The following is a 72,089-nucleotide window of genomic DNA, read 5'->3' as shown; positions in this document are numbered from 1 at the left end:
ACTGGCGTTTAAACGCCAGTAAGGAGCATCTGGCTGGCGTTCAACGCCAGAAACATGCTGCATCTGGGCGCTGAATGCCCAGAACAAGCACCAATTCGGCGTTTAAACGCCAGAATTGCATGCAAAGGCATTTTACATGCCTAATTAGTGCAGGGATGCAATTCCTTGACACCTCAGGATCTGTGGACCCCATAGGATCCCCACCTACCTCCACTCATACTCTTCCCTCTTCTCAATGTTCATCCTCTCTTCCCAATAAACACCTTTCCCCAAAACCCTTCACCAATCACATCAAGCTCTCTTCCCTATCACCCATTCACCACTCACATCCATCCACTCTTCCCCATAAACCTACCTCATAAACCCCACCTACCTTCAAAATTCAAAATCACTTTCCCACCCAAACCCACCCTAAATGGCCGAACCTAACCCCTCTCCCTCCACTATATAAACTCCTCTATTCTTCTTCATTTTCACACAACACAATCCTCTCTTCCTCTTCTTGGCCGAAACACAACCTCTCTCCCTCTCCTCCATTTTTTCTTCTTCTTCATCTCTTCTTTCTTCTCTTGCTCGAGGGCGAGTAATATTCTAAGTTTGGTGTGGCAAAAGCATAAAGCTTTTTGTTTTTCCAATACCATTGATGGCACCTAAGACCGAAGAATCCTCTAGAAAAGGAAAAGGGAAGACAAAAGCTTCCACCTCCGAGTCATGGGAGATGGAAAGATTCATCTCCAAAGCCCATCAAGACCACTTCTATGATGTTGTGGCCAAGAAGAAGGTGACCCCCGAGGTCCCTTTCAAACTCAAGAAAAATGAGTATCCGGAGATCCGACATGAGATCCATAGAAGAGGTTGGGAAGTTCTAATAAACCCCATCCAACAAGTCGGAATTCTAATGGTTCAAGAGTTCTATGCTAATGCATGGATCACTAGGAACCATGATCAAAGTAAGAACCAAAGAATTATCTCACCATGGTTCGGGGGAAATACTTAGATTTTAGTCCGGAAAATGTGAGGTTGGCGTTCAACTTGCCAATGATGGAAGAGAACGCACGCCCCTACACAAGGAGAGTCAACTTTGATCAAAGGTTGGACCAAGTCCTTATGGACATATGTGTGGAAGGAGCTCAATGGAAGATTGACTCAAAAGGCAAACCGGTTCAACTGAGAAGACTGGACCTTAAGCCTGTAGCTAGAGGATGGTTGGAGTTCATTCAACGCTCAATCATTCCCACTAGCAACCGGTCTGAAGTTACTATAGACCGGGCCATCATGATCCATAGCATCATGATTGGAGAAGAGGTAGAGGTTCATGAGATTATACCTCAAGAACTCTACAAGGTGGCTGACAAGTCCTCCACTATGGCAAGGTTAGCTTTTCCTCACCTCTTTTTCCATCTATACAATTCGGCTGGGATTGACATAGAGGAAGATATCCTCATTGATGAGGACAAGCCCATCACTAAGAAAATGATGGAGCAAACAAGAGAGCCTATTCATGGATCTCAAGAGACGCATGAAGAAGCTCAAATCCCTGAGATGCCTCAAGGGATGCACTTTCCTCCACAGAACTTTTGGGAGCAAATCAACACCTCCTTAGGAGAACTGAGTTCCAACATGGGACAACTAAGGGTGGAACATTAAGAGCACTCAATCATCCTCCATGAAATTAGAGAAGATCAAAGAGCTATGAGGGAGGAGCAACAAAGACAAGGAAAGACATAGAAGAGCTCAAGGACATCATTGGTTCCTCAAGAAGAAAACGCCACCATCACTAAGGTGGACTCATTCCTTGTTCTCAAATTTTCTGTTTTTTGTTTTCTTTATGTTAAGTGCTTATCTATGTTAGTGTCTTATTACATGATCATTAGTATTTAGTAACTTTGTCTTAAAGTTATGAATGTCCTATGAATCCATCACCTCTCTTAAATGAAAAATGTTTTTAATTCAAAAGAACAAGAAGTACATGAGTTTCGAATTTATCCTTGAACTTAGTTTAATTATATTGATGTGGTGACAATACTTTTTGTTTTCTGAATGAATGCTTGAACAGTGCATATGTCTTTTGAAGTTGTTGTTTAAGAATGTTAAATATGTTGGCTCTTGAAAGAATGATGACAAGGAGACATGTTATTTGATAATCTGAAAAATCATAAAAATAATTCTTGAAGCAAGAAAAAGCAGTGAATACAAAAAGCTTGCACAAAAAAAAGAAAGAAAAATGGCGAAAAAAAATAGAAAGAAAAAGAAAAAGCAAGCAGAAAAAGCCGAAAGCTCTTAAAACCAAAAGGCAAGAGCAAAAAGCCAATAACCCTTAAAACCAAAAGGCAAGGGTAAATAAAAAGGATCCCAAGGCTTTGAGCATCAGTGGATAGGAGGGCCTAAAGGAATAAAATCCTGGCCTAAGCGGCTAAACCAAGCCGTCCCTAACCATGTGCTTGTGGCGTGAAGGTGTCAAGTGAAAACTTGAGACTGAGCGGTTAAAGTCAAGGTCCAAAGCAAAAATAGAGTGTGCTTAAGAACCCTGGACACCTCTAATTGGGGACTGTAGCAAAGCTGAGTCACAATCTGAAAAGGTTCACCCAATTATGTGTCTGTGGCATTTATGTATCCGGTGGTAATACTGGAAAACAAAGTGCTTAGGGCCACGGCCAAGACTCATAAAGTAGCTGTGTTCAAGAATCAACATACTAAACTAGGAGAATCACTAACACTATCTGAACTCTGAGTTCCTATATATGCCAATCATTCTGAACTTCAATGGATAAAGTGAGATGTCAAAACTATTCAAGAGGCAAAAAGCTACAAGTCCCGCTCATCTGATTGGAGCTATGTTTCATTGATAGTTTCGAATTTATAGTATATTCTCTTCTTTTTATCCTATTTGATTTTCAGTTGCTTGGGGACAAGCAACAATTTAAGTTTGGTGTTGTGATGAGCGGATAATTTATACGCTTTTTGGCATTGTTTTTAGTATGTTTTTAGTAGGATCTAGTTAGTTTTAGGGATGTTTTTATTAGTTTTTATGTTAAATTCACATTTCTGGACTTTACTATGAGTTTGTGTGTTTTTCTATGATTTCAGGTATTTTCTGGCTGAAATTGAGGGACTTGAGCAAAAATCAGATTCAGATGTTGAAGAAGGACTGCTGATGCTGTTGGATTCTGACCTCCCTGCACTCAAAATGAATTTTCTGGAGCTACAGAACTCAAAATGGTGCGCTTCCAATTGCGTTGGAAAGTAGACATCCAGGACTTTCCAACAATATATAATAGTTCATACTTTGGTCGAGTTTAGACGATACAAAAGGGCGTTGAACGCCAGTTCTACGCTGTAGTCTGGAGTTAAACGCCAGAAACACGTCACGAACCAGAGTTGAATGCCAGAAACACGTTACAAACTGGCGTTCAACTCCAAGAATGACCTCTCCACGTGTAAACTTCAAGCTCAGCCCAAGCACACACCAAGTGGGCCCCGGAAGTGGATTTATGCATCAATTACTTACTTCTGTAAACCCTAGTAACTAGTTTAGTATAAATAGGACTTTTTACTATTGTATTTACATCTTTTGATTATCTTTTGATCTACTAATCACGTTTGGGGGCTGGTCATTCGGCCATGCCTGAACCTTTCACTTATGTATTTTTCAACGGTAGAGTTTCTACACTCCATAGATTAAGGTGTGGAGCTCTGCTGTTCCTCATGATTTAATGCAAAGTACTACTGTTCTTCTATTCAATTCAACTTATTCCACTTCTAAGATATCCATTCGCACCCAAGAACATGATGAATGTGATGATTGTGTGATGCTTATCATCATTCTCACTCATGAACGCGTGCCTGATAAACACTTCCGTTCTACATGCAAACAAGCTAGAATGAATATCTCTTGGATATCTAATAAAGGGGACCGAGTCCGAGTTATTAGTATCTTTGTGGTATAAGTTAGAACCTATAGATGGCCATTCCTGAGATCCGGAAAGTCTAAACCTTGTCTGTGGTATTCCGAGTAGGATCTGGGAAGGGATGGCTGTGACGAACTTCAAACTCGCAAGTGCTGGGCGTAGTAACAGACGCAAAAGGAGGGTGAACCCTATTCCAGCATGATCGAGAACCTCCAGATGATTAGCCATGCTGTGACAGAGCATTTAGACCTTTTTTACAGAGAGGATAGGATGTAGCCATTGACAACGGTGATGCCTTACAGAAAGCTTGCCATGGAGAGGAGTAAGACTGATTGGATGAAGACAGCGGAAAAGCAGAGATTCAGAGGAACGAAAGCATCTCTATACGCTCATCTGAAATTCTCACCAATGATTTACATAAGTATTTTTATCTTTATTTTCTGTTTATTTATTATTATTATTTGAAAATACTATAACCATTTGATATCCGCCTGACTGAGATTTACAAGGTGACCATAGCTTGCTTCATACCAGTAATCTCTGTGGGATCGACCCTTACTCACGTAAGGTTTTATTACTTGGACGACCCAGTGCACTTGCTGGTTAGTTGTGCGAAGTTGTGAAGTTATATTTGGACCATGGTATTGTGCACCAGCTTTTTGGCGCCATTGCCAGGGAGAGAACGAACAACAAATTTTACAACCTGAGTAACAATTTCGCATACCAGCAATCTAACAGTAAACCCAATTACAATTTTTCTTTTTGAGCATTCCAACTCAAGAGTTCCTTTCAATCAACTCCCCATCAAGTTAAGGAATTACTCGCTCATTGTGAATGTAGAATTCATAACATAGGAAAGGGAATTAAAGAAAGACATAATAAATAAAAATCAAAGAAATCAATTAAAAATAAAAGTAATTCTTTTATTAATAAATTCTAAAAATAATTCAATAGTAAAATTGAGTAAATTAAAGGACATGGAAGAGTAAGAGCCAAGTAAAGAAAATGAACTAGAATGACGAAGTCTTGATGAGGTAACAACTCTTCTCAATATCCCAATGCAAAGAGCAATCAAAATAAAATCCTAAGAACTATGAATGTGTATAGAAAAAACCTAGAGGAGGAGTAAAACTAGATCTAAAAACTAAAAATTGTGTGGAATGAATGTTGTTCTCGGTCTCTGCATGTTCTTTGGCTCTAGTCTGCTTTTCTGGGCCAAAAACTGGGTTAAAATAGGGCCCAAAATCGACCCTAGCGAATTTTGCAGATTATGCAGATCACGCACGTCACGCGATCGCGTCATTCATGCGGCCGCGTCATTCGGCGTTTTGCCCTGCCACGCGAGCGCGTCGTCCACGCCTCCGCATCACTTGTTCTATTCTAATCCGCGCGGTCGCGTGAGCCATGCGGCCGCGTCACTGTGATTTTCTTTCAGCTCCGGCTTACTCAATTCCCATGTTGCACTCCTTTACTGCCGAAAAGGCTTTGTGCTCTACTTCAACAGGGAGATGACAAGCTTTTCCATAAACTAAGCGGAAAGGACTCATCCCAATAGGTGTTTTGTATGTTGTTCTGTATGCCCAGTGCATCTTGTAGCCTGATGCTCCAGTCTCTTCTATGGGGTTTGACTATCTTCTTCAAGATACGCTTTATCTCTCTGTTCGACACCTCGGCTTGCCCATTAGTCTGAGGATGGTAGGCTGTTGCAACTTTATGAATTATTCCATGCTTTTTCATTAATCCTGTTAGTCTCCTGTTACAAAATTGGGTGCCTTGATCGCTCACGATTGCTCGTGGTGATCCAAAGCGACAAATAATGTGGTTTCTCACAAAGGAAACAACAGTGTTAGCATCATCAGTGCGGGTAGGAATTGCTTCCACCCATTTGGAAACATAATCCACAGCTAACAATATATAAAAATAACCATTAGAATTTGGAAATGGACCCATGAAGTCAATGCCCCAAACATCAAAAATTTCACAGAAAAGCATAATTTGTTGAGGCATCTCATCCCTCTTGGATATATTACCAATTTTTTGGCATGGGAAACAAGATCTACAAAATTCAGCAGCGTCTCTAAAAAGAGTAGGCCACCAGAATCCACAGTCTAAGATTTTTCTAGCTGTTCTTTGAGGGCCAAAATGTCCTCCACTCTCAGATGAGTGACAGGCCTCTAAGATGGACTGGAATTCTGATTGAGGCACACACCGTCTAATTACCTGGTCAGCGCCACATCTCCATATATATGGGTCATCCCATATATAATATTTAGACTCGCTTTTTAGCTTGTCTCTTTGATGCTTAGAAAAGTTTGGAGGAAAGGTGCGGCTAACTAGATAATTAGCTATAGGTGCATACCAAGGGACTACCTCAGATACTGCTTGCAGGTTATCAAATGGAAAATTATCAGCTATAGGAGTGGGGTCATCTGTAATGTGCACAAGGCGACTCAAGTGGTCTGCCACTAAATTCTGGTTACCACTCTTATCCTTAATTTCCAAATCAAATTCTTGTAATAGCAGTATCCAACGTATAAGCCTTGGTTTGGACTCCTTTTTAGCTAATAGATACTTTAGAGCTGCGTGGTCTGAGTACACTACTACCTTCGTACCAAGTAAATAGGCTCGAAATTTATCCAGAGCAAAAACAATAGCAAAAAGCTCTTTCTCAGTAGTAGTGTAATTGGACTGAGCGGCATCTAAAGGTTTAGACGCATAAGCAATAACAAAGGGGTCCTTACCTTCACGCTGAGCCAGTGCTGCTCCTACTGCATGGTTGGAGGCGTCGCACATTATTTCAAATGGCTGTCTCCAGTCTGGTCCTCTCACAATTGGAGCTTGAGTCAGGGCGGTCTTCAGCTTATCAAATGCTTGTTTACAATCCTCACTGAACTCGAACTCAATATCCTTCTGCAGTAGTCTGGATAAGAAAAGTGCTACCTTACTGAAGTCCTTAATGAATCTCCTGTAAAAACCTGCATGGCCAAGGAACGAACGGACTTCCCTCATAGAGGAGGGGTAAGGTAAACGAGCAATAACATCCACCTTTGCTGGATCTATAGAAATGCCAGTATTAGACACAACATGTCCTAGTACAATACCTTGTTTTACCATAAAGTGACATTTTTTAAAATTTAATATAAGGTTTGTACTGACACATCTATCTAATACTCTAGATAATCCATCTAAGCAAAGGCTAAAGGAATCGCCATATACACTAAAATCATCCATAAAAACTTCCATACAGTCCTCAATAAGATCAGAGAAAAGACTCATCATGCACCTTTGGAAAGTAGCTGGTGCATTGCACAAGCCAAAGGGCATTCTCTTGTAAGCATAAGTCCCAAAAGGACATGTAAAAGTGGTCTTTTCCTGATCCTCAGGAGCTATCTGAATCTGAAAATAACCTGTGTAACCATCTAAAAAATAATAATGTGATTTACCTGATAGGCGATCCAGCATTTGATCAATGAATGGAAGAGGATAGTGATCCTTACGAGTGGCCTGGTTGAGGCGTCTGTAGTCAATGCAGACCCTCCAGCGTTCTGAACTCTGGTTGCCATGAGATCTCCATGCTCATTCTTCACTGTAGTGACTCCAGATTTCTTGGGCACCACTTGTACTGGGCTTACCCATTCACTGTCTGAAATGGGGTAGATGATATCTGCCTCCAGTAGTCTGGTCACTTTCTTCTTGACAACCTCTAAGATAGTGGGGTTCAGTCTTCTCTGGGGTTGACGGACAGGTCTTGCTCCCTCTTCTAAAAATATCCTATGCTCACAGACTTGAGGGTTGATGCCTACTATGTCTGCCAAACTCCAACCAATTGCCTTCTTGTGCCTCCTCAGCACACTAAGTAACTGCTCTTCCTGTTGAGAAGTGAGTTCCCTTGCAATGATAACTGGAAACTTCTGCTCATCTTCAAGGTAAGTATATTTGAGGTATGGAGGAAGGAGTTTTAATTCTAACTTTTGATCATGGTCAGGCTCTGGGTTGTCTGGAGCTGGTAACAATGGTAAAGCACTGTCATTGTCCTCTGAGAATGTCCCCATATACACTTGGACCTTGTCCTATGTACTTCTCATCAAATTCCTCCTGGTGAACTTCAGCCACGGTTTCATCTATGATGTCACACTGGAGGATAGAATGATCCTCCGGAGGATGCTTCATGACTCCATTCAGATTGAAGATTACTACTCGGCCATCTATTTCAAAAGAGTATGTTCCTGAAAAAGCATCTAATTTGAACTTCGAGGTCTTCAGGAATGGTCTTCCGAGTAGGATTGATGATGGCTTCTCTGAGTCATTTTGGGGCATCTCCAGGATATAAAAATCAATGGAAAATGTGAGCCCCTTAATGCCCACTAATACATCTTCAGCAACTCCAGCCACTGTAATAATGCTTTTATCTGCTAACACAAAACGAGCTGCCGACCTTTTTAAGGGAGGGAGCCTCAAAATATCATATATAGACAAAGGCATTATGCTCACATATGCTCCTAAATCACGAATGCAGTCAGAAAATACTACACAACCAATAGTACAATTAACCATACATGGACCTGGGTCATTACACTTTTCAGGTAAACCTCCCATTAAAGCAGATATGGAACTACCTAAAGGAATAGTTTCTAATTCATTAATTTTGTCTTTATGTATACATAAATTTTTTAGAAACTTTGCATATTTAAGTACCTGTTGAATAACATCAAAAAGAAAAACAGTTACCTCAACCTTTTTGAATATCTCTACCATTTTGGGATCAGGTTCCAGCTGCTTCCTGGGCTTCCTTGCAAGTTGTAGAAATGGAATGGGAGTGGTGTATTCTGCAATGTCTGCGCCCTTTGGTGCTTCCTCCTATGATTGAACTTCTTCTTTTTTAGCCATGTCCTGTATGTCCTCTTCCTCTTCAACATCTTCTATTTCCACTACTTCTTCAGCTGATGCGTGTTCTGGTGGGCTTGGCTCCTTCTGATTCCTCTTCTGCAGTTTGGTTCCGGACCTTAGGGTGATGGCATTAATGCCACCCTTTGGATTGGGTAATGGTTGAGAGGGGATTCCACTGGAGCTCAAAGGCTGGTTATTGGAGTTATTCATTGATCCAATCTGTGAAATAAGAGCTTGCAAAGTAGAGTTCAAACCATTTAGTGTAGCATAAAGGTTATTTTCCATGGTCTGTTGTCTCCGATCAATAGATTGTAGTAAGTCGTCATTAGAAGATGAAGAAGGATAAGTAATTTGAGAGGTCTGCTGTTGGGTATTCTGTGGTCCTTGGGATTGCCTCAGGTGAGGTGCTCTGTAAGGCTGGTTCTGGTTCTGCTGCCTGTTGTTGTTATTATTCCACCTCTGATTTCTCTGATTGTCTCTACCTCCTCTGTTGTTGTTGTCCCTCCAATTCTGGTTAGAATTATCCTGCCATCCATGGCTGTAATTGCCACCTTGATTATACCCTTGGTTGGGGCGGTCATAGAAGTTATGAGTGGCTGCCACGGTGTTGTCTTCCTACTGGAGCTGCGGACATTCATCAGTATAATGGCTATAATCAGCACAGATTCTGCAAACTCTCTGTGGGACTAACTGTTGGCTTTGCTGTGGTGGAGAAGGTTGAGCTTGCTGAACTTGTTGTTGATTCAATTGCATCTGCTTCAGCAAGTTGGTCATTTCACAGATACTCTGAGTTAGAGCAGCAGTCTCTCTGGTAGAGGATACTTCTGCAACGGCTTTTGAACGGCCCTGTTTCTGCCTGTGATTCTGAGTAGATTCAGCTAAGTTACTGATTAATTGCCATGCCTCATCAGTGGTCTTGTACTTTTTCATAGACCCATTGCTAGCACTTTCCAATGTGGTCTTATCTTGGGGCCTCATGCCCTGTGTGATGTAACCGAGTAACACTATCAATCATATGGTGGGGGCATGCTTCTAGAAGATTATTGAAGTGCTCCCAGTATTCATAGAGATTCTCGGATTCGTCCTGAACGATCATGGAAATGTCTTTCCTCAGTTTATCAGTAACTTCAGCTGGAAAGAACTTTTCCAAAAATTCTCTTCTAAGTGTATCCCAGTCGGATACAGTTGCTGCGGGTTGAGTGTAGTACCACTCTCTTGCCTTTCCCTCAAGAGAAAACGGGAAAGCTTTCAACAAAATTGAGGTTTCATTTGCACCATCACGCCTGACAGTAGAATAGGCTACTTGAAAATCTCTCAGGTGCTTGATAGGCTCTTGAGCAGGTAAGCCATGAAACTTGGGCATCAAATTGAGCAGTGCAGTATTTATTTCAAAGTCTGTAGCCACCATTGGGTGATGCGCTTGAAACGGTTGCATTGAAAAATCAGGGGCTCTAGCCTCCTGGATAGTAACTCTTCTAGCTGCTGCCATGTCACCTGCACGTAAATCAACCAATCAGTAGAACGGGGGCTGGTTTCTTTCTCAAGTGACATTTCGGATCCGCCCTCAGAGAGGACTAACTGACGCCGAGCTTGCCTTATTCGTGAAATAGTTCTTTCAATCTCAGGATCGAATACTGGGAAGCTTGGATCAGGAAGTGAACGCGTCATTTAACGAAAGAAACAAGCAGCTCATAGTAGCAGGATAAAATAAAATACAAATAAATAAATTCCAATTAATAACTTTAGCACTCTATTGCAACTCCCCGGCAACGGCGCCAAAAATTGACGTGGCGAAAATTGGCGAGTCAAGAATTGTTATATGATATGCGTTGCAAGTATAGTTCTTAACCAACCAGAAATCCGCTTATCAATTTAGAAGGGTGTCACAAAAATTAAAATTAAAATACTAGGAGTATGAATCCCAGGTCGTCTCCCAACAAGTTGCAGAAAGGTGTGCTATTTTATTAATCAGATGTTTTCAAAATGGTTTGAATTGAATAACAGAAAATTAAATTAGAGAATTTATGTAAATTAAATAAAAGCCTTGACTGGGAGTAGATTAGCTGGAAGCCCTATTCTTGTTGGAGTACTCTCAAGATTAATTGACAATTGAAGGTTGTCCTGTTTAGTTATCCCTTACTAGGTAAGAAAAAGTCAAACAAGTTGGAATGCTACTTCTATTCACAAGTTCTAACCCACTCAATTAAAAGGGATTGGTGTCAGTGACTAGAGGGCAATCCAACAATAAACCCAATCACAATTTTTCTTTTTGAGCATTCCAACTCAAGGGTTCCTTTTAATCAACTCCCCATCAAGTTAGGGAATTACTCGCTCATTGTGAATATATAATTCATAACATAGGAAAGGGAATTAAAGAAAGACATGATACATAAAAATCAAAGAAATCAATTAAAATTAAAAGTAATTCTTGTATTAATAAATTCTAAAAATAATTCAATAGTAAAATTGAGTAAATTAAAGGACATGGAAGAGTAAGAGCCAAGTAAAGAAAACGAACTAGAATGACCAAGTCTTGATGAGGTAATAACTCTTTTCAATATCCCAATGCAAAGAGCAATCGAAATAAAATCCTAAGAACTATGAATGTGTACAGAGAAAACCTAGAGGAGGAGTAAAACTAGATCTAAAAACTAAAAATTGTGTAGAATGAATATTGTTCTCGGTCTCTGCATGTTCTCTGGCTCTAGTCTGCTTTTCTGGGCCAAAAACTGGGTCAAAACAGGGCCCAAAATTGCCCCCAGCGAATTCTGCAGATTATGCAGATCACGCACGTCACGTGATCGCGTCATTCATGCGGCCGCGTCATTCGGCGTTTTGCCCTGCCACACGAGCGCGTCATCCACGCCTCCGCGTCACTTGTGCTATTCCAATCTGCACGGTCGCGTGAGCCATGCGGCTGCGTCACTGCGATTTCCTCTCTTTCCTGCGGTCGCGTGAGCCATGCGGCCGCGTCACTTCTCGCTGGTCATCTCCTCAATTTCTTGTGTTCCTTCCATTTTTGCAGGCTTCCTTTCCAATCTCCAACTCATTCATGCCCTATAAAGCCTGAAACACTTAACGCACAGATCACAGCATCGAATGGAATAAAGGAGAATTAAAATACATAATTAAAAGTCTCTAGGAAGCAAGTTTTCAATCATGTAATAATTTTAGGAAGGAAATATAAATGTATGCTAATCATATGAATAAGTGGGTAAAGATCATGATAAAACCACACAATTAAACACATTATAAATCGTAAAATAGTGGTTTATCAACAGCTCAAGGAGAAAGAGGAACAGCCACAAGCTTCAAAGAAGGGAAACCAAGTCATGGAGGAGCAATCACAAGAACAGAGGAAAATGGTGAAGCCTTACACACCTCCTCTGCCATATCCTCAAAGATTTCAGAAGGAGACCAAGGATCAACAATTTCCCAAGTTTCTAAAAGTTTTCAAGAAGCTGGAAATCAATATTCCACTTACTGAAGCATTGGAGCAGATGCCTCTGTATGTAAAATTCCTAAAGGAGCTTATCAACAAGAAGAGGAGCTGGAATAAAAAAATGGTGATTTTAACACAAGAATGCAGTGCAGTGATCCAAGAAGGCCTCCCACCAAAACGCAAAGACCCTGGGAGCTTCTTCTTTCCTTGTACCATTGGTAACATAACCATTGACAAGGCACTGCGTGATTTAGGATCCAGTATCAACCTGATGTCTTTGTCTATGATGAGAAGGCTATTTATAGAAGAAGTGAAGCCTATACAGATGTCATTGGAGCTAGTGGATAGATCTTTGGTAATTCCCAAGGGGGTAATTGAAAATCTCTTGGTCAGAGTAGGAAAATTCATATTTTCAGCTGATTTTGTAATCCTGGACTTAGGTGAAGAGGGGAATAACTCTATTATATTGAGAAGACCTTTCTTGGCCACAGCAAGGGCTATCATTGATGTGGAACAAGGAGAAATGACTTTGAGGGTAAATGATGAGAAGATCACTCTAAATGTCTTCTAGGAAATACATCATACTGTTGAAGAGAAAGGCTGCATGAAGGTTGAAGAAGAAGATTTACATTGGAAAGAAAAACCCAATGAACCACTTATCAGCTCACCTCCGAAGCAAAAGACAAACAATGGAGAAAAACAAAAGGGAAAGGAAAATGTAAAGAATGAGAAGAGAAGGCAAGAAGAAAGTGAGGAGTTGATCATAAAGAAGATAGACCCTGATATAAAGCCTGCTGTAAAGACAGAAGAGCCACCAAATAAAGGAAAGAAGAGCAAGAAAATGATTCCAAAAGGGTGGAGAAACAAAAGAATCCCAACTAAAGGGTTCTCTAAAGGAGACAAAGTGCAACTGATATACCAACAATTGGAGACAGGTCCACAAACTGATGATTATTACACTGTCAATAAGATACTCTCATTGGAGCATATGGAGATTGATCATCAATGCACAGGAAGAAGGCTCACAGTGAGAAGGGATAAGCTGAGGCACCATAATCATCAACCACCTTAACAAGGAACCAATGTCAAGCTAGTGACAGTAAAAGAGTGCTCCATGGGAGGCAACCCATGATTTAATTTTCTTGCCATTATTTTAATTTCAATAATTAATGATTTTTCTAGCATGAAATGAGCTCTCATGAGTAGATTTGATAACTGCACACATCATTTTGAAGCATATGTCTGATTCCTAAGTTTGGTGTGCCTAAAGGCACTCTAAAATGGCTTTCAAGCATGCTGATTATATAACCATTTTAAGATATATACTCATTCATTTTATTGAAGTATGTAGCCAAACATTAAGTTTGGTGTTCTGCATATGCTATGAATTTTTAGAAAGTCACTTCTGCTCGAAGACTCAAATTCATGAAAGAGATAAACCATAGAGTGCATCATTTTATGAATTTATATTGCTAAGGTAGAAAATAAAATGTCCCTTGTAATGAATATACCAACCATAGAACAAAACAAATTTGGTGTTCACCAATGTTTTGCTCAATTCCTTGTGACACGGTTAGATATTCATGTATAAGGAACATATGGCTAAGATTTCCAATTTCCTATAGCTAGTCATTTAGTTGAATTTTTTTTTCTTTTAACCATCACCTCTGTGAACTAAATCTTTGTTATATTAATTTAGGTGGATAAACATGAGGAAGAGAATACTGAAGGAGAAGACAAGACCATGCATGTACGGTTGTTACAAGAGTAAACAGCATGTCACATGTGCTTGGAAGTGGACCCTTGGGAAGTACGAACCTGCACAATAGTAGAGAAGGGTCATCACCTAGAAAATTGAACCCATGTGCCCAATAAAGAGGTGATCCTTGTCCTTACTCACCCTTACATGCAAACCGTTCATTCCCATGATCTTAACAAAGACTTGTCCAATCTTCACCCTTCATTTTAACTTAACCAAACCACCAACCTATTGTTCTGTTTCAATGATGCATGTCCCTGCTATAAAAATTGGCTAGCAACACCTCCTGAGCCACACATCTTTGCCTGATTCATATAACTCCTTCATACAATTTACATCCTCATTTCTTCCCTTCATCACACGGTACCTACTTCTCCTTCCTTTCATCCTAAACCGTGCTTTAACCAAAGTATCATTACCCTTATTCTTTCCCCCACTCAAATGGCTTCATTAAGCTCCAGAACAAGAAAAGGAAAACAACCAGCTGAAGATAAACCACCCACCTATGGTAACAGGAGATTTAAATCCCTGTTTCGTGAATCACAATATCATGGGTGGATGGAGGAGAAGAAAATAATTCCAGAAGTCAGATTCAGAATGAGGGATGGTGAGTATCCTATCATGAGAAAAATCATTGAGAAGAGAAGATGGGAACTCCTCTGTGAACCACTCACAGATATAAGTGCAACTATGATACGGGAGTTCTATGCTAATGCAGTACGACAAAGAAAAACTGAACTTCCCTACAGAAGTTATGTGAGGGGGGTGGAAGTGGACTTCAGTCTAGCTACAATCATGCGGGTCTTACAAATAAGTACAATACCTTTCAGAGAATCCAGTTTTGATGAAAGAACAAATGGTGAGAATGATCCTGATAAGCTCATCAATGACATATGTCTGGAGGGCAAAGACTGGGTGAGAGATTTAAATGGGGAGCCATGTCACTTAAAGAGGATGGACCTCTCGCCTGAGGCCAAGGGCTGGTACGAGATAGTGAGGAGATCAATCATCCCCACTGGAAACCCCTCAGAAGTCACTATAAGAAGGGCAATTATGGTACACTACATACTAAAAGGAGGATAAATAAATGTCCCTCAACTCATTGTAGACAGCATCCAAGAGATGGTCAAAAGCAGCAGCAAGTCAGCTAGACTTGGCCACCCAAGTACCATATTACGTTTGTGCAATAGAGCAGGGGTGCTTTTTGAAGATTCAGACACAGATTGGGTGCAGGATGGAAGGGCACTCACTAGGCAAAGACTAGAAGGTGCCATTGATGATCAGAGTGAGAGAAGATCCCAAGGAAGAAGAAGGAGGCCACAAATAGAAGAAGAACAAGCCTCTGAACCACAAATGGAGGAGGAACAAGCTTCTGGTGCAATGGACTTAAGCTAAATGCAAAGAGCCATTGAAGAAATGTCTCAACAATATATGAGAGCACAGGAGCAACAATAGGAGCAATATTTGAAGCAACAAGAGCAGTACTTGAAAGCCCAAGAGCAACAAGAGCATTGGCAGCAGCAAATGATGGAACAACAAGAAAACTTCCAGCTCAAGATGTTGGATCAACAGAGAGAGTTTCAAGCAAGAACTCTTGATTGGCAGAGGGAATAATCGGTACACTCTCAAGAATCATTTAATAGATTGTCCCTACAACAAGCCAAGCAAAGGGAGTACATCCAAAATCTTTACCAATGGAAGAATATATATCATACAATTGGAGAGCATAGGAACTTGGACAGAATGGAGTATGATATAGAAACTCAAGCAAAGTTAGACTATGTAGTCAGTGGCATGCCAATATTGAACCAAGAGGTCAAGCCATATGTTTAATGCCAAGAATTGGTAGACCATTAGAGAGCAAAAGCTAAGAAAAATGCAGCACACATACAACAAGGATTGAAGGATGTTGGGCTCTGGGATCAGATAGACCATATTTGGGATCATAGATGCCCTGTTGAGGAACCCCAAGAAATAAGCAAGAAGCGGAAGAAGAAAGGAGAATCCAGCAGAGGAAAAGAGCACAACAACTAGAGGTGGTGGAGTCCTTTTTATAGTTTTAATTAAATAAGGATGATGCATATCTGAAACATGATATGCCTCCAAATATTTTATATTATGCACTTTCATATCTTGAGTAGATTTCTTATTAGGATCTGCATAATGCTTGTTATCACTCATCTGCATTAAATTCATGTCTTGTTTCCTTCTTGCATCAATAAGAGAAAATGTTTGAAATAGAAAGTGATTGTCCAATGTGGTAGGAATGATAATAAAGTTCTATGGTGGTAGTTGCTTTATTAGATGATAGGCTCAACAATAAAAGCTGCGGGATAGGATGTATCTTTGTAGTGTGAACTTAGTTGCTGTTGTAAAGCCTTCAATTAATAATCATCCTTAAAAAAAGAAAAAGCAAGAAAGGAAAAAGAAAAGAAAAGCCAAGAATTGGCAACCAAAAAAATGAAAGAAACAGATAATAAGGCTAGACACCAATAGCTTAGACCTTAGGATACATGCCTGTGGTGCTTCTTGTACTAGGATCTGCTTGGACAATTAGGTTCTGAGGAGTCTTTTAAAACTTGGTAACTTGGATTAACTAATCTGGGATTACCAACCGAAATCCCATTATCAAGAGCAACCTAGTTACAAAGCATTTAGTAACCCAAAGAGGTGCTGGGCATCAATGTTCCTAAGAAGAATTGTGAGCCAAGTGTCTGTAGTGAAGAGTTGTTGAGAAAAATTGAGCCAAAAGGCTGCTGCAATACTTGACACTGAGCTATCATTGAAAAATAAGTTTCTAAGCAAAAGAAAGAAGGAAAAGTCTAACAAGGATCAATAAAGAATAAGGCATTATAACAGCAAATCTAGTCAACACTTGATAAACCACTATTTCATGGTTTATCTTATGCTCAATTGAGTGGTTTTTATCAACTCTTTATCCACTTATTCATACTAATCGCATGTTTTACATTTTCCTTCCTGATTTTGTGCTATGATTGAAAACATATTTCCTGGGCCTTTAAATTACTAACATTAATCCTCTCTTATTACCATTCGATGTCGTGATATGTGTGTTAAGTGATTTCTGAGATTACAGGGTAGGAATGGCTTAGAGGATGGAAAGGAAGCATGCAAAAGTGGAAGGAATACAAGAAGCTGAAGGAACTGCTAAGCTGTCCAGCCTGACCTCTTCGCACTCAAACGGTCATAACTCAAACTACAGAGGTCCAAATGATGCAGCTCTAGTTGCGTTGGAAAGCTAACGTCTGGGGCTTCGTAACGATATATAATTTGCCATAGCTGCCTCAAAGCCAAGCGTCGCGAATGCGTGGATCACGCAGATGCGTGACCTGGCGAAAACCCAATCCGCATAAACGCGTGGACGACGCTTCCGCGTCACTTTCCCGCGATCTGTACATACCAGAATACGCTGGGGGCAATTTTTGGGCTATTTTTGACCCAGTTTTTGGCCCAGAAAATATAGATTAGAGGCTATAAAGTGGAAGAATGCATCCGTTCAACAACATGTCTTCCATTATTCACTTTTCATAATTTAGATGTAGTTTTTAGAGAGAGAGGTTCTCTCCTCTCTCTTAGGATTTAGGATTAGGATTCCTCTTAAAGGATTTAGGATTTCTTCTTCTCAAATTCCAGGTTCAATGTTCCTTTTATTTATTTTATCAATTTAGTTTATGAACTCTTTATGTTTAGATTTATTTTCTATTATTAATGCAATTGAGGTTTTTCATATTTATGATTCTTATTTAGCTTTTTATATTCTTGGCTTTAATTGATTTATTGGAGACTCTTGAGTTATTAAACTCATCGTGATTGATAATTGTTATTTTTGCTAATTGAATTGAATTCCGATAACTCTAGTCCTTTCTTAGGAGTTGGCTAGGACTTGAGGATCAAACTAATTAGTCCACTTGACTTTCCTTTGCTTTAGTAAAGGTTAACTAAGTGGGATTAAAACTCAATTCTCATCACCATCGATAAGGATAACTAGGATAGGACTTCCAAATTCTCATACCTTGCCTAGAGTTTATTTTATAATTATTAATTTATTTCTCTTGCCATTTAAATTACTTGTTCCTTATTTCAAAAACCCAAAAATACACTTTTACTCATAACCAATAATAATTCATACCTCCCTGCAATTCCTTGAGAAGACGACCTGAGGTTTCAATACTTCGGTTATCAATATTATTGGGTTTTGTTTAAGTGACAAACAAACGTTTGTACGAAAGGAATTTTTGTTGGTTTAGAAGCTATACTTACAACGCGATCATATAATTGTGAATTTCTTTACCGACAGGAAATCCGATTCGTCAACACTCAAAGAGGAATTTCTTGATTGGAAGCTGGTAATAATTGAGCTGCATCATGTCTGCATAAAACCCCATGAACCAAATTCAATTATCTGCTGAATAAGGACATAAATGCTTCTCTGTTTCATTGCATTTCTTCTCATATTTTAGTGCTTGCTTGGGGACAAGCAAGATTTAAGTTTGGTATTGTGATGACAAGTCATCTTATGCTAGTTTCACAAGCATTTTCAATTTGTTTTATTAGGTTTTATACACTTTCTTGCACAATAAGTAAGTGATTGGAGTAGAATTTCATGTTTCCTTGACTCAATTAAACATTGTTGATTTTTGTATAAAATTATGAGATTTATGCACACTTTAGTTGATTATTATAGATGATGGAAAACTTTATGATTTTGGTGAGACTTTGATGGCATGTTTAATTGATAACAGGTGAAGAAATGAGAAGAAGAAACAAAGAGAAAAGCAACGTGCAGGAGAACGCTGCGTTCATTCAATGAACGCTACGTTCACAAGGGCGCATACGCGCACTAGCCGCCCCCACGTGAAGAAGCAAGTTTGGAGATCTACGCCCACGCGCACGCGCACATGGCGCACCCGCGTGCATCGAGGATCAGCGTTCACCAACAATGAACGCTACGTTCATTTTGAGTGAACGCCTGCGATACTTTCAGAGTGGGAACTTGAAAAAGGGAATCGACGCGCACGCGCACATGCCGCGCCCGCCCCGATGAAATAAAAGTGGTGATGGACGTAGACGCGTACAAGACGCTAGAACGCAGAATTGATATGTTGCCATACACGCGCAAGCGCACAAGGTACGCACGCGAACATAACATTCATAGTACGAACGGAGCATTCAGTTAATGAACTCTGCACAAGGACTGCTCGCGCACAGTACGCGCTCACGCCGATGATGAGGAATGCCAGGGACGCGCAAGTACACAAGGCGTGCACGCGGACATAGAGTTCATGGCGCGAATGGAGCGTTCAGTTAATGAACGCTGCTCAAGGGCGCGCTCGCGCACAGTACGCGCCCGCGTCGATGGGGAAAAGTGCAAGGGACGCGCATGCACACAGAACACGCCCGCGTCGGTGAAAGAATGTTACATTCAATTTGAGAATTCTACATTCACCTGAAGCTGCAACAAATGGCCATTTCGATCCACTTCATGCACGACCAAAAAGCCCACTCCAAGTGCTAAAGGTCTGAAATAGAAAGTGTATATATAGATAGGAATTTAATTTCAAGGGGGCTCTCTCTTTTTAGTTTTCAATTTCTAGAATTTAGAATTGAGATCAGATCTAAATTTTCTTTTCTGTTTTCATTTTCTCTCTTCTATAATCTTTTACTTTCTGTTTTGGATCTGGAACTTGGATTGAAGAATTCTTTTGAATTCCTTCAATCTGGAGTCATCTCTTACTTTCCCCTTTTGTATTTTGAAGAATTGGAGATATGATCTTAGCTTTTCTTTCACTTTCATTTCATTTGCAATTTCCAATTTTCTGTTTTGTTAAGAGAGCAATTGAGATTTACATTTTCATTCTGTTGTCATTATTCTACTGCAATTGACAATTTCTGTTTCCAGTTCTGTTTTGATTCCCAATACCCAAATCCCTTTACTATTCATGCAATTTAAGTTTCCCAGCAGTTTAGATTCAGCAATTTACATTACTTGCACTTTAAGTTTCAGTTATTTACTTTTCTTGCAATTTAAGTTTCAGCTCTTTTAATTTCTTGCACTTTAAGTTTCTGCAATTTACCTCTTCTGCACTTTACTTTTATGTCAATTTACCTTATGCACTTTAGCTTTCTGCAATTTCACTTCTGTTGATTAAAATTCACACAAATCATCAAATATTCGCTTAACTAAATTCATCACCATACTAAAGTTACTCAATCCATCAATCCCTGTGGGATCGACCTCACTCTTGTGAGTAATTACTACTTGACACGACCCGGTACACTTGCCGGTGAGTTTTGTGTGGAATCATTTTTCCCTCATCAATGATTAGTTTAGTCAAGCTAACAGTGATGAAGTGGGTGAAATTGGATCACAGAATGTAAATTGCAAGTAATTTAAAGTGCAGAATGTAAATTGCAGAAACTTAAATGGCAAGAAAAGTAAATTGCATCAAATGTAAAGGGCTTTAGGTGCAGGGAAATTAAAAGAGCAGTAAATCATACAATTAAAATGAACTCAATAAAAATTAACAGAAAGAAAGACTCGTCATGGATTGGAGATATCATAATTCATAATGAATCAAATGGGTCTCAACTTCCTTCTCAATCATATGAATAGATCTATCGCAGATCGAAATTGATTGGATCCCAATTCCATGGCAATCCAATCTCTCTAATCACAATCAATATTGCCAATTCCTTAATCTAATTGTCATGAGAAGAGGTTAAGTACATGTCTCTCATCCATAAGCCACACAGACTATCAAGATCTCAATTCCTCCCGAATGGTGTTGATCAAGAGAGTTGTGAGAAACAAAGCTTCAGTTCTAATTTCCATTATTCCCCTTCCGAAGCTCAAATGGAAATTCAACAGATTCAAACCCCCTTCCGGAGTGAATGGATCTCAATCAAAACAGAAGTTATTTCTTAGCTATCCAGATGAATTGAGAGGAAGAAGAATTTAATTTAATTCATATGAATCACAATAGAGCTCTTCCCCCTAATGAGTTAGGGTTCCATTGGTCATCACTCTAAGAACAATTGTAAGAAATCTAAATTACAGAAATGTAAATCAAGCCCACTATAAACTGAATTGTAAAATTTGCAGAGAGGAAAATTGCATAAGAGAATTGCAGAAATTGAAATTGCATAAGCTAAATTGAATTCAATACTAAAATGTAAAAGTGCAGAAAGGTAAAAGTGTTTACAAGAGCCTTCTATTCTACTCCTACTCCTACTCCTACTACTACTACTACTACTCCTAATGCAGCCTTCCGAATCCTAACCCCCCTTATGAAATGAAACTGATGCCTTTATATAGGCTTTCCTAAATTACAAATTGAAATGAAATTGAAAACAAATTACAATTAAATGTAAAATTCCTATTCTAACTGTTTCTTGTGTCTTTGAGTGATATTAATGGGCTCTGCTTGCTTTGAAATTCAAATGGGCTTGGAATGAAGTTTAATTGAATCAGAATTTGCTTCCAGTAGAGCATAGCGTTCATTTAGAGAACAGAGCGCTTTTACACTCACACGTACACGTCCCATACCTGTGTGCGCCATTTTTGCATTTTGGAACATCCACGCGTATGCTCACCTACGCATACGCGTGACCTTCAGAATTTGAACTTGTGATGCGTACGCGTTCTATTCACGTATGCGTCCATAGCAGTGCTCTCCAAAAGAGCGTAGCGCTCGAAATAAGAGCGCTTCCCACGCATACGCATCACCCATGCGTACGCATGGCCCTTTCAAAAATGCCACTTCCACGCGTACGCGTCAGCCATGTGTACGCGTGGTCTTCCAAAGTTGCAACTTCGACGCGTACGCGTGGCCTACGTGTACCCGTCACTTGCGAATTTTTCTTGCTCCACTATTGCAGGCGCTCTTTGAAAAGGAACGTAGCATTCTTTTGGAGAACGCTCTTTTGTGAAAAACAGAGCACGCTTCCTTGATTTAATCATGGGCCACGCTTTTAAAAGCGTGGTTTAAGGCTCCAAAGCGTGCTCAAACTTCAAAGCGTGCCCCAAAATTCCTCTTTTCTCCTTTTGAGCTTATTATGTGCTTTTTTTGCTTCTTTTTCTACTTATGTCCTACAAAGTTTATAAAATCAAAAGATCAAAGAAATATACTATTTAAGCACAAAAACATTCAATATTTAAGCACTTATCATTAATTTCTTGTATGAAAAAGCATAAAAAAACATGCACAAAATGACTTGTCATCACAACACCAAACTTAAACCTTGCTTGTCCCCAAGCAAGAAAAGAATCATGCAGTAAGTTTTGACAAACCAAGGTGAGAAGAATAGCAAGTTGATGTTCATGGTTGGCTAGTTTTCTATGTATGCTATAATCACAAAAGAAATATAAATGATTGATGCTTCTATCTAGCTCATTTTATGAAATCTTTTCCTTATATTTCTTCCTTGAAACAAGCTTTTCATTCTCTTATTAGCTTTTCCTTTTGGGTGCTTTGCACCATGAGTTGAAAACAAAGCTACAACTCTAAATTCTTTGTTTTCAAGTATTACCACTTGATACATAAGCACCACAAGCATTTAATTAGAAGACTTCTTTAAGCTCATTGTTTCTTTTCTTTACTCTCTAATCATTGATGCTCAGAGCCTTGAGCTTTGAGGGAGTGCTTTTGCACTTGAGCCTAACCTTGACTCTAAGTGTTTTATTTTCAAGCTTTTTGCCTGATACATAAACACCACAAGTACTTAACAAATGAATTGTCATTGGTACTCAGAGCCTTCAGCTTTCTCATTCTTTCCTTTTTCTTTTTCTTGCCTTATTTTCAATTACTTCTTAAAGGTTTTCATGATTTCAAAAATTTCATAAAATGTCCTAGATGAAAACTTCAATTAAATAAATTCAAATGCAATTGAGCAACAGTAATCATGCTAGCCTCCCAATACTTATATGCCCATGCTAAGTTCTTCTTTAATGACCTTGTTTGTTTATGATCATGATACTTAATTGCTTTGAACTCACAAAATTCAAGATGGTAGTCATAATGTCACAGCAAGATGTTACAATTCAGCAATCAAGCTATGCTTATTCACAATACACATGCATATAGAGAAGATAGAAGACGATCATGCAATTTAAAGTGCTGCAAATAAGTAGGAGGTAAAAGGAACGTTACCACCTTGTAGTTCATCTTCACTGTTGTTGTCCTTTTCCTCCTATTCTTCCCCTTCCCATACCAACTTAGAGTGTTTGCTCATCCTCAAGCAACAATTAAAACAGTGATGATGGGGTCTATGATGGGTCATGAGTATCTTAAACAATGGAGTGTTAGTAGTACATGTGTTTAAGCAAGGAAAATTAAAAATAACAATGAAGGCACAGGAAACAGAGACATTGTGATTGCAAAAATAAGTGGGGTGTGCATGATACATTGCATGAAGGATAAGTGACACACTAAACTTAATGTGACACTTTCATTTGGAATTGATCCAAGTATCCAGTAAAGATTGGAAATAAATTTTGTTACATAGCAACACCAAACTTAGAATGTAATCACATGTCAATTTATTTAAATTAAAACTAAACAAAGGAAACTGTTCTATGCTAATAACACAATCGCCAAGAGAAAAATGTATCATGAGTAAGGATTTCTTAGTGAGGTATTAGAAAAAATAATTAAGGAGAAAAATAAAGGACAGTATTAAAAACCAAGGAATGACTAGAATAAAGAGAAAGAAAAAGTGACTCAAACAAAACAAAGATAACATTGCAGGCTTAGGAGGCAGAGGCATCATGATTGTACAAACAAGTGGTGTTGCTGGATACATTGCATAGAAAAATAAGTGGCACACCAAACTTAGTGTGACACTTTCTCTTGAAATTGATGCAAGTGTCCAGAGAGATTAAAAACAGATTGTTACAGGGCAACACCAAACTTAGAATGTAATCATATGCCAATTTTATTTGAAAATAAACAAAGCAAAGAGAGAAAATAAACAAAGAAAAGAAATAAAATGTTACCTAAGGTTGGGTTGCCTCCCAACAAGCGCTCTTTTAGTGTCATTAGCTTGACATGTTGTTCTCAACTTTCTTCCTCTTCTTCCAGTTTGTTAAGAGGAATGACCTCAGGGGTAAAGAAGAGCCAGTCAGTGCCCCCTATCTTGGTCTCCTCTCAGCAAGCTTCCTTTTGTTATTTGCTTGATTGAACTTGCTTGCTGGATTAGGGGTTGGATTGTTTGCAGTTGACCTTTTCTTGAATGTTGTCCTTGGTATCTTGGTCACAACTCTCTTCTCGGTGCTCTTGTTAGTTGTCTTCACTTCTTGGATTTCAAGACTTGGTGGTTGTGTGATTGTTGGAGTGTTCTCTTCATCAAAAGCCTCTTGAATTGGTGGTTCAGTGAGCTCTTCCTTTATGCAACTTTCTGCTTCAATTGAGTGTGGACTCCCTTGATTGACTTCCTCCCTTTCTTCTACATGATCTTCCATTAAATACTTTGGGGGTGAGTCTTCAAGTTCCTCTGTCACCTCAAATAGCCTTTGTGGATATGGAATCTCAGGTTCAAATACCTCCACAACCTCATTCTTCATTGAAATTTCACTTGACACAGGGACCTCTTTTTCTTGTTCTTCCACTTCCTCACCCACAAATTGGTCTTCATCCTCAATGCTTGGCAATCCTAAGTTTCTCCTTATTTGCTCTAATTGCCCATCCATCTTCTTGTAGAGGATTTCTTGTTCTTTCTAAGATTTTCTAATTCTTTCCAGAGATTGTTCTTGTCTTTCCAAAAATTCTCTGGACCATTGAAGGTGATCCTAAACTCTTAGCTCAAGAGATGAAGGTTGAGAGTAATTTTGTAAACATGGATGTGTTATGGTGAAGTTGTTTTGAGGGGTATGAAATGAGTTTTGTGAGTTGTTGAATGAATTTTGTAGTTGGTGAAATGAGTTGTATGGATCTTGGAAGGGACTTTGTGTTGAGGTATAGTCAAGTGATGAAGAATTTTCATATGAAAAATTAGGAGGTGAGGCTGGACAATTTTACATAAATGAATTGAAGGTATGCTCAAGTGATTATGGCTCTTGATAAGTGGAGTATGAACAATTGAATGCTCTTTGATTTTGATCCTCCCACCCACAACTTGAGTAATTGTTGAATTCATCACAGTGTGGATCATTTTGTGGCATTGGGGAGCAATCTTTCATGAATGTATTGATAGAACAATCAAATGATGATTTCTCTGGATGATTAGAATATGAAGGATTCAAATCTCTTTCATTTTGACCTTCCCATCCACAATATGAGTAGTTGTTAGATTCATCAAAATGTGGGTCATTTTGTGGCTCTGGGAGGTGTTCATACTCCATCATCCCTTGTTGATACTCCCATCCACCATAGGATAATGACCTGAATCATTTGGTGGTGAGCAGTATGCCATATGATCTGCTTGATCATTTTGTGGCCCTGGAGCATATCCCCACTGGGTGTATTGCTCATAATTTGTCATTTCTTGGTGATATTCCCAGCCACCATTAGAATAATGATTTGAATCATTTTGTGGTGGTGGGTAATATCCCATGAAATTTGTTTGATCAAAAGATGAGGTAAACTCTATTTGAATTTTGTAAAACGCAATCACCAAGGAAAATTAAAACTCCTCATGTCACAAATTAGAATTTCTTAGTGAGGCAATAAGACAAACACCTTAGTATCAGCAGAAAACAAAAATAAAAAGAACTTAAATGATAAAAACAAAGAAAATGCTTAATCTAGACTTATCACCCAGTTAATCATTGTTGATCTAAATCAATCCCCGGCAACGGCGTCAAAAACTTGATGAGGGAAAATTGATTCCACACAAACTCACCGACAAGTGTACCGGGTCGTATTAAGTAGTAAAACTCACGTGAGTGAGGTCGATCCCACGAGGATTGATGGATCAAGCAACTTTAGTGAGGTGATTAGTTTAGTCAAGCTAACAGTGATGAAGTGGGTGAAATTGGATCACAGAATGTAAATTGCAAGTAATTTAAAGTGCATAATGTAAATTGCAGAAACTTAAATGGCAAGAAAAGTAAATTGCATCAAATGTAAAGGGCTTTGGGTGCAGGAAAATTAAAAGAGCAGTAAATCAAACAATTAAAATGAACTCAAAGACGATTAACAGAAAGAAAGACTCATTAGGGATTGGAGATATCATAATCCATAAGGAATCAAATGGGTCTCAACTTCCTTCCCAATCATATGAATAGATCTATGGCAGATTGAAATTGATTTGATCCCAATTCCTTGGCAATCCAATCTCTCTAATCACAATCAATATTGCCAATTCCTTAATCTAATTGTCATGAGAAGAGGTTAAGTACATGTCTCTCATCCATAAGCCACATAGACTCTCAAGATCTCAATTCCTCCCGAATGGTGTTGATCAAGAGAGTTGTGAGAAACAGAGCTTCAGTTCTAATTTCCATGATTCCCCTTCCGAAGCTCACATGGAAATTCAACAAATTCAAACCCTCTTTCGGAGTGAATGGATCTCAATCAAAACAAAAGTTATTTTTAGCTATCCAGATGAATTGAGAGGAAGAAGAATTTAATTTAATTCATATGAATCACAATAGAGCTCTTCCTCCTAATGAGTTAGGGTTCAATTGGTCATCGCTCTAAGAACAATTGCAAGAAATATAAATTGTAGAAATGTAAATCAAGCCCACTATAAACTAAATTGTAAAATTTGCAGAGAGGAAAATTGCAAAAAATTAAATTGCATAAGCTAAATTGATTTCAATACTGAAATGTAAAAGTGCAGAAAGGTGAAAGTGTTTACAAGAGCCTTCTATTCTACTCCTACTCCTACTTCTACTACTACTACTACTACTCCTAATGCAGCCTTCCGAATCCTAACCCCCTTATGAAATGAAACTGATGCCTTTATATAGGCTTTCCTAAATTACAAATTGAAATGAAATTGAAAACAAATTACAACTAAATGCAAAATTCCTATTCTAACTGTTTCTTGTGTCTTTGAGTGATGTTAATGGGCTCTGCTTTCTTTGAAATTCAAATGGTCTTGGAATGAAGTTTAATTGAATCAGAATTTGCTTCCAGGAGAGCGTAGCATTCATTTGGAGAACGGAGCGCTTTTACACGCACGTGTACGCGTCCCGTACGTGTGCACGCCATTTTTGCATTTTGGCACATCCACGCGTACGCGTGACCTTCAGAATTTGAACTTGTGACGCGTACACGTGCTATACGCGTGTGCGTCCATAGCAGCACTCTCCAAAAGAGCGTAGCGCTCGAAATAAGAGCGCTCCCCATGCGTACGTGTCACCCATGCGTACGCGTGGCCCATCAAAAATGCCACTTCCACGCGTACGCGTCACCCATGCGTACGCGTGGTCTTCCAGAGTTGCAACTTCGATGCGTACGCGTGCCCTACGCATACGCGTCACTTGCGAATTTTTCTTGCTCCACTATCGCAGGCGCTCTTTGAAAAGGAACATAGCATTCTTTTGGATAACGCTCTTTTGTGAAAAACAGAGCACGCTTCCTTGATTTAAAAAAGCGTGGCCTAAGGCTTCAAAGCATGCTCAAACTTCAAAGTGTGCCCCAAAATTTCTCTTTTCTCCTTTTGAGCTTATTTTGTGCTTTGTTTGCCTCTTTTTCCACTTATTTCCTACAAAGTTTATAAAATCAAAAGATCAAAGAAATATACTATTTAAGCACAAAAACATTCAATATTTAAGCACTAATCATTAATTTCTTGTATGAAAAAGTATAGAAAACATGCACAAAATGACTTATCATCACCCTCCATTACCCCCTGACAAGGGAGGCACTTGCATAAAGGATTCAGCATCCAAACCTCCTCCATTGGATGAAACCAATTCAATCCCTCCTAAGACCAAACATAAGTTTGATGTTGGATGTACCCTATCCACAAAAGAGGAAGGCCCCAAAAGGAAGATACCTAGGGGCTGGAGAAAGAAAAACATCCCTACTGAAGGCTTTTCACCATGGAAAATGGTAATGTTCACTTACCTCATCATGGTATTCACCATGGAAGAGGGAAATGGTACTAAGGGATACCAGTATTTTGCTGCAAGCCATCCCTGACTCATGCAGTGAACAAGATCCTGTCTCTTGAGCGTCTTACGCTAATCCATGAGAGAACAGGAAGGAAGCTCCCAGTAAGGAGTAAGGATTTATTTCTCTATGACTATCTTCCTCCTTGAAGGGAGTTGTCTGTCAAGCTAATTGCTGGCCAGATCGATGCTTATGCGTACGAACAAAAGGGAAAAACATAGGGGACGCGGATGCACAAGGGTGTGCGAGCGCTCCCGGCAGGAAGGGTGTTACTTAATGTGTAGACGCACGAGGCTGTGTGCGTGCACAGATGACAAATTTTTTTTTAGAACAAGGCAAAAAGGATCATGTATGCGTACGCAGATGCTGTCTGTGCGTATGCACAGAATGAAAATATGCTTGGGTGCGCTTGCACAAGCAACTGCAAGCACTGTGAACAGAGCATGTAAAATCAAGTGTGCGTACACACAGGTGGGTGCATATGCACAGATGTCAAAAATTAGAGGATGTTTGCATACACACAGGTGTATGCGTACGCACAATGCTTTGTTTCTGTAGACTTTTTAATGCCCCTAAGGCACCAACCATGATATCAATCAAAGGTTTTCAACCCCAAAACATACCATTCTTCAAAAACACATGATCAAACATAAAATGCAACTAAATTAAGCCTAGAATTCAATCAAACTAAGCTAATCAAAGACACAAAATTCAATAAGCAAAAACTAAAAGAAAGAAGAGTTAGAAGGATGTTAGCATGGTGGGGTGTCTCCCACCTAGCACTTTGGTTTAAAGTTCTTAAGTTAGACTTTTTGAGTGAAGCTTTTGTCAAGGTGACTTATGCTTTCACTCATCCTTGAGTTGCCACCCATACTTGCTCTTCAATTATTCTCCGAGATCCTAAACGAAGTACATCAAACTCTCAAACGATCTCACGCAAACAATTGGGACCCAAGATTGTTGGTTGTAGAATTGTATGCCCGGATCCCACACTTTAGTTTCCCGATCATCCTCTTGTTGATCATTCCTCTTGCACTTAGATGAACAATCTCCCAAATTATCCTTAAAGCACCCAAATAAACCTTGGAATCCTCCTAATTGAGCCTTGCACCACTTATGCCTTGAACTCCTTTGGCAACCAACACCCATGTCTTCAACATTCAACGCTCCAAGAAGGATCTTAAGTTGATGATCCATTTCCAAGATAGCAAATTGATGTGGGCTGATGAAGCTCATTGAGGATATTGTTACCTACTCAATTTGCCCTTGGATTGGAGTCATTCTATTGGACTCTTGCATAAAAGCTTTCATTTCTTGGGTGACCACCTCTTCCTCACCACTTTTTTCTAGCTCTTCCTCATCAACCTCCTCTAAGTTTTCCCTACTATCCTTCAATCCAAACTTAGGAGATTGTGGGAGGTCTACTTCCATATCTCTCTCAAACTCAAGGGGGGAAAGGTTCCTCAAGATCATTGAGGGGATCAACCAAGGTGGACGAAAAATCATTGATGATGGAATCCACTTCTTGATCAAACTCCCTTAATTCTCCATTTACTTCTTTTGGTTCAATTGTTTTACCTTCCTCCTCTTGTGACTCAAGCTTTAATCCCACTCCTTCTATTTGAGACTCCATGTTCTCCTCCTTATTATACTCCTTGGTTGCTCCTCCACATTCTTCAAGGGGAATCTCTTGATTTCTTGAGCGTAGTAAGGCCAAGCGGTTCACCACTTCGGCCATGGTAGCCATGAACTCCCCTTGCTTCCTTTGGAATTCTCCTTGCTCTTGGATAAAAGTTTGAAGATCTTGTTGTTCTTGGGGCAAGGGTTGGAGAACTTCACATTTAGGTGAAAAAGAAAGTTCAATGGTTGGGAGAAAGGTTGTATAGTTGGAAGGTGTGTTATGTAGGTGAGGGTATTGAGGTGGTGTATAAGGAGGTGATGGTTCATATGGTTGGTGGCAAGGTGTATAAACATTTTGATTCCATGGAGGTTGATGGTGTGGTGCTTGAAGGTTTGGTGGTTCGAGGTTGTGTAGGGGGTACCGTTCATACCTTTGGGTTTGGTATGCACATTAGGGAGGGTTAGGCTTGTTGTAGCATGGAGAAGGTAGTTGCCATGAGTGTTGCTCATACGCATACGGTTCCTCCTTCAATTGATTCTCCCACTCCATGATGCAATCCCAATTAGAAGTCATCATACTCTACAATATAATCACAACCAAGCTCCAAGCAACAAGGGTGATAACTCATAGAGAAAGTAGAAAATGAAAGCAAAAGACATCAATAAATAAGAAAAACAAGAACCTAAATGTTAACATAAACAACCAAATAACCAAAAAAATAAGCTATTTACAATATTAACATATTCACAACAACAAAAAATACAACACCGTGTGCATTGTCCCTGGCAACAGTGCCAAAAACTTGGTGTGAGAATTAATGTTGATCTAGAATTTCTCAATAAAAGAATCACTTCATTGATAGCATAATCTAAACTAACAATTAATTCTCAATCAAAGTTTAATTCAAAGATGTCACAATCCAAAACAAATATTAACCGGGAGTTTGAAGTCCCGGGTCGTCTCCCTCGGACAATGCAAATTAAGATGTCGCACTCTTGGTTGTGAGGAAAAATGGGGTTTTACAATCAAAGAATGAAAGATTAAAAAGAAATAAGAAATAGAAGAACTAAAAAATGATCAAAAAGGGAATTAATGCAATTAAAAGGAAACAAGATCAAAACTTAGTGAAAATGCTATAAATGCATAAAGAGCCTTGACTTGAGAATGAGAATTAAGGAATCCTATCATCGTCATAACCACAACTATGGCAACTATGATGAGTCAATCTCACTTCGTCAATCCCTAACATCGAGGAGTAAGTCAAGCAAGCATAATTGACCTAAATCCATAAGTCTTAACTAACTTACTAACTTCTTAGTAAAAAGCTAGCGTCAATAGAAACAAGAGCCAACTAACTACCCAAGAATTACCACTAAATGTCGGACTTTATGACTCTAGTATCCTAGGAACTCATTTCCCTAGCCAATGTGTGAAAATGTACTCAAAATTACCAAGTGGAATTTTCACAAACACTTGGGGGGCATAAAGCAAAACATGAGAAATTACAAAGGAAAATAAAAACTATCACCAAACTATTCACAATATCAACAATAGAAACTCAAGCAAGCATATAAGAATCATAAAACATCAAATTCATAAGCAAAAGATTCAAGAAATCAAAATTGCATATATTAACAAAATAACTTGAACCATAAGAAAAAGTAGCAATGGTAGTGAAATTAAAGAGGAAATTAAAGAGTACTTACAATAAAGATAAGCAAAATCCAAGATCAAAACTTAACTATAAAATACTACAATGAAAATTTAGTAAAACCCTAAGAGAGTATTTCCTATACTACACTACTCATACTCCTAATAATGCTTTCTACCCTAAAAGCGAGCTCTCTAAACTAATCTAAAACCTAATGCCTTCATATGGAATGAAGTTCCCTTCATATAGCACTCAATTTGGCTTTAGCAACTCCAAAATTTGGGCCAAAAAAGCCCTAAAATCGCGAGCCATGTGACATTTTAATGAGGTCACGCGCAGGGACTTGTGCATACGCATAGATGTATGCGTACACACACTTGCTGATTTTTCCACTTGTGTGTACACACAGAAGGTTGTGCGTAGGCACACTTGCTGATTGCTTCTAATTTGTTTTCTTCATGTGTTCTCATTTCTTGCATGATTCCTTCCACTTCTACTAACTCATTCTTACCTAATTGTCCTGAAATCACTCACAAAATATATCACGGCATCGAATGGCATAAAAGTGAAATTAAAATGATCAATTTAAGCACAAAAATGCATGTTTTCATATTTAGACTCAAATTAGAGAGAAATCATAAAAGTATGCTATTTTGGTGAATAAATGTGAGTTTATGTGATGAAATCCGTCCAATTTAAGCCAAAATTCATCGTCAAATATGGACTCATCAAGGCTTATGGTGCACGAAATTGTGATCTCAACGGCGCCAAAAACTTGGTACGCACGTTCATAATCTCAACTCCTTTTCACAACTCCGCACAACTAACCAGCAAGTGCACTAGGTCGTCCAAGTAATAAACCTTACGTGAGTAAGGGTCGATCCCACAGAGATTGTCGGCTTGAAGCAAGCTATGGTCATCCTTGTAAATCTCAGTCAGGCAGATTCAAATGGTTATGGGATTTTGATAATTAAAATATAATTAAAACAAAAAATAAGATAGAAATACTTATGTAATTCATTAGTGAGAATTTCAGATAAGCATATGGAGATGCGTTGCTCCTTCTGAATCTCTGCTATCCTACTGCCTTCATTCAATCATTCATACTCCTTTCCATGGCAAGCTTTATGTTGGGGGATCACCGTTGTCAATGGCTACCGTCCATCCTTTCAGTGAAAATGGTCCAAATGCACTGTCACCGCATGGCTAATCATCTGTCGGTTCTCGATCATGTTGGAATAGGATCCATTAATCCTTTTGCGTCTGTCACTACGCCCAACACTCGCGAGTTTGAAGCTCGTCACAGTCATCCCTTCCCAGATCCTACTCAGAATACCACAGACAAGGTTTAGACTTTCCGGATCTCAGGAATGGCCGCCAATAATTCTAGCCTATACCACGAAGACTCTGATCGTGAACCAGGAAGCTAAGAGATACACACTCAAGCTATTGCAGATAGAACGGAAGTGGTTGTCAAGCACGCGTTCATAGGTGAGAATGATGATGAGGGTCACGGATCATCACATTCAACAAGTTGAAGTGCGAGTGAATATCTTGGAATAAGAATAAGCTTGAATTGAATAGAAAAAAAACAGTACTTTGCATTAATTCATGAAGAACAGCAGAGCTCCACACCTTAATCTATGGGGTGTAGAAACTCCACCGTTGAAAATACATAAGAACAGAAGGTCTAGGCATGGCCGAATGGCCAGCCCCCTAAACGTGATCAAGAGATCAAAAGTGATACAAAGATAGTCTCAAAAATGATCAAAAGATGTGAAATAAATCACTAAAAGTAGTTTTTATACTAAACTAGTAACTAGGGTTTACAGAAATGAGTAAATGAAGCAGAAATCCACTTCCGGGGTCCACTTGGTGTGTGCTTGGGCTGAGCATTGAGCTTTACACGTGTAGAGACTTCTCTTGGAGTTAAACACCAGGTTGCAGCCTGTTTGTGGCGTTTAACTTTGGTTTGTAACCTGTTTCTGGCGTTTAACTTCAGAATAGGGCAGGAAGTTGGCGTTTGAACGCCAGTTTGCATCATCAAAACTTAGGCAAAGTATGGACTATTATATATTGCTGGAAAGCCCTAGATGTCTACTTTTCAACGCAATTTAGAGCGTGCCAATTGAATTTCTGTAGCTCCAGAAAATCCACGTCAAGTGCAGGGAGGTCAAAATTCAACAGCATCTGCAGTCCTTTTTCAGCCTCTGAATCGGATTTTTGCTCAGGTCCCTCAATTTCAACCAGAAAATACCTGAAATCACATAAAAACACACAAACTCATAGTAAAGTCCAGAAATGTGAATTTTTCATAAAAACTAATAAAAACATAGTAAAAACTAACTAAATTATACTAAAAACTACCTAAAAATAATGCCAAAAAGCGTATAAATTATCCGCTCATCAGCTTACTTTGAGAGAGATATTTAGTATACGATGTTTTAACTTTCAAAACTCTTTATGTCTATATATAACTAGTCAGCCTAAACTCTGCAGGATGAGGCTAGTTCCTTATGACTATTATACTTTCTTTTATACTTATATCTTGTTATCTTGTATCTATATCTTGTGCCTTAAGTTTGTAGCTTCGTGTGAATGTTTTGCGCTTTTGAAACTCTATTTTGAGCTTATTTCTTCATCGGGCTTCTAGAATTATTATTTCTTTCTATATATATTTATGTATAAGCCGTAGATTTGTCGTAACCTTTGATTAACCTTTGCTTTACGGCATGAGGTAAGGCTTAGGGTAATTAGGGTGTTACAATTTTCTCTAAGGCCTCTATGAATCAGATATTGATTTGTAGTTTTTTTTAACACTTCCAAAAACTTAGAGTATTATTGTTGTTGACTTTCCTTTTGCAACCTTTGTGGGAATGGAATCTTGGGTATGTGCACCTTCTCCTTAGTATATGCTTTGGGTATTTGGGGGGTGGTGTATGCATGTCTTCCTCTGCTTGCTTTTTGTTTTCCACTTCTTTGTGGGTTCTTTTCCAAGTACCTTTCCACTTCTTAGATTAATGGCCTTGTACTCTTTCTTAGGATTTGATACTGTGTCACTTGGGAAGAAGTTTATGGGTTTTTCTGTTGATTGCTTAGCAATTTGACCCACTTGCACCTCCAAATTCCTTATGAAGGCCTCTTGGTTCTTGAAGTTGGCTCTTGTCTCTTGCATGAAATCTTAAGTTTGTTGCATAAATTTAGTGGTTGTCTGAGACAATTTGTTCACGGTGATCTCGAAAGGGGAAGGCTTTTGAGGATTTTGTTGTTGTGCTGGAGGTGCTAATTGTTGGTAAGGGGTAATAAAGTTCCTCTGTCCTTGATTTTTCCACCTAAAGTTTGGATGGTTCCTCCAGCCTGGGCTTTGTGTCTTTGAAAATGGATCATTTTATGGATTTCTTGAAGGATTCCCCATGTATTTACTTGCTCAATGGGGAGTTAGTCATCCTTGAATAGTTCACAATCTTCATCCTAATGACCTCCTCCACACAAATTATATGTTGTGACTTATGTTCTTACAGCTGAGACTTGCATGTGCCCCACTAGTTTAATAAGTGAGTTGATTTGTTAGGACATGGCTTTGTTTTGTGCCAAACGTGCATCCAATGTGTCTAGCTCCATCACCCATATTTTGACTGCTCTTTCATTTGCATACATGTAGTGATTGTTAGCCATTATCTCTATCAACTCTAGAGCTTCTTCGGGTATCTTCCGATGCAAGGATCCTCCAGTTGATGAGTCAATTAGGGTTCTGAAGGTATGAGATATTTCATCATAGAATGTTTGAAGTTGCAACCACTTAGGGAATGCATGATGAGGGCATTTTCTCAACATTCCTTTGTATCTTTCCCATGCTTCATAAAGTGACTCCCCATCCTTCTGGGTAAAAGCATGAATATCATTTCTTAACTGTGCTAGATTTTGTGGTGGAAAGTATTTGGTTAGGAATTTGTTAACCAAATCATCCCACGTTGCTATGCTATCTAAGGGTTAATATTGTTGCCACTATTTAGTTCTATCCTTTAGAGAGAACAAAAACAACCTCAATCTATGGCTTTTGGGAGACTTCATTACTCTTGACTGTGTCACATATCTGTAGAAAGCTATATATGTGCACGTTCAGATCTCCATGAGGATTGCCGCTGAATTGATCATGTTGTGCCAATTGGATGAGTGAAGGTTTCAATTCAAAATTGTTGGCCACTACATTGGGTCTAACTATGCTGCTGCCACAACTGTCAGTGGTGGGTCTGGTGAAGTCTCCAAGGGTTCTTCTTGCATTGTTTTATCCCTCGGCCATTCTTTTCTCTGCCTTTGATTTCTTTCTTAATCAAAATAAAGCTCTCTCTATTTTGGGATCATATTGGAGAGGTTCGGGATCATCACTCCCTTGCATAACAGAGAAACAAATTAAAGGTACATGTGGTAAGAAGAAAAATAAAGGAATGAAGATAGAATAATAAATGGAGTAAAACAAAAGAAAATAGGATCTAATTTAGAAATTCAACCAAACGTATGTTGTTAATCTCAATTAATTCCTGGCAATAGCGCCAAAAACTTAATGAGCGGAAATTGATGCTCACGGATACTGGAAACTGCACCAGATCGTTAAAGTAATACTCCGGTGAGTGGATATCATTCCTACAAAGATTAAAGGATTGAGCAAGAAAATATCGAGTCAAATTTCTAATTAGATCGAATGAACTTGGATTGATAAGTGGCTGAACCGTGTCTTGCTGGAACTTTAGAATGTTGAATGCTAAAGACGAAGTAGTGAACGTGTAATTTGATTGAGAAAAAACAGTGAGTGAGAGTGTCAAGGGTTTTGGAAATATTTAGTTCCCAGGAAGATCAATCCTTATGTTTATCTATTTTGATGCATGCAAAATACCTTTTCACGACAAATCATAAATAACGGAATCCCAATTCCTTGGCTCCACAGTTTATCTTCAATTAATCAATTGCCAATTCCTTGGTTAACCGATTAATTGAAGAGGTTTAGCATAAATCTAATTTAGTTTCAAATAAAATTCAAAAGTAGTTCTGAGGTCGAATTATACGTTACGTATTCAAACTAGTCATAAACAATTGAAAATTATAAGAAAAGCAACGTGGCACACTTTTTAAACCACTATTCCTAGTCAATATTAAAAAGTCATCAGAAAGAGTTTTCAAGCTGTAATTCCGATATTAAATTTTCCAAAATAATAAACAAAATTCAAAACAAAGTTAGCATATTTTCCAATACTACTAATTCTTTAAAGAATGAAGAATGAAAATTCAATCTTAAAATAGATCAATGCAATACTTCAAAATAGAATAAAACTTAGCTTAATAATCCATGAAAACATAAACAGAGCTCCTAATCTCTTTGACAAAGAAATTAGTGACTCATGGAGAAATATGAAAAAATGAAGGTGAAAGAGAATGTAGCTAAGTCTGGATCCCTTTTCTGTGAACAATGTCACTTATTTATATCCTAGGTTTACCTAAAATTCAAATTCAAAACTAAATCTTATCTTTTATGAAGAATAAGATAACTAGTAACAATAATTCAAATCTTAATCAAAACTAATTCAAATCAAATTGCATCTAACAGAATCTTCCATGACCTTGACTGAAATTGCCCATTCAATGGAGTGGGCATCCTTGGCGTTGCACTTTGGGCTTTGGCGTGGCATGCCACTCTTGATTGGGCTTAGGCCATTGCATGCCTGGGTTTCACGTGGCATGCCCACTTAGTGCGCCTCCCAGGGGTTAACAGCGTGACACGCCTTGAAGTGGTGTTACACGCCACCTGCTTCACTCTTTAGGGGCGTTACACGCCCTTACATGGCATTACATGCCAACTTGGTGAGTCCTCCCAACGGTCCTAGGCGTTGCACGCCAATGAATGGCATTACACACCAGCTCCTCTTTTGCTTGGGGGCGATACACGCCAATATGTGGCATTGCATACCAGCTTAAAGGGCCCTCGAAGGTGTTGCACGCTTGGTTGAGGAAGTGGCACGCCAACTTGGTGAGCTCCCACGGCCGAAGGCATTGCACGGTGGTTGGGTGGCATTACACGCCACTTCTTCTCTCTGGCCGAAAGCATTGCACGCCGCTTGCATGACGTGGCACGCCATTCTTCTTGAAATAGGTGGGCGTTGCACACCCATAGTGGTGGCATTACACACCACTTGGTCTTGGCTTGGGGCACGTTGCACACCCTATTGTGGCGTTGCACGCGCACTCCTTTTGGCTTGCCCTTGAATGTGCTTCTTTTGCTAATTGGTTTTTTCTCTTTTACTTGGATTTCTTGAAAGCACTTAGAAAACATATTAGTAGCAAAGAATATCTTAAATCATTTAGTTTAGATGGAGAAACTGTAATTAACTCTAAGAAACCATGAAAATAATGTAAGAAAAACTACTAAAGATGCGGACGCATCAATAAACAAGTCAAAAGAGCTCAAAAACACTTGGGCACTAAAAGAATTGATGAAATTATGATAGACTGTGCAAAAGAAGAATGTTAGAGTGTGTTGTTTTGTGCTTGAAATTCAATTTTTCAAAGAAACCAACTTGGTATTTACACACAATATACATACTCAAAACTCAAGTAGCAAATAATTTTTAACATGTTACAATCCTTTATCACAATTAGCCTTAATGAATTATGCCATGCAAAACCAAATATTCTAAATCACATGGTAGCTACAACATACAATTTAAAACAGACAATCGACATAGAGACATATAATCGGACACTTGGTGTGCAAAAGTAAAAACAACAAGACATAGCACAAACAAGCATTTCTTCAACATCAATTCATTAATTTTAGCATAAACAACACAAGATCAGCAACATAATTCGTCAATTCAATCAATTTCCAACATTTTCAGTAGTATCACAGAGTTTAAAAATCTATTCTAATCATATCTTAACCCCCTAAATCCACTAAAATAGAAAATTAAATCTAACTAAAGCTCAAGACTAATTCAAAATTAAAACTGAAATTCTAATCAAGCCTAAATTAAATTAAACTAAAATTAAAGGACTTAAAAATGAGTTTGTTCAAGAACCTATAATGAAGAATAAAGCAAGAAATTAGGGGAGAGATGGAGTTGTAGAGGCAGTGACCAGAGGAGAGTGGCAGCGTGTGGTACTGGATGTAACAATCCATATTTTTAAAACTTTTATTATAGATTATTTATGATTTATTTTATTAACCTGAACTTATTATCTTTAGAGGGCTATTTCATCAAAAGTAATTACATTAATTTTAAGATAAGTTTAAATTAAGTATGATTTAATTCAGTTTCTGATACACTTCACTCTATCTATGTATTCGTGTTTAGTTAGAATTCTATTCAGCCTTCCGAAGTCTTGTGACACTGTCTATGATGTTCATCCTTTACTTTCTGAATTATGAATTATTTTCCTTGAGCTTGAGTTTGTTTGGTGTCATATGCGATACCCTATTTTTCCTTAGATACGGTTTGTGTGAAATCGGTTTATGTGCGACATCACAAGAAATTGTGAAAGTTGTAGATGTGATGGGAAGGCTTTGCGAGATGGTTATAGATTAAGGAAGTGGTCATGTTTTTTTGATGACTCTAAACGTACACCGAGTTAATTTGTCAAACCCCAAGTCTCATACTTCTAAGGCTTAATTTGCATTAAACCTATCCTATAACTTTTCTACTACAATATACTTTTTCTCTCATTTCCATAAAATGTGATTTTCCTCATGTTTGAAAACTGAACATATCAAATATTTTTGTTTTTCTTTGACATGTTTGAAAAGGACGTTACACTGGAGCAGGGGACCAGTGGAAAAGGCAGCAGCGCGTGGTTAGTTGCTATAATTCAGGGTGGCGCCGGTGATTTTGGTCATGACGGGAAGGGGGAATAGGAGCTCTGCTCAGGGACAGGGGCTGCTATTCGTTTTGTTCAGTGAGAGAGGTCGAGATAAAAAGAGGAGGGTCGCGAGAAAAAAAAGGGACAGAGATAGGGAATAGAAGAAAAGAAAAGAGGCCGTGGCCATGGCGTGGTAATCGTCGGTGGAAAGGGGGATGGTGGAGGCAACGGCGCACCTGGTTTGCACGAAGAAGAAGAAGAAGAAGGAGGAGGAGGAGGAGGAGGTAGCGGTGGTGGTTTTGCGGTGGCCGGTAATGCATGAGCATCTTTAGTTGTTTTCTTTATTATTTCTTTGAATAAAATTAGTGATTTTCATATTTTAATTGAGATGTTTGTGCTTTAATTAATGTTTCTTGGAGTTAGTTTGAGCTTTGATATGTTTAGGAAGTTATTGAAAGATTTTAGGCAAGAACAAGGGAGGAGAAGAACAACCAAAGAAGCCCCTAGAAGAACCGAAGAAAGTGACAAGCAAAAGGAAGTAACCTCCCAGGTAGGGGTGAAAATAGACCAGGCTAGGTCAGGCTTTGCTCTTAACAGGCTAGGCTTTGCTCTAACGTATTCACTATTGCCTCTTGCACGATACCCTGAGGTTGCATGTTTTTCCAATTCCTCTGATGGTTCTTGGGTCATCATTGAGATGTCAGAAGGCTATGAAACAAAACAACTGCAGAACACAAGCATTAAGCTGAGATAGTTATTCATATGATCATATATACATACCAAATTGATCATGAGTAAATAATAATTCATCTTTTTCAAGACTTAGAGACCATGAATTAATTAACTAGTCAGATAATTACAAGCAAATAAGAGACACATTAAATGGTAAATGGAATCATATGTAGCTCCATCAATTACAAACAGTTCTATAAAACTACCATTCGCTGCACCACCGTTATTCTCTGTGATTTGAAAATAGTTGCAGTAGTTGGCTATGGTTTGAAATACCAAAAATGCAGTAGTTTTACATAATTAGATTAGATTCTCGAAATGAGACACAATCGCAGCATAATTAAATAAAAAATCAGCACCATCAAAAATAGTTACCTAATTATGTTAGATTCTCAAAATGTGTTAATTAGAAACATAATAACAAAAATCTAATAATCACATAAATATTAAGATCCAAGTGGAGAAATTGACGTACCTAAAATCTGAATCAGATAAGGAGAAGGCGAGATATCAGAAAGAAACAAAGAATTACAAGATCGGTTACATCTGGAATTCAAAGCTGAGATTGCTCATTCACGAGAAGGTGGACTATGTGCTTGCACTGATTAGATACATTATCCTTCTGCCAGCAACAAATGATCATTATTTGAGGCTTCAGAATATCAAATAAATTAGTTTGAAAAGAAGTTACCGGAGGACTGTTGTTGTTGTTGTTGTTGTTGTTGGAGAAGAAGTTACTAGAGGAGGTGGCAGTGAGAAATAAACTATGCGACAATGACCAACAGTAGATCTGGACGGCAAGGCGATGATCTACAACGAAGGAGTGAGCAAAGGAAGCGGCGCGACCAGAAGATGTGACGGTGAGAAAAGAATGGCACGACAATGAGAAAGTCAGATTTGGACGATGATGAGACGATTTGTGAATTTAGACGATGCCAACGCCGCTGAGATCTAAAAGACGAAGGCAACGGCACTGAGTCTTAGAAGACGAAAGCGATGAGACCTTAGGAAACAGCATTGCAATCAGAAGATGACGAAGACAACAATGCGATGAAGAAGACGATGATGGTGTGGGTAACTCAGAAGACGGTGTTATGCTTCCAACGGGTAACTCGGTAATTGTTTGGAGAAGATGAGAATGGTGTAGGGGTGTTGAGTTAGGGTTTAGTGAGGGTTACTCAGTAACTATCTTATTTTATTTAAATTAGTGACCAATTTAGTGACTTATTAGTTTATAATAGTATTTTTTAGTTGGTCACTAAAATCGGTCGCTATCTTAACAATTAGCAACCGATTTAGAGACCACAGTCTTAGCGACCAAATAATTGTTCACCATATTTCTCTATCGGTTGTAAAATCGGTGGCTAAATTAAAAAAATAGCGACCGATTTTGTGACCAAGAGTCCCAAAGATGTTACCTCTTTGTTTTGGTTGCTAATTCGGTTGGTAAACTAAAAAATAGCGATTGATTTTAGCGACCAACCTTATTCTGGTTGTATAAAAACTTATCGGTGGCTAATTCGGTTGCTATTAGTGACTGATTTTGTTAGTCGCTAAAATCGGTCGCTATCTTAACAATTAGCAACTGATTTAGTTACTATTGTCTTAGCGACCGAATTAGTGACCAAACAATTTTTTATCCTATTTCTCTATCAGTTGCTAAATTAAAAAATAGCGACCGATTTTGTGACCAAGAATCCTAAAGATGTTACTTCTCGTGTTTTGGTTACTAATTTGGTCACTAAATTAAAAAATATCAACTGATTTTATTCTGGTTGTATAATAAACTTATCGGTTGCTAATTCGACTGTTATTAGTGACTGATTTTGTTGGTCGCTAAAATCGGTCAATGAATATAATTTAGCGACTGATTTAGCGACCAATTTTTTTCTGATCCAAAAATTCTGTATTGGTCACTAAATCAGTCATTATTAGCAATCAATTTTTTCAGTCGCTAAAATAGGTCATTATTCTATAATTTCTTGTAGTGAATCGTGCCATTGAAACTAATTCTGATGGTTAATTAAGACTATGGCAATCATACTTGTACTATACATGCTTATTAGTTGATTAGTCACATTTTCTCCTTCGGTTCTATGTTCTATTTTTTACTATCTAAAATATTAACTTGTGCAGTGGCTTACCTATGGTTTAATAGATCATCAATAGGTAAAATTTTATATTTAAATAAATTGTAGGTCAAAAAATGACTTAATTACAATATTTTTAAATAATTTCATTTCAGTCTTATATTTATTAAACCACTATAAAATGTAGATATTTCAAAATCTATACATAAACCGCTATTGTAGATCACGAATTATGTGAAAATTAACTATCATTATAAACTGTGAGATTTTATCACAATTTACGTACAAACTGAAATATAATATAAACGGTTGCTGACTCTAGTGGTTTATAAAGAAGTTTTATGAAAAATATAAACCTTAACACCCAACAACGGTTTATGAAGCTAAAATTAAACAAATTCTCCCTTTTTTTTTGGTGTTTGTGTCTATGTATTGTATAACATTTTTTTAGAATTTAGATCATCTAAATTTTAGATTTTTATTTTAGAGAATAAAGTAAGATTTCTCACTATTGAATATTTTCTCTCTCACGTTTTCTCTTGGTTCTACTTATGAAATAGATGATGATAGATTATACTTTATTCTTTAAAGTAAAATTCAAAATTTAAAGAATCCAAATCCTTTTAACTACTAACCAATTTAAAGTAGTTGTAGTTAGATATATGAAAAGAGAGAGAAAATAAACAATGAGAAAGAGATAGGGATGTTGACTAAAAAATAATTATATAGTTATTTTTTAATTTTATAACATGTTGCACATTCTAAAGAATATTAATGTAAACTGTATCCCAAATATTGGATTATCAAGTGAAAATAGAATAAAATAAGGTGATTAAAATTAAATAATTTTTTTTATAATAGTGTATAGGATGCGTAACATGTTATAACATTAAAAAAATTAACTAGATAATTGTTATTTTTCTGTTAATACAAATCAATTTTTTAAAATTATTTTTTATCCTAAATTTTAAAATCTAATATCTAAATTCTAAACTCTAAATTATAAATTCTAAATCATAAAACTTATTCTTGAAAATTATTTTTCTTTTTTATTTATTCAAAAAAATATGCTCAGCATATTTTAGTTAAATCATAAAATTTTTAAACTATTTTAGATAGAACTGGAAGTTTCATGATTTTATTTTTATGAAATGATGGAGTGTAATTGTTTATCCTTGTAGCTTGGTTTTGAGATGGTAGAAAAATTTTTTGGTCAAATATGTGAAAACAATACCAAGCTATGTTTTTAATTCTGCCACAAACTTGGCACTGTAGTATTAGATGTTGATAATAAGATCTGCCTCCTCTTTAAAAAAGTCTAGAACCTCTGCTTATTTCTCGAAATGTTAGTGCTCTCATGTTATTTAGTATAGAATAGAATGAAGTTTGTGCAAGATTAGCTTGCGGTATCACATTTTCTGATTTTCGAAAGTTTTCTAGCATCTCAACATGTGAAAGAACAAGAGTTTCAACTTCACACAAATTATAAAACTCAAGTTTAGCATTAATAATAGTTAGAAGAATTTGAAAATTCTCATTGAATCCTTCCAAGATAGCCTCTTTATGTTCATTAGATGTGAGAGGTTTACCTAATGTTGCTAGAGAATCAGTGATTTGCTTGATCTTTGATATGTAATCTGCAACATATATGCCTTATTTCTTGAGAGTCTTGAATTATTCCTTCAGCGGTTTGATTTTGTACTTTGTTGAATTGCAAAATATTCATCTATTATCTCCCAGATTTCATAGCTGAAAGTGCAGCCAACCATCTTGTTTTTGAATTCAGATTCCTTGGAGGCCAACATCCATGAACCCAAATTGTGATCATCTTGTCCCATTGTTTATATTGTTTAGACTCAATCCTAGCTTGTTGATTTGTAAAGGAAGAAAATTATTAACGAACACGTATGAAATAAGTGGTCCTCGGGATCTTGTCCCTTGATTGCAACTAAAGCTTGTTGCAACCAGGTTTTATGATTATTTTCTCCAAATTTATCAGTAATGGGATTGAATGGGCGATGATTGAAGAAATTTGGTGGTAGAGAATTGATGATTGGTGCAAAAATAACAGTATTGGAAGGAGTGGATTCATTAGAACTTTGATTTGTAGAAGCTATGAATCAAAACCTAACTCTTGATACCATAAAAGCTTTATAGAACAACAATTTGAATAGCAAAAATCTAATGATAAACTCTCAAAGAATGTAGAAACAAAACTGTAAAATAGAATAAAGAATTGAGAGAGAATTGTAGCAACTTGCAATGAAAGAAACTAAACTTGAATATTAGAATAAGAGAGCGTAAACCACAAATACATACTATTAGCTATTTATACATAGCATTTTACATAGACCAAGTTAATATCAATAGTAAAACTGTTATAACAGAAAAACAGATTTACAGTAATAATGTTATTCTTGATTTTCTTGGTCTATTAAGTAATTCCTTTGCTCTAAATCATTACTCTCTTTCACATGGACCCTTCCCCTACTCCCCATTCCTATTTAGTAAAACGTCCATTATTTTTGTTACATTCCTGTCACGAGTCCCGGTTTACTTTTTCCACAGGAGAAGCAAATATATTCGGATATTGATGAATATTAAATTTTTTAAAAAAATTCAACATAACTATAATAAAATTCAATATAATTCAAACAAATGTATTAAATTAAATACAATTTAAACAATTTCGATTTAGTCAACATATACACAAAATTTTTAATATATAAATTAAAATAAAATAAAATATAAAATATATATTATATTTAAAGGAATAAGCTAAGTGAATTTTCCTTCACGATAATTTCATGGATCTCCGTAGAATAGGTATCTTAATCCCCGTCATCCATCCTCATTTATTCTTGAGATATATCTCAGTCTTTATTGGAATTTTATGGGTCTTCATTAAATCTTTCATTACAGGTAATTCTTTAATTCTCACAGGTATTTTGTATTCATGGGTATATATTTTTTTATTATTTCTACTAAAAATAAAAGAATAAATATACAAAAAGTACACATGAAATTTTTTTGAGTCACAAAAGTACACCCGACAGAATTGAAATTTCAATGTATACAAAAATGCCTAACGATAAACAAAATTATTCTGCTATTAGAAGAGCTCGGTTTTTGTTAAGTTTAGTGTCTATGAGGCCAATAAAACAATGAATTGGCATTCTTTATCAATTTTTAGGATATTTGAGATGAAAAATAACAAATTCTCTTATTTTAAAATTAACAAAAGATTTATTATTCAAGCAAAGAAATCATATACAACCCAATCCATTACTTTAACAAATTTTACAGAGCCATCACGCACAATATCCTCATTCTCATATACAATCTAATTATCAACTTTCTAAAGTTACTAATTTCAGCTCTCATCCTAGTGTTCATGCTGAACATCACTTTTTCACTTGCATCATCTAGGTCTATCCCCTCACTCGAATAGTATTGTGTCCTATTTGAAAGTGAATGTTATAATAAATTAGCATTTGAGTTTCTGCTTTTTTGAAGATGAACAGAACAAGACATGAATATTAAGAAAGACTTCTAATAACTTTATACAAAGGACATAAAAAAAATCATCTCTCTAAATTTTTCACTTTTCACGATTTTAATGATACTATCTCAATTCTATGGTAGCATTTGTCACCATTGAAAGGATATTTTTTCTTCTTTTTCTTTGATGGTTGATGAGCGGATATTTTATACGCTTTTTGACATTGTTTTCTTATAGTTTTTAGTAGTTTTTGTTTAGTTTTTACTGAGTTTTTATAGGTTTTAGTGTTAAATTCACATTTTTGGATTCTACTATGAGTTTTTGTATTTTTGGGCAATTTCAGGTATTTTCTGGCTGAAATTGGAGCAGAAGTCTGATTCAGAGACAGAGAAAGCACTGCAGATGCTGTCCAAATCTGACCTGCCTGCATTCGGAAGAGCTTTTCTGGAGCTACAGAAGTCTAAATGGAGCGCTCTGAACGACTATGGAAAGCTGACTTTCAGAGCTTTCCATCAATATATAATAGTCTATACTTTGCTTCGGATTAGAAGGCCCAAAACTAGCGTTCAACGCCATCCTCCTGCCCCCTTCCAGGTGTCCAGCACTCAAAGAGCAGAGCCAAGCATCCAAAGGCCCAAAGAGGAACCCCTAGCTGGCGTTCCATGCCCAAGAGACCCCATAAAACGTGGATCTCATCAAAACTTAGCCCAAACACTCACCAAGTGGGCCCCAGAAGTAGATTTTAGCACTAAATAGACTGTTTTACCCTTACTAGTCATCTGTTTAGTATTTAAAGTGTACTTTACATGATTTTTACATCAGACACCATTCAGCCCTATTTTCGTTTTAACTTTGTGTTTTTACTTTCAGTATGAGTTTCTAAACCTACTAGGTTGAGGGGAGGAGCCCTGCTGAGTCCCATGAATTAATAAAAGTACTATTGTTTCTTCTTCGATCCATGTTTGATCTATCTCTAAGATGTATATTCCGATCTTCATCGTGGTGAGTAGGATAATCTGACAAATTAGCTCTGTTCATCACATTAAGACAAACGTGCCTGACAAACACCCGTGTCTACTTGGGTTCATGTGAGTACTTGGAAGAAAAGCACGAGCCAACAGCTATGTTTATACATCTCTCAGACGGTTAATTCATGATTTCGTTGGGGACTTCTCGAGACACCAGTTCAGTCGATCTCTGGGGAGATTAGGGTCTCTGTGGTATAGTCTAGAATCCAAAGAAGTAGCGTTCTCTGATCCGGAAGATTCGACCTTGTCTGTGGCGTTTTGAGTAGGATCGCCACGAGAATGGACTGCTATGCGCTTCACCTTTCGTCAGATTGAGTAACCACGGCCAATGGCCACGGGCGTGTTCATTCTGTAGCAGATGAGATCAATGACCACATGCAATGGCTTTGATCACTTACAGCCTGCCATAGAAGAAGATCATTCACAAGCAAGAAAGACAGTAGTACCAGAGTTACTTCAGAAAGACAAAGCAACTCTGACTCTCAACTCTATTCCCAGCATATAATTCCTATTAGTTAACTTCTTCTGATTCCACCTGACTAAGACCTGTAAGACAACCATACCTTGCTTCAAGCCACAATCATCGTGGGATCGACCCTGACTCGCTCAGGTATTACTTGGACGACCCAGTGCACTTGCTGGTACTGCTGCTGTACGAAATAGTCTGGGTTTTGTGTACACGCGCACCAAGTCTTTGGCGCCGTTGCCGGGGATTGTTGAGTTTGGACAAACTGTCAGATTATTTTGCTCCTTAGATCAGGTAAGTTTTATTTTACATTATTTTAATTGAGTCTTTAATTTTTATTTTCTTCTTCTTCTTCAAATTTTCGAAAATCGTAAAAAGCTTTTCAAAAATATTTTTATTTTCTTTATTTAATCTTTGTTCTTTGAATATGTCTATGTTCTTGGTAATTTCGTGTTCTTTGAGTCTTTCTTTCAAAAATATTTTTCAAAAATATTTTTTTGTTTAATCTTGTGTCAAGTCTTTAAGTTTGGTGTTTTCTTTTTATTTTTCTTTCTATTTTTCGAAAATTTACTTTTAGTTTTCTAAAAATTTTAAGTTTAGTGTTCTTTTTTTGTTCTTGAGTTCTTTGACTCTTTGAAGTTTTGTTCTTCGTGTTCTTGTTAGTATTCAAAGTGTTCTTGAGTCTTGTATGTGTCTTGATCTTAAAATTTTTAAGTTTGGTGTCCCTTGGTGTTTTCCTCCAAATTTTCGAAAATCAAGGGGTGCTAGATCTAAAAATTTTAAGTCTTGTATCTTTTTTGTGTTTGTCTCGTTCATCATAAAATTCAAAAATAAAAAAAAAATATCTTTTCTAACTAATTTCTAACATAATTTTCGAAAATTCAAAATAAAATTCAGATTTCAATTTTAAAATTTTTATCTTATCATATCTTAGTTGTCAAGTTTTCAAAAATTAAAATTTTCAAAATTAAAAATTTTATCTTTTTCAAAATCATATCATATCGTTTTCAAAATTCGAAAATCTTATCTTATCTTTTTCAAATTTCAAATTTTAAAATCATATCTTTTTCAAAATCAAATTTCAAAATCGTATCTTTTTCTAATTTCAAAATCTTTTCTTATCTTACTTCTTATCTTATTTTAAATTTAAATCTTTTCTTATCTTATTTTATTTTTAAAATTCAAATCTTTTCTTATCTTATCTTTTATTTTCATTTTTTGTTTTTATCTTTTCTTAATTAGTATCTTATCTTCTCTCTCATCTTTTACAAAACCTCCTAACTAACTCTTCTCTTCCTTAATTTTCAAAAATCATCTCTCTTCTTCTCTCTCATCTTTTTCAAAACCACCTAACTAATTTTTTCCTCTCGCAATTTTCGAAAATCACATCTCATTCTTCTCTTTCTTCTTTTTCAAAACCTCATAACTAACTCTTCTCTTCCTTAATTTTCGAAAATAATATCTTCTTCTCTCTCTCTTCCTTTTCAAAATCACCTAACTAACTCTCATCACTTTCAATTTTCAAAAATTCCTCTCTCTCATCTCTCTTCTATTTTCAAAAATTTAACATTTAAATTTTAAATTTTTTTTAAACTAATAACTTAATTTTTGAAAATTAATTAATTAAATAAAAATAAAAATATTTTAATTCTTATTTACTTTCTCTATTTATACCTCTTCTCTTCTCATCTCTATTTATTCAACTCTACTTCCTTCGACTCTTTGCCTACAATTCTTTATCTTCTTTCCTTTCTTCTTCACATTTCTCTAGGAAGCTCTTTTGTCCAAGTGGTATAAAAAGCTTTCTTGTGATTTCTTTTCCATCTTTTTATTCTATCTTCTTTTATTTACTCTTATCTACTATTTTCAAGGTATTATTTTTCTTCTACTTCTTTTATTTATTTTTATTTTTATTTTTTGTCTTCTTCTTCTTTCTCTACTTTTGACTTCAAGGAAGAGCTTCTTGTCTATTGGCGTAGTCTCTCTTCTTCCTTTGCTTTTCTTCTTGTTTATAACCAGGAACAGGGATAAAGAACCCCTCTTGACTCCTGATCCTGAACCTGAGAAGACTTTAAGGAGGCGTTTATAACTAGCTAAAGCACAACACTCTGGAAGAGACATTTCAGAAAGTTTTGAACAAGAAACAGGGGACATGGCCAAACCACAAGAGGAGCCTAGAAAGGTCCTTGGTGACTTTACCATGCCTACCTCTGACTTTTATGGTAGAAGCATTGCTGTACCTGCCATTGGAGCTAACAATTTTGAGTTTAAGCCTCAATTAGTCTCTCTTCTGCAGCAGAACTGTAAATTCTATGGACTTCCACTAGAAGATCCACATCAGTTCTTAGCGGAATTCTTACAGATCTGTGATACTGTAAAGACTAATGGAGTTGATCCTGAAGTCTATAAACTGATGCTTTTCCCCTTTGCTTTAAGAGACAGAGCTAAGTTCTGGTTGGATGCCCAGCCTAGAGAGAGTCTTGACTCTTGGGAAAAGCTAGTTAATGCTTTTCTTGCTAAGTTTTTTCCTCCTCAAAGGATGAGCAAGATTAGAGTGGAAGTTCAAACCTTCAGACAAAGAGAAGGTGAATCCCTCTATGAAGCTTGGAAAAGATACAAGCAGCTGATCAGGAGAAGTCCTCCTGACATGCTCTTAGAATGGTCCCTCATAGGCATGTTCTATGATGGATTGTCTGAGATATCCAAGATTTTCTTGGATAGCTCTGCAGGTGGATCTCTTCACTTAAAGAAAACGCCTGCAGAAGCAAGAGAGCTCATTGAGATGGTTGCAAACAACCAAGTCATGTACACCTCTAAGAGGAATCCTGTAAATCATGGAACCTCTCAGAAGAAAGGAGTTCATGAAGTTGAGACTCTGAGTGCCATCCTGGCTCAGAATAAGTTTCTGACCCAACAGGTCAACATGATTTCTCAACATCTCACTGGGATTCAAACTGCAACTGGCAGTAATCAGGAAGCTTCTCTTGAAGAAGAAGCTTATGATCCTAATCAACCCACCATGGAGGAGGTGGATTACCTGGGAGAACCCTATGGAAACACTTACAATTCTTCATAGAGGAATCATCCTAACCTCTCATGGATGGATCAACAAAAACCTTAGCAAGGTTTCAATAACAACCAAGGTGGTAGAAACCAGAATAGGTTCCATAACAGACCACCATTCCCATCTCCTCAAGGGAATATGGAGACCTCTAAGCAAAGTCTTTCTAACTTAGCCACTCTATTCTCCAGCCTCACTAAGACCACCCACAGTTTCATTAATGAAACAAGGTCCTCCATTAGAAACTTGGAAGTACAAGTTGGTCAACTGAGCAAGAGGATCCCTGAGATCCCTCCAGACACTCTTCCTAGTAATACTGAGGTTAATCCTAGAGAAGAGTGTAAGGCCATAACCATCGAGGTTGAGGCCGAATCGGAGGAGAATGGGAAGGCATTGAACGCCAGTGAAGAAGCCTTCACTGGGCGTTCAACGCCCACCAGCCCAGGGAAGCTGGCGTGAACGCCAGCAAGGACCTCCCTGCTGGGCGTTCAATGCCCAGAATGCTAGAGGGACTGGCGTTTAATGCTAGTCAGGGTGGACGGCAAGGGCGTTCAACTCCCACTAAGCTGACAGAGCTGGCGTTGAATGCCATCCCAAGCACACCCTTTGAGTGCCTAAATCCCACTCAAGAACCCTCTAGCCCAGAACCAAAGAAAACCATAAAGACAATTGAGGTTCCTTTGAATGCACTTCTGCAGTGCATAAGTTCTGATGACTACTCATCCTCAAGTGAGGATGAAGACACTAGGGAAGAGCAAGTTGCTCGTTTCCTAAGAGCTCTAATGAAGCTAAATACCAAGTTTTTTGGTACAAAGCCTCTGGAGGAAGAACCTCCACTGCTCACCAAAGAACTCCATGCTTTGGTTCAGCAAGAGCTACCTCAGAAGCTTCCAGACCGTGGACGCTTTCTGATTCCTTGCACCATAGGCACTATGACCTTTGAAAAGGCTCTGTGTGACCTAGGGTCAAGCATCAACCTCATGCCACTCTCTGTAATGGAGAAGTTGGGAATCCTTGAGGTACAAGCTGCACACGTCTCTTTAGAGATGGCAGACAAGACCATGAAGAAGCCATACGGCTTAGTAGAGGATGTCTTAGTTAATGTTGAAAACCACTACATTCCTGCAAACTTCATTGTCTTGGACATTGGAGAAGATGAAGATGACTGTGTCATCCTTGGAAGACCCTTCTTAGCTACTGCAAAAGCTTTGATTAATGTAGCTAAGGGAGAAATGGTTTTCCAATTAGGAGAGGACTATATCTTATTTAAGATGTCCAATCCTAATTCTCCCTCCAATAAGAAAGGGACAACTGTGCAACACCTAGTGTGCCAACCCTCTCTTTCTATGCAGAGCTTTACAGATCCCCGAGACATCAATTCTAAATTTGGTGTTGGGTAGCCCTCAACAAGCTCTAAGCACAAAGGTACTAAAAAGAAAGTACCTAAAGGCTGGAAGGACAAGAAAGTACCAACTGAAGGCCTCTCACCTGACATGAGAGTTGTCTTCACTAAGAATCCAGTCCTACCACATACAGTGAACCGTGTCCTATCTTTAGAGCATGTAGAGCTCATTCATGAGAGGATAGGCAGAAAATTCACTGTAAGGGGCAAAAATCTGAGCCCTTACTCACCTCCTTAAGGAGCTGAAGGTCAAGCTAGTGACTTTAAAAGAGCGCTTGTTGGGAGGCAACCCAACTTTTACTAAACCTTATTTTATTTTATTTTCATTTTTGTTTTTATTTCCGTCTTAAAGTCATGATCATGTGTATCAGTTCAAAGACAGAATTCACAGCAGTGAAAACAGAACACTTCGAAAAGAGTGTTAAAGTTGAACGCCAGCCAGGGAGCAGCCCCTGGGCGTTCAAACGCCAATATAGAGAAGCAGGGAATATGGAATTCCCTAGCCTCTCATGACCAAGAGGTCCCACAGAAGCTCCACCTACTCCACCTTCTTCCTCCCCATTGATCATATTTGCTCAAGGGCAAACAAAACTCTTAAGTTTGGTGTTGCAAAAGCTCTGCTTGGTGACTTTTACCACTCTTAAGTATTTAAAGAAGATGATGGAGCAAACTAGAGCGCATGCACATGAGCCTGTGCAGCCGCCTCAATAAAGACAAAGGAGTGATATAGAAGAGATCAAGCACTACATGGGATCCTCAAGGAGGAGCACTGGCCACCATCATTCGGGTGGATTTGTTCTCTTTTACTCGTTTCCTATTATTTTTCTGTTTTCTATCTGTTTATTTGTTCTCTTGTTCTAAGTTGCATGGTCATTTGTATTTGATGTCTTAAAGATGTAAAATATTCCATATATCTCTCACCTTGCTTAAATAAAAAAAATTATTTGAAAAGAACTGAGAGATACATGAATTTCAAGTTTAAAATAAGATTAGTTTAATTAGTTTGATGTGGTGTCATTTGCTTTTACTTTCTGAATGTATGATTAAACAGTGCATATTTGAAGTTGAAATTTTAGAATATTGTCTCTTGAAAGAATAAGGAAAAAGGAAAAATATTATTGATAATCTGAAAAATCTAAAAATTGATTCTTGAAGCAAGAAAAATCAGCAAAAAGAAAAAGAAAAAGTATGTTGCAAAAGAAAAAAATATATATATGCATGCAAGAATGAAAAAATGGCGAAAAAGAAAAAAAAATATAAAAAGCAAAAAAATCCATTATTGCCTAAAAATGCAGGAAAAAGATGGCAGATTGAAAAAGCCAGTAACCCTTTAAACCAAAAGGTAAGGATAAAAGGACCCAAGGCTTTGAGCATCAATGGATAGGAGGGTCCAAAGGAATAAAATCCTGGCCTAAGCGGCTAAAACAAGATGTCCCTAACCATGTGCTTGTGGCATGAAGGTTCAAGTGAAAAGCTTGAGACTGAGCGGTTAAAGTCGTCGTCCAAAGCAAAAAGAGTGTGCTTAAGAACTTTGGATACCTCTATCTAGGGACTCTAGCAAAGCTGAGTCACAATCTGAAAAGGTTCACCCAATTAAAGTGTCTGTGGCATTATTGTATCCGGTGGTAATATTGGAAAGGGATAAGTACTTTTTTCGTCCCCAAGGTCTAGGGTCAAAATCAAAATCGTCCCCAACCTTTTTTTTATTAAAATCATCCTCAACGTTATAAAATCGTCATTTTCTACTTCAATTTTATTTTTTTACCAAATTACCCTTATTAAATAATAAAAATAATTAAAAAATTAAAACAAAACCTATACCCCCCCACCCACATGCCACCCACTGTTCTTAACAGCTTGATAGTACCAAACTCCTCTGTCCCTTATTGAATCCTTTTCAGCAACGCAAACTATGATCTTGGAGCACCCGAGAGTAGCCAAGCTGGGAGCCTCAGGGGCAAAGGGATTGATCAGTGGGTTATCCACCCCGCCGGGCGCATTCGGATACATCAAACCCCACACCACATACGGTGGACTCTCCTCGTGCCCTTCCACGACTTCAGATCCGATGGGTTTTGTGCTCAAGATGTATGGCTGAGAGAGAAAAGCACCCAACAATTTGACTGCGTTAGGTAGAGCCTCAGCACCTGCACGCAAAGCAACGTTGTGAACAAGGTTAGCATAGGCGCTGTCGCCACTGAGGAACACTCTCTGGAAATCGCCATGGTTGAGGATCCATGGATCAGAGTCATTGGAAGCCACCCATTTGGGTGCTTGCCAGCAATCGTGATATGCTGCAGGGAGAGGGATCTCCAGTGCCAGCCTATAGTCAACAGAGACAACTAAGATGTCTGCTTCGGCTTTGGAGAGGAACAAGTTGAAGTAGTTGTGGTGGCGCTCGTTGAAGGCAGATTCAAAGAAGAAGCCTCCATCGTGGAAGTACACCAAGATGGGGACTTTGTGGGCGTCGTGGTGGTGGATGAGCTTTGTTGGAAGCTATAGATGCGCGGAGATGGAAGGGTTGTTGGAGATGACAACGTCTTTGGAAGAAACTGATCCAAGAGTCGAAGGTGGAACAAGTGGAGAGTTTTGGAGGCAGGGGCGGCGGCGGGTTGGACGCAGGGGCGGTTGTGGGTTGGACGCATGGGCGGGGGTTACGGTGAGGGGGTGAGGGGGTGGAAGTTATGGTGAGGGGGTGAGGGAGTGGGAACTGATGAAGGAGGAAGGGAAATTGGGGGTGGGTTTGGGGTGAGGGGGGGGGGGGGAGATGAAGAGATGCTGGGTGTAGGTGGGGTGAGATTTTTTTTAATATTATTTTTATTAATAATTAAGGGTAATTTGGTCCAAAAAAATAGAAAAGAACGATTTTATAACGTTTTGTAACGTTGAGGATGATTTTAATAAGAAAAAAAGGCCGGGGACGATTTTGATTTTGACTCCAGATCTTGGGGACGAAAAAAGTACTAATCCCTATTGGAAAACAAGATGCTTAGGGTCACGATCAAGACTCTAAAAAGATGTGTTCAAGAATCAAAATAAGCTTAACTAAGAGAGTCAATAATATCATCTGGATTCTAAGTTTCTAAGGATGCCAACATCACTGAGTTTCAATGGATAGTGAGATGCCAAAACTATTCCGAAGCAAAAAGCTACTAAGTCCCGCTCATCTGATTGTAACTAAGCTTCATTTGAAACTTAGAAATTTATTTTATCTTAATTTTCTTTTTATCCTACTGTGCTTTTAGTTGCTTGGGGACAAGCAACAGTTTAAGTTTGGTGTTGTGATGAGCGGATATTTTATACGCTTTTTGACATTATTTTCATATAGTTTTTAGTAATTTTTGTTTAGTTTTTACTGAGTTTTTATAGGTTTTAGTGTTAAATTCACATTTTTGGATTCTACTACGAGGTTTTGTATTTTTGGGCAATTTCAGGTATTTTCTGGTTGAAATTGAGGAGCTGGAGCAGAAGTCTGATTCAGAGATAGAGAAAGCACTGCAGATGCTGTCCAGATCTGACCTGCATGTATTCGGAAGAGCTTTTCTGGAGCTACAGAAGTCCAAATGAAGCGCTCTCAACGTCTATGAAAATCTGACTTCTAGATCTTTCCATCAATATATAATAGTTTATACTTTGCTTCGGATTAGAAGGCCCAAAACTGGCGTCCAACGCCAGCCTCCTACCCCCTTCCAGGTGTCCAGCGCCCAAAGAGTAGAGTCAAGCGTCCAAAGGCCCAAAGAGGAACCCTTAGCTGGCGTTCCACGCCCAAGAGACCCCATAGAACGTCGATCTCATCAAAGTTCAGCCCAAACACTCACCAAGTGGGCCCCAGAAGTAGATTTTAGCACTAAATAGACTGTTTTATCCTTACTAGTCATCTGTTTAGTATTTAAAGTGTACTTTACATGATTTTCACGTCATACACCATTCAGCCCTATTTTCATTTTTACTTTGTGTTTTTTACTTTCAGTATGAGTTTCTAAACCTCCTAGGTTGAGGGGAGGAGCCCTGCTGAGTCCCATGAATTAATAAAAGTACTATTGTTTCTTCTTCGATCCGTGTTTGATCTATCTCTAAGATGTATATTCCGATCTTCATCATGGTGAGCAGGATGATCTGACAAATTAGCTCTGTTCATCACATTAAGACGAACGTGCCTGACAAACACCTGTGTTTACTTGTGTTCGTGTGAGTACTTGGAAGAAAAGCACGAGCCAACACCTATGTTTATACATCTCTCAGATTGTTAATTCATGATTTCGTTGGGGACTTCTCGAGACACCAGTTCAGCTGATCTCCGGGGAGATTAGGGTCTCCGTGGTATAGTCTAGAATCCAAAGAAGCATTGTTCTCTGATCCGGAATATTCGACCTTGTTTGTGGCGTTTTGAGTAGGATCACCACGAGAATGGACTGCTATGCGCTTCACCCTTCGTCAGATTGAGTAACCACGGCCAATGGCCACGGGCATGTTCATTCTGTAGCAGAGGAGATCAATGACCACGGCCAATGGCTTTGATCACTTACAGCCTGCCATAGAAGAAGATCATTCACAACCAAGGAAGACAGTACTACTAGAGTTACTTCAGAAAGACAAAGTAACTCGGACTTTCAACTCTATTCCCAGCATATAATTCCTATTAGTTAACTTCTTTTGATTCCGCCTGACTAAGACATGCGAGACAACCATAGCTTGCTTCAAGCCACAATTCTCGTGGGATTGACCCTGACTCGCTCAGGTATTACTTGGACGACCCAGTGCACTTGCTGGTACTGCTGATGTACGAAATAGTGTGGATTTTGCGTACACGCACACCAATGGTGAATGATCTGCCAGTGTCACTTAAGCTATTCTCTCTTGAAGTTGAAGGTACTCTCTTCCAATCTTTAAACTTTATGACTGTAATCTCTTATTCTTGTTGATACTTCTGAAGAATATTATAAAATTAGGATTAGGACATAATAAAGATACTCTACCCTTTAATAATAATTTTTTTATTTTTAAATTAGAAAATTTGTTATTTTTTTTATCATATTCTAAACAATGATAAAAAATGTTAAGTTACCGTTTTATTAGCCATGTATACACTCAACTAGGGGTGGAAACAGGCCAGGCCAGGCCAGGCTTTGCTCTTAACAGGCCTGGCCTGTCATACAGTTGATTGGCCTGAGCCTGGCCTGCAGCCTGTTATAGGCTCTTTATAAAGTATTAGGCCTGGCCTGTTATTCAGCCTGGCCTGGCCTGAAGCCTGTTAAAAGGCCTGCTAATTTTTTTTTTACAAAAATAAAAATATTATTTAAAAAAATTATTTTTTAATAAAAATAGTTATATGTAATATGTCATATATTTAATATTTGTAAAAAATTTTAAACTTTTAACATATTTAAAATATACAAAAATATTTATAATAAAATATAATAAATTTAAAATATCTCATAATTTTATTAATAATAAATAATTATTTATATATTTAATTATATTTTAACAGGCCCAGGCAGGCCTGACAGGCCTATAAGACTAATTAGTGAGCCTGGGCCTAGCCTATTAATGTATTAAGGCTTTTAAAAGAGCCTGGGCCTGTACCTATTTTATAACAGGCCAGGCCAGGCCAGGCCAAACACAGGCCAGGCTGCAGGCCCTGGCAGGCCGCCTGGCCTTTTTCCACCCCTACACTCAACTTAATAAAAATGGTGCTTTTTTAATGGCAGATTAATTTTGTCCTTTATCAATTATTTTTAGTGTTTATATTAAAATTTTGATTACCTCATATATATTTTATAATCTGAAAAATCTTTGGTGTGAACTTTTATCCATTTAGTTTGACATAAAAACATTACACTCCTTTTTCTCATTCTCTCTTTCGGTCACTTATATATATATTATTTTAGTTTTTATTTCTTTTATTAATTTATTTATAATCTTTGTTCCACGTTCTGATTCATTTCACCACCCTTGTCATTCATCATCATCGTTCGCCATAATAATAATTCATCCATTCATAGATTACCCTCTTTTTCTCTGCAACACACATACACATTCTCTCTCGCTCTGAATTGCAGATCTCAAAAGGCTCAAAAGTTAGAGAGAGAAAAGAAGGCACGCAATTATTCACTTTCCTTTTCAAGCTATCTTCTTCTCCTTCTCCTTTTTTTTTCAAACCCCATAATCACCGCTTCGATCTCAGGTATTCGTCAATTTCAATCATTACTCTGCTCAATTTCACCACGATCTCTTGCTTTTCCTTTGTTCTTCGTTGTTTTCTGATTCTATCCACTTCCATGGTTTTTTATCTTTTCCTGTGATGTTCATGTTACCTTTATGCCTTTTGGCTGATTTTCGGGATCGGAATTTTCGATGTTCATGCTTTTCTTGCAATTCGCAATTTTGTTTTTGTTTGTTTGTTGCTTCGTTTTTGGCTTTTTGTTTTAAAAGTTTCGAATAATTTCGAAGTTTTGACTTTTTGTTTTTAATTTGAGAGAGCAATGGCCGAATGAGCATTAGGACAGGAGATAGATCTTAATTGTAGTTTTAAATATTTGGATTTTTATTTTATATTTGATTCTTAGTTTCGATCAGTTATTGCTTATTATTCCATGTTTTTCTGCCTTTGAGTGCATAGCTAATTAGCTATAATCTTAGATAGCATGTTGGATTTTGAAAATATGGTATGCTTTACCCTACTATTTACCTTTGTTTATTAATGACTTGGATTTGAGACATGTTTTGTGGTGGAGCAAGCAAAAGAGGAGGAATATTTTTTGATCATTTTAAGCTCGTAATGGTGCTCTCAGCTTAGAGTATCTACCTGATTATAGAAACGGGGAGCTTCGAACATGGTAGAGATAGGTTGTTCAGGTAACTTGTTGATGTTTGGTTCATTGGGCGAAGAAGTAATCTCCATTTGAGCAACAAATTTGAGGTATTCTCGGGAATATGTGGCATGAGAGAGAGGGAGGTAAGGACGAAGAGGGAAAATGTAACTATTGCCACTTGAGTGCCAAATATTGATGATTATATGATTTTTTTTTTAATCTGGATTGAAGTTGATGAGGAATAAGGAGTCAAGAAAAAAAAAAAAGAGTAGCACTTTAGAGAGTGTAAATTTTCACAATCTTCTCCTGATGAAATATTGAGCTGGCAACTGTCTCAACATGGATGTGTGATTTAGACATACCAATCTGATGTTTTCACTTGTTGCTATCTTGCAAATAACTTTAGACAACTGAAAGAAGTTGTCTCTTAGTATTTAATATAGCTTTAGGCTAAACCTTTTTATGAAAGACAATTGGGAAATAAGGTAACATGAAAAACTGAAATGAGAGAAATGAGACAACAATATTATCAGTGCAATTGCTAGAGTCTCCATTGAATGGCCAAAGTGTCCAACTTTTGTCCTAAAAAATACTTGGTTGACTGGAATTCAAAGGAACTGGTTGGATTGAATAATTCAACTTTAGAAACTAGTATCCTACAGTTGTGGCAGGAACGGGAGGATGAGCGACAGCCAGTGTTAAATTGTGTCACAAACAAAATTCTTATTTTGCTTGTAAAACTGGAAAGGTTTAGGAAAGTAACTTAATTGGTTTACACATTATTTTTGGTTACTATCAGAAATGTTTGAATACTGATCCTCTTAGTTGAAGCTGTTAATGATTTTATCTCATTGCAGCTAATTAAAATCTCTTGAAAAATACTCTTATTTTTGGAATTTTAGGGTGCGTTTGCCGTTTGGTTTGCGTTTTCATTTTTTGTTTTCATTTTCAGTGTTTTTTGTTTTCTGGATTTTGTGAAGGAAAAAGTGAAAACAGGAGGTGAAAATAGAAAACAGGATTTTATTGTTTTCACTGTTTCACTTTTTCCTTCACAAAATCCAAAAAACAGAGAAAATTAAAAATGAAAACAGAAAATGAAAACGCAAACCACTCGCACCCTTAGTTGCCAACAACATACATTGACATGGCCTATGGATATTCTTAAACACATATGGCCATAATTAGTTAATTACCTATACTTCTATTGTCTGTTCCTACTAATGTTACAGATGTTCTCTAGTTATAGTTTTATCTACTACTTCATTCTCATGAAACATAAAAATTCATTATTTAAAATAACATAACGGAAAAATGGTTATTTTTCTTGATATGTAAAATTTTCTTTTTCTTTATCAGCCGCTGACGCAAGGTGTCAGGTTAGGCGGCCTACATGTGTCTCTTTGGGTGTGGCCTTTAACGCAAGATGCTTGTGCAGCGGGTTCCACCCCCTCCTCCCATGTGCACCCTTTTTTTTTCTTTATTTGTTTCCCTTTTGAAGAAAAACATTATTTTTGTAATGTTGTTACCCATTTCATTGGACCTAAATTGTTCTCCAGTCCTTGATTTAGCCATTTTTCCTATGTTGTTAACCCAATGTTTGTTTTCTATCCCAGAAAAGGTATCAGATGCTTTGCTTCTCATGATTGTTCATATATAATGTTACTTATGAAATTATAAGTAAATTTATAGCAAAGATGTATACCTACAATGTCAATGATAAATATAAAGATATTCTGGCTGTGGAAAGTGAAAGCTTGTTGCTGCTGCTATTTTCCACAATTATGAACTTTAACTATGTTACTTTACTTGTAAATTTACCTTTGCAGTTAAATACTGACACCGGGTTTGCTGAAAAAGACGAATGTTATAGAAGGAACTTATAACCATGTCTAGCTCTACAAAAGTTTTGGATCCTGCATTCCAAGGAGTGGGTCAAAGAGTGTATCCTTTGAATAAAGAGTGATTTATGACAAATAAGTTCTGGAAGCTACAATTTCGTATTGTTAAATTTGTAGATGAATAAAGTTAAAGGTGAAAAGTGTGTACCCAAAAAATGTAAGTATTTAAAGGTGAGAAGTAAAACAAAAATATACTTGGTAGAAAATCATCAAACATATGTAATTAATATGTAGGTATGATCATGGATTATGTGATATTGTTGTACATTGAAGTTGCTATATACTTTGAGAAGTTTTGAACTTAACTTGTTGTAGAGGGACCGAGATTTGGAGGATTGAGAATTTTCAGCCAGTTGCGTTGCCCAAATCTGAATATGGGAAATTCTACATGGGGGATTCTTACATTATTTTGCAGGTGTGACCTAGAACCAATATTAGCTTGGATTCATTTACATGTTTGTGATTTCCATATGTGGCTACATTATGATACTAGAGGCTGAATACTCTGCAAAGTATGCACCCACCACCCACCCTAAAAAAAAAAGTTACTGAGTTGGTAAAAGAAATTATGATAAGCATTTGCATGTTATGATTCAAAATCTGGCACAGAAGAGAAAGGTAGGTAAATGATACTTCTATTCAGGATGGTCAAAAGTGTGATGAACTGACGGGTTTAAACGTACAGTTATGGGCTGAAAAGCACAGTTTGCAAAATAATAAACAGGGAAAGCTTTGGACACAGTTCATATTTTTGTGAAAATATAGCTTCAGAACCTTTAGCTTAATGCCTTAATTTATATTATTTGATGGAAGGTACGGCTATTTCTATTTTGTTAAAAGATTTGGTTTTACAATCATGTGTATTGCAGACAACGCAAGGAAAAGGAGGCAATTATTATTATGATTTACACTTCTGGCTTGGAAAGGATACTAGTCAGGTAAGCTTGAACATTTACTGTCCTTGATCATGACCTAGGATCTTAAGTTCTTTCTTCAATCTTCATCCATCTTGCATTATTTTCATTCTAAAGTGAAGGTGACAAGCTTTTGAATGTTGTATGTCATCGTTGATCTTGATCTTGTTTTTTTTGTGTCATTCATCTTATATTAGTTTTGTTTCCTTTCCACATAAAATTAAAAGTAACTACTTAGAAATTCTAAACGATGAACTTTCTAAAGGTTGCTTTATGTTTCATTTAATTTATTTTATTTTATTCCTCTTACACAATTTTGAATTTTGGATGAGTTCAATATCTATTGTTTGGAGGAGCCTGGTATTCAATAATTCATAGTTGTTTGGGAATTCATGAAATCTTTTATTATTTATTTTTTTTATTAATAATAATCTTTTCTGACATGTGACGTTTCATGTAGGATGAGGCTGGAACAGCAGCCATTAAAGCTGTTGAACTTGATGCTGCTCTTGGAGGACGAGCAGTGCAGCACAGGGAAGTCCAAGGACATGAATCTGACAAGTTCTTGTCATATTTCAAGCCATGTATAATACCATTGGAAGGGGGTGTTGCATCTGGGTTTAAAACACCAGAAGAAGAGAAGTTTGAAACGCGCTTGTATATATGCAGAGGGAAAAGAGTTGTCAGATTAAGACAGGTATAGTGTTCTATACTTATGAATGTCGTTTTCTTTGGTGGAAATGTTATTTATTTGTTCTTTTGGCAGGTGCCTTTTGCCAGGTCATCATTGAATCATGATGATGTGTTCATCCTTGACAGTCAGAATAAGATTTATCAATTCAATGGTGCAAATTCTAACATTCAGGAAAGAGCAAAGGCCTTGGAAGTTATACAGTTCTTGAAGGAAAAATATCATGAAGGGAAATGTGATGTGGCAATTGTTGGTAATGAAAATTTATCAATTGTCAAAAATCCTGTTATATAATTCTAAATGTGTTCTTAAGATACTTTTTTGTTCATACCTATATGAGATCTCTCTCTCTCCTGTAGATGACGGCAAGTTAGATACCGAGTCAGATTCAGGTGAATTTTGGGTTCTTTTTGGTGGTTTTGCTCCCATTGGAAAGAAAGTAATCAGTGACGATGATCTCATTCCGGAGACAATTCCTGCTCAACTTTATAGGTATGTCTTTGTCCTTCTCCCAACTCCTGAACCTCATGCTAGTCCCCACCATATTTATTGAAAAATTTGTCATTTTAGGAAGGCACGGCGTCATCCCTTTAAGAACAAATGGTTGTTGCTGCCAAATCCCTTTTCTTTATAGAATGTGTATAAATCTTTACATGTGGAATACCATTTTTGGTAGCATATAGTTGTGCAAGAGACATGCATTTATGTATTTTGTGGTCATCATTAGTGAGTGTTTTAAGTGACATAAAATCATAGGCTAATATCTGAAGCATAAAGATGTCTTGTCTTTGGTGCTTGTTGCCATCTATCTTTTTTTTCCCCTTCCCCATCCAAAACAATTGTTGTATTCACTCCGGTTCTCTGTTTCCTAACTAGGAGGATATGATGATGGGATCATGTGTTGTTAAGCACAAAATAGTTGGTATGATAGTTGGAATTGCTTCATTTTGATATTAAATAGAAAATCACCTCCATATGTTATGTCGTTGTAGTATCATTGATGGTGAGGCCAAGGCTGTTGACGGTGAACTTTCTAAATCACTGCTGGAGAATAACAAATGTTATTTACTGGACTGTGGTGCTGAGGTATTTGTCTGGGTTGGTCGGGTAACACAAGTTGATGAACGAAAAGCAGCTTGCCAAACAGCTGAGGTAATGTCCATTTTCCACATAAGATCTAGTCTTTCAGGCGTGAATTAGAACTGGATTCATTACTTCACTGCTGTGTGTCCCCAGGAGTTTGTTGCAAGCCAAAATAGGCCAAAATCTACAAGGATAACCAGGGTTATTCAAGGTTATGAAACACATTCATTTAAGTCCAACTTTGATTCTTGGCCGTCAGCATCTGCTACTGCTGGTACTGAAGAAGGAAGAGGCAAGGTTGCAGGTGAACATTATTTATTCTTTCTTGTACCTTGTCTTGTTACTATGTCTAGCTAGTCATATTGACAAGTTGGTGTTCTATGTACTGTCAGCTTTGCTCAAACAACAAGGCATAGGTGTCAAAGGAATGGCAAAAAGTAGCACCCCAGTAAATGAGGAAATTCCACCTTTGCTCGAAGGAGGTGGAAAGTTGGAGGTGAGTTTTTAATTTTCCTGATAGAGTAAGTTTGGAGCAACTGTAGTTACTCTAAATTCAAGTGGAGTGGAGCTGAGGTGGTGTAATCGCCAATGCTTGCTATGGATAGTTCTGTAACTTGCATATAAGCTGAAAACTGTGCAGCTATGATTCAATTAATCATAATCAGAAAATTCTCAAATTCTCTCTCTCTCTCTCTCTCTCTCTCTCTCTCTCTCTCTCTCTCTCTCTCTCTCTCTCTCTCTCTGTGTGTGTGTGTGTGTAATGTTGGTTTGGTAACTAAATTGTGACCTGTCATCCTGCTATAATTTTCCAGGTATGGCGAATTGATGGGAATGCTAAGACCCCGTTGCCAAAGGAGGATATTGGTAAATTCTATAGTGGAGATTGCTACATTGTACTGTACACATACCACTCTGGTGAGAGGAAGGAAGACTACTTTTTGTGCTGCTGGTTTGGCAAAAACAGCATTAAGGTAAGTCCTTTTGATTTGAGTTCAACATATGTTGTGAGAATGTAATGTGTTTATCTTTGACATTGAATCTAGAACAAATCTATTAGACTACAATGCTCTTAGTTTTATCTAATGGTGCAAATATACTCTAAATAGATGTGATCAAACTATGCTTTGTGTTGATTTATATAACATTTATTTTTGCTTTTATAGTGCTTGAATTCATTGTCAAGCTACGGATCTATGTTTATAAACTATGTTGCACAGACACAGACACGGGACATGATAGTAGACACACGGATACACATTTTAAAATCATTTAAGATACGCGGACACGACATATATATAAAATATAAAATATTTTTTAGATAAATTATAATGATATTTTGATATTTTATTGATATTAAAATAATTTTTAATGTCTTCTTTTAATTATATAAAGTATTTAAAATATCTTTTGTTTTAATAAATAATAATATATATTATTTCTAAACTCATTTCAAGAATACATTAAGAATAAGGCTGAACACGCTGATATGTGATGGTATTTAGGTGTGTCAAAGCGTGTCCGGAGAAGAATTTTTTATTTTTTATTAAAACACAGTTGGACACAGTAAACATGCGTGTCGGACAAGTATCGATGAGTGTCGTGTCCGAAATGTATTACTGAGCTATATCCCCTAGCTTGACAGTATGAATACAATACCTGAACAGGTCTGCCCTTCAATGAATCACTTATGAAAAAATTTGATTCTTAAACAAGTTGGATTCTTTGAGAGGAATAAACAAGCTTGTTTCAACATTTGAATGAAAGCAGAAGTTTAGGTTGTACCTATAGTAGAAACTAACCTTTGGTTTAGTCATGTATGGAGAAGACCTTTAGGAAAAATAATAGAAAAAAAAAAGCCCAGTAAAGAGAGTAAATTGCATAGATGATTGCTCAATACCTAAATGTACAGAGAGATTACGAAAAGTAGAGAAGAACCCATTAAAAAGTATTTGGATTTTAGTGATTTGACGATAGACATGGTTTATGTCACCTGTCACCATTTAATCTATATAGCTGACTTCACTGTGACAAGGCATGATTGGTTGTTGTTCTGACTTCTCATTGCTGTGAAGAACTGCCTTTTTAAGGATATCAAATATATCGATGCCATTGTTTTCCAATAAATTTTGTTATATATTTTCCTGTCTTTGTTAATGAGGATCCCTTGTCCCCCAGATATTTTTTAATTGTTCTCTCTATTTTCTCTCAATGATCCCCCTTCTCTTTCTTCTCAAATTATTCTTTCCCTTCATACACCTCTTTATGGAGTGGAATACGTTTGTTTTGACTGCCTTAATCTGGAACAAATTTTCTATTCAGGAGGATCAAACAATGGCTACTCGATTGGCCAATACGATGTTCAACTCATTGAAGGGCAGACCTGTTCAGGTATTGTATTCAAACTGTCAAGCTGCAGGATATAGCTCAGGAATTGTGTATAATTGTAGTGATTCTTGCAGGGTCGTCTATACGAAGGCAAAGAGTCACCACAGTTTATTGCTCTTTTCCAACCTATGGTGGTCCTTAAGGTATCATGCACAAAGTTTCGTTGTGTTCAAGCTACAAATATGTTTTAACTTTGTGACACTAACTGGTTTAACTAACTCTCCTGTTTTAGGGAGGCTTAAGCTCTCGATACAAAAGTTCAATATCAGACAAAGAAATATCAGACGAAACATACATGGCAGAAAGTATTGCACTTATTCGAATTTCTGGAACTTCTGTTCATAACAATAAGGCAGTTCAAGTTGATGCTGTGCGTACACATTAAACTGTTACATTTTTCTACAAAAGTATGTTGCTAGGGCTTACCTTTCTCTTCTAGTCCACCATAATTATTCTTATTTATTCAGGTGCCAGCATCATTGAATTCTACTGAATGTTTTGTCCTGCAATCTGGCTCTATAATTTTTGTTTGGCAAGGAACACAGAGTTCCTTTGAGCAGCAGCAGCTAGCATCAAAAGTAGCTGATTTTTTAAGGGTGAGGTCTATTACCTCTGTGGATCTTCTACTAAACTATTCAATCACTATCATGAAAATCTATAACAACCAAGTTTCAAACTATTTGAATTTTTTGAGTGTAGTGTCTATTAAATATTTACCTTCATGAATCTCTTGCATTTCTATATTCTTTATTCTTTATTTAACACCTCTACTTATATAGCCTTGATTACTTCAAGATCAGATAATTCAAACTTGCTTGTGATGACTGTATCCTTCTGTTTAAACCCGATGGCAGTTGTTTGACTGTTTGTATTTATTTATGTTTACATTTTTTATTTACACAAGTGGACTTGATTGTAGTTTAAACGGATATTAACAATAACAATAATGTATTGCCATATTAATTATTAGTCAGTGTGTTGCTTGTCCATGTTCAGCCAGGAGTTGCTTTAAAGCATGCCAGAGAAGGAACAGAAAGCTCTGCTTTCTGGTTTGCCCTTGGAGGAAAACAAAGTTACACTGGCAAAAAAGTCACTAACGATGTTATCAGAGATCCACATTTGTTCACTTTGTCATTTAAAAATGGTAGCATTTGTTTTCATGTAAATGCTACTAATAACAGAGCTATTCACTAATAATTGAAAATATACTGACCAGGTTTTTTTTTTTCTTTGGATATACAGGGAAATTACATGTGAGTTTGTGACTGCAGCTTTGCTATTTTAAATTTCCTCATTATCTGGAAGACTGGAAGTTTGTCAGTAGCAGCTTTTCATAGTTCTTTATCTCTTCTAAGTCTACTTTTACATTTTACTCTGCAGGTTGAGGAGGTTTACAACTTCTCTCAAGATGATTTGTTGACAGAGGACATCCTTATACTTGACACTCATGCAGAAGTGTTTCTTTGGGTTGGTCATTCTGTGGACCCAAAAGAAAAGCAAAATGTGTTCGAAATTGGCCAGGTGAGGATATTAAATAATTTCATGCTCTTGTTCCAATATCTCTTACTACTTAAAATAACTGATGTACACTAGAAATTATGCCTCAGGAATACATAAATATGGCTGCATCTTTAGAGGGACTATCTCCACATGTACCACTGTATAAAGTAACAGAAGGCAATGAACCTTGCTTTTTCACAACATACTTTTCATGGGATCATGCTAAAGCTATGGTATGTGATGGAACATCGATATTTCTCATCCTAGTTTCTCTTAGAAGAAAACAGAAACATACAAGAAAAATAAAAAAATTGCTCTCAGCCTCTCTCTCTCTTTATATTCTGCCCTAAAGTCACAAATTTTTCTTGTCTGGTGGTTGAGAACGACCTTAATTCAAGTGGCTTGTTTAATATATTCATTTGTGTTGTCACCAAACATAAGTTTCATAAAATTTAGGAGGATGAATTGGAAAAATGATGAGGTGACTGTTAGGTGCTTAGGTTTGCGAGGAAGACATTTAGCATACCAAAAACAATTGTTAGCATCTTGAAGACATTCCAGCTTACATGCTGAGGAAGCAAGTAATTTAATTGTCAATTTACTCATGATTTATTTTCCTAATGACATGTAGGTTCATGGGAACTCATTCCAGAAGAAGGTGTCGATACTCTTCGGGATTGGCCATGCTGTGGAGGTATAGTTCTTTTTTATTAGCAAAAGCTGTTTATGATTGAGGCAAAATAAATTAGTTTACCAAATATATTTACAGTTTTCTATTTACATCAAACGAAGCAGCTAAACAGAAATTCTAGTATCAGCGATCTCTTTACTTGAATAGATCCAAAAAATGAAGATTCTAACTCATTTGATGCTTCTTGATTTCCATTCATTTGTCTTTGAATAATATTATATCTTAAAAGTTCTTTTTGACCAAATAACATGACATTTAGGACACTCAATTCAAACTAAACTCACCATGACCAAGACCATTTATTTGAATTATGGGAATAGTTTTTACTGGATTTTTCTCACATTTCATATGTGTAATATTTTGTACTTGGAAACGCCACTCAATGTTCTACAATTTTCTACACTTTATTTGAAGCTGAACTATTTGAGTGTAATTTGATTTGAATTGTAAAATGTAAGAGAGTGTCCAAGATCAATGAGAAAGGCAGTCTGTATTTAATTATTTTTTGGTTGTGGGTTAAAATCCATAACGGTAACAGGAAAAGTCGAATGGGTCGTCAAGTAAAGGGGGACCCAGACAAAGAGCAGAAGCTTTGGCTGCCTTAAACTCGGCATTTAGTTCATCTTCTGAGAAAGCATCCAATGTGGTATGGTTCCTTCAATCATCTTAAAATCAGGAGATTGCCTGGGAAGATGACATGATAGTTGGCTATCATTATATCATGTTTTAGATTCTTTAAACTGAGAAGTGCACTAAAATAAAGTTGCAAGAAGAAGTAATTACATCTGTGTCAGAAATCAGGGAATACAATATCCTAATTATATCTGAAAATAGTAAAGAGTATTTTAGAACATTTCATAGTATTGCCTTTAATATTTCTCTATATTTAGTATTTTTTTCTTCATTTAATTAGGACTAAGAGTCTAATATGATTGTAAATGAGGATTAGTCTTCATTTTTATCATCATAAATTCTTAATTCTTTAACATTCCCTGCAATTCTGTAAATGTAAGATTTACTCATGAAGTTTAAACACCTTTTTCCTTTCTGAATAGATTGAAGAAAAAAGGTTCACAGCTATTATACTAATGAAACTGGCCATTAGTTGTGATCTTCTATTCAACTTCTTTTTCACCGGCTTCAATATTGCTTCTTTGTTGTTTTTCATTTTTCCTTTGGTTATCCTTTACTCAAGCATGACTGACCCTGGCCGAATTAATCTTTTGCATTCTCATAGGCCCAGGATAGATTGAACGGATTAAGCCAAGGAGGACCAAGACAAAGAGCAGAAGCTTTAGCTGCCTTAAACTCAGCATTTAGTTCATCTGGAGCCAAGACTGCTAATAGCCCCAGGTCATCCGGAAAAGGTCAGGGATCACAAAGAGCAGCAGCAGTAGCTGCTCTTTCATCAGTTCTTACTGCTGAAAAGAAATCCCCCGATGTTTCTCCTGTGTCAGGCGGTAGTCCTGTTACACAAACTAGCTTTACTGGTAAGAAATATAGTTCTCTCATTATCCAACTGTGATATTTTGCTCTGGATATACTACCACTGGTTATCTATATTTTTGCGCAGATTGTCCCAACTGATTTGCTGTTTCCACTCACAACACCATCTTACTTTTGTCTTTTTTGTAGTTTTTAATATCAATCCTATTTGTTCAATTCTAATTATGATAAATGTGTTAGTATTTTGGCTGTGCAAGATCTCCACATTGCAAAGCAATTTTGGAACACCTTCAAAATTTATTTAGGAAAATTTTGAAACCCTAGCAATATTTATAGACGCAATAAAAGAAATGGCATACCAACTTTATAGTTCCGTAGCCTTTTCCTCAAAATTAATAAAAATCTATAAGCCTTTTATCTCGCTCACATGGTATCTTCAAAGTCAAATGCTTGTTTTTTCAAAAAAGGAATAGACTTTTGTTCATATATCATTTGTGTGTGCTTGATAAAGTTTGCGATCCTTTTGTAGAAGCTAAAAGTGAAAGTGCGTCTTCTGAAACAGAAGAAGCTGCAGAAGCCAAGGAAACTGTGGAACATGTCTCTGATAGCCCAAAACTAGAAATTGTGGAGGATAGGGATAATAGTCAAGGCTCTCGAAGGATATTCAGTTATGATGAATTAAAATCTAAAAATGTGTCTGGAATCGATCTTAAACGGAGAGAGGTTGGTCTATCTTTCATTTATAATATTTCAGAGCCTCAAGGCTGGTATATGATTTTCTTTTTAATTTCATAACAAAAGATGCTTGGTGTACACTAAAATTCAGCCACCAAATCAGCTACCATGTATGTGTATAAATACATATGTAGTTTAATTCTTTTTTAACGTATATTTTGTATTTTAATGTATATTCTATATTGGTAGTTGATTTTGGTGTACGCATAGTATGATTGTTTCATGATTTATGGTGGTATTAACATATTTCTTTATTCCGTGCTTGGGTGTTGGTCAGACCTATCTGTCAGAGGAAGAATTCAACAGTATTTTTGGAATGGAAAAGGAAGCATTCTATAAATTACCAAGATGGAAGCAGGACATGTTAAAAAAGAAATTTGAATTGTTCTAGGAGTCGCTGACTTATCTGCTTCATTTGCACCCTCATCTACGTTTCCTCAGTTATCATGAATCGGTTGGATAGTGTGATTTTCCTGGGATTCCTATGTATAAGCGTTTGTTCTTTTGGCCTACGATGACTTCGCTGTAATTAGTGTCCAGAGTTTGCATAATTTGACACTGTATGGAGAGTGGTTTATAGTTTTCCCCCCTTTGGGAATAGCTGCTGCCTCTTGCAATGTTTACGTATTGTAGGCAACGAGGACACTAGAAGTGAACAGGTCTAATTCTTTCATTTTGTCAAGGTTGTAATTTTAAACACGTTTACCCCTTTTCTGTTTTTTTTTTTATTATTTCTTTTTTCTGCGGCGTTATTGGTTAGAAAGGCGGGTGTATATTGCATTTTATGCTAAATTCCACATGAAAAAGAAAAGAAAAGAAAAGAAAAGAAAAGTTTGTATGCTATGTATTTATTTATTTATGGTTATTTTTAAATTTAACCTTGGATGTCGGGAACGGTCAAATGCTATTCACTGTTATAATTGTCGTTGTCATTATTATTGACATAATAATCGTGATCATATAATTTTGCTTTTAAGCCATAGGCCCGCCTGAGTTCCCCGAATAAGTTAGTCAACAAATGCCTGTTTCTTTTCTTGACCGAAAAAAAAAAATGCCTGGAAATTGACATATGTATCAGGTTATGAAAAAGTCTCAAGTTATAAAAAAGGATTGGATTTGATTTCAATCAGCTTTTACTTTTTAACTTAGATTTAGACTTGCCCAATGGGTGATAATCAAGAAGTTTTGATTTTATGATTAGTTAATTCTTTCAATCTATATTTTATATATATTAAAATATTTGTTTAAATAGAAAATGTTTACCTTTAAAATATAATGATAATTATATATTAAAAGCTAATTCAGTCAATTTAATAATTTATAGTTAAGTAGAATTTTTAATAAATATAGAGTCAGTATTTTTTTTATTTGGTATTGATAAATAACTTATATTTAAACTGATAATTGATCTGACAAGTAAATACAAAAATAATTTATCGACATTCAAACAACGCTTGACCCATAATTTTTACTTCACTAAACATTTTTTTATCATCAACGAAAATTCTACTGCAATCATTTTATAAGTTAACGGAAATAAATATAAGTATTTTCATAACAATTTCACATAATGTCATTGAATATCAATTGAATTCATAATTTATAATTCTATATAAAAAAAATGCAAAATCTAAAATATATATATATATATAAGTTATTTGATTTTTATAACATAAAAATATAAGAATAGAATAATATTTTAATAAATAGATTTAATGACAAATAAATGATAGGATAGTTTTTTCTTTGAAAATAGCTTAATAATGGTATCAAATTATTATTTATTAGATGATGCTATTGGAAATTATTAGAAGAGGAGACATAATAGAAACATAAATTCAAAAATCCATAAAATATATAATTTAAAGAAAAATCTGATACGACAATAGAATAATAGATTATATGTCATTTTCTAGTTGTAAGAAAATATGTACATCAACTTTTATACAGAAAAAATAGATAAGTAATTTATTTAGGTCTAGTTTGAGTAAACAAATTAAATAGATTCTTTTAAAAAAGAGTTTCAAATGTAAAGACTTTTATTAATAGCAGTTTATAAATAAGTTATTTTGTGTTTAAATTTTTAATTATAAAAGGATTTGTTTTAAAGTAGTGTTTGGATAAATGATTCAAAAAATACAATTTTTTTTTACACAAGAAAATGGATATTAAAATAACGATGATAACAAATACCTTTCAAATTCACAATAATCTTGATAGCAATTACAAAGAAATTATTGTGTAGTTAGTGTTTGGTGTTTTATTGTGTCTGATATGATAGGTGAAAATAGAAAACGAATGTGAGATGTGTGTCATGTACATTTTGTTGGTGTTTTTATTTTTGCTGCTCTTACTAGAACTCCCTCCTTTTTAATTGAGGTTGAGAACAACTATAAAAAAATAACAAGCTGTATAAAAACAAAACCACATGTAAAAAAAAAAAATAGAATTGAAACTAA

At 36.9% G+C, this 72,089-nt stretch overlaps 1 protein-coding gene, 1 non-coding gene and 1 pseudogene across 11 annotated transcripts; 2 read left to right on the top strand and 1 right to left on the bottom strand.

The window, feature by feature from the left end:
• The first annotated feature begins 35,154 nt into the window (after positions 1-35,154).
• Positions 35,155-35,262, top strand: LOC148574505 (small nucleolar RNA R71). The gene has a single exon (XR_015906752.1). It is a non-coding gene; the product is annotated as a small nucleolar RNA R71 (small nucleolar RNA).
• Positions 35,263-53,290: 18,028 nt separating this feature from the next.
• On the bottom strand, positions 53,291-54,106 carry LOC107627348 (2-hydroxyisoflavanone dehydratase pseudogene; annotated as a pseudogene).
• A 3,226-nt stretch (positions 54,107-57,332) lies between these two features.
• Positions 57,333-70,473, top strand: LOC107625425 (villin-3). 10 transcript variants are annotated; one of them, XM_088506429.1, is made up of 24 exons: positions 57,399-57,659; positions 59,644-59,905; positions 60,114-60,228; positions 60,501-60,600; positions 61,055-61,123; positions 61,560-61,796; positions 61,866-62,043; positions 62,150-62,282; positions 62,783-62,942; positions 63,027-63,177; positions 63,266-63,369; positions 63,686-63,844; positions 65,193-65,261; positions 65,333-65,401; positions 65,491-65,628; positions 65,726-65,854; positions 66,255-66,419; positions 66,639-66,779; positions 66,866-66,991; positions 67,390-67,452; positions 67,988-68,095; positions 68,687-68,939; positions 69,425-69,618; positions 69,908-70,473. In XM_088506429.1, the coding sequence occupies exons 3-24, from the start codon at positions 60,173-60,175 to the stop codon at positions 70,019-70,021; spliced, it is 2,916 nt and encodes a 971-aa protein (XP_088362555.1). In that variant the 5' UTR covers positions 57,399-57,659; positions 59,644-59,905; positions 60,114-60,172; the 3' UTR covers positions 70,022-70,473. The 10 variants fall into 10 exon arrangements, with proteins under 10 accessions (XP_088362553.1, XP_088362559.1, XP_088362561.1 ...); XM_088506430.1 differs by having other exon boundaries at positions 57,416-57,659; positions 59,644-59,725; XM_088506428.1 differs by having other exon boundaries at positions 57,421-57,659; positions 59,644-59,745.
• Positions 70,474-72,089: the final 1,616 nt, after the last annotated feature.

This window comes from Arachis ipaensis, chromosome B2 (genome assembly GCF_059453495.1).
Source record: "Arachis ipaensis isolate K30076 ecotype BB chromosome B2, ASM5945349v1, whole genome shotgun sequence".
Taxonomy (NCBI): Eukaryota; Viridiplantae; Streptophyta; class Magnoliopsida; order Fabales; family Fabaceae; genus Arachis; species Arachis ipaensis.
Note: the sequence above shows the minus strand (reverse complement) of the source record. Positions and strands in the feature narration are given on the sequence as shown.

Coding starts and splice junctions, on each gene's coding strand:
- LOC107625425 (XM_088506427.1), top strand. CDS start 60,173: ATGTCTAGCTCTACAAAAGTTTTGGATCCTGCATTCCAAGGAGTGGGT. Junction 62,943..63,026: donor CAGCTTGCCAAACAGCTGAG/GTAATGTCCATT, acceptor GTGTGTCCCCAG/GAGTTTGTTGCAAGCCAAAA. Junction 68,096..68,686: donor CTGAGAAAGCATCCAATGTG/GTATGGTTCCTT, acceptor GCATTCTCATAG/GCCCAGGATAGATTGAACGG.